General features: G+C 45.1%; 1 protein-coding gene across 2 annotated transcripts; it reads left to right on the forward strand.

Moving 5' to 3' along the window:
- Positions 1-19,061: 19,061 nt before the first annotated feature.
- On the forward strand, positions 19,062-59,957 carry LOC149363462 (uncharacterized). Of its 2 annotated transcripts, XM_089569927.1 has the most exons (16): positions 19,062-19,198; positions 23,540-23,605; positions 24,173-24,297; positions 26,729-26,975; positions 29,243-29,341; positions 34,385-34,465; positions 37,264-37,366; positions 39,820-39,826; positions 41,411-41,472; positions 41,549-41,603; positions 44,605-44,672; positions 48,460-48,575; positions 53,792-53,866; positions 54,949-55,056; positions 57,811-57,890; positions 59,797-59,957. In XM_089569927.1, exons 1-16 carry the CDS (start codon positions 19,091-19,093, stop codon positions 59,942-59,944), a joined length of 1,548 nt encoding a protein of 515 aa, XP_089426053.1. In that variant the 5' UTR covers positions 19,062-19,090; the 3' UTR covers positions 59,945-59,957. The 2 variants fall into 2 exon arrangements, with proteins under 2 accessions (XP_089426053.1, XP_089426054.1); XM_089569928.1 differs by lacking the exons at positions 19,062-19,198; positions 23,540-23,605; positions 24,173-24,297; positions 39,820-39,826 and having other exon boundaries at positions 26,844-26,975; positions 37,264-37,373.
- The last annotated feature ends 991 nt before the right edge of the window (positions 59,958-60,948 follow it).

Raw genomic sequence — 60,948 nt, forward strand, 5'->3', positions numbered from 1 at the left:
ATTCCTTCGATCCAAAAACACCTCAAATGAGACAAACGTCCCCTCAAAATCAAATTTTTGATTGTGATATTTTACAGAGAACAAGAAGAAGGGACTTTCAAGATAATCGCCGTCAGCGCTGTCATCATAACAGTCGGCATAACTATCTTGGCAATAATTATCTACAGTGTTCTCGGACCCCAGCAGAGTAAGAGCAAAATTTTCTTATTGTCAGTGTAATAGAATGAAACGGCTTCATCAGCACTGTATTCCTACAGCTTCCTCCTAATCCTCGCAGCGACAAGCTGACAAGCGGTTGCAGTAGCTCTGCGACGTACATTCTCTAGCGCGGACGCATTATATATATTGATTGCAGTAACTCTCCTAAATATACCGATAACATTTTACAGACCACGAGTGTCCGGGAGGTACTTTATTTCGCTGCAGTCAAGTATTCCAGTCACCCCAAATGTATTAAGTTAGGAGGGGACGTGTATGTTTTATCAGTTGGTGACAATACCACGTGACTGGGTCACGAGGCAGAACTACAATAATTTTATTGCGAAAGCAATACTAGTTGCACTTTCAGCCCGTTGCGTAGCGAGGCCGGTAGCTACCATATTAGCCTATTGGACTGAATTGGATTGGATTGGATTGGATTCGATTGTATAACCAATGCATCACTACAAGTCTAACCACAAGCACCACCACCATTTTTATTGCGAAAGCCATACTAGTTACACTTTCAGCTCGTCGCGTAGCGAGGCCGGTAGCTACCATATTAGCATATTGGATTGGATTGGATTGAAATGGATTGCATTGGATTGCATTGGATTAGTTTGGTTTAGATTGGTTTGGATTGGATTCGATTGAATTAGATTGGATTGGATTGGATTGAATTGTATAACCGATGCATCACCACAAGTCTAACCACAAGCACCACCACCAGCTACACTACCAGCTGAACCATGGCGTAGCTACGGATATTGCTTTCGCAATTGCCGGGCTTAACCAAGCTAAGCCACAGCCATTTTTTTTTTCTTTTTTTACTGCGAAAGCACCATTAGTTTCCTACTTCCCAAAATCAAAACGTAGGCATCAAGCTTCTGAGATAGTCACGAAAGGAAAGGCACATAGCTGGCTCCCTGGGTCAGTGGACACCTCATTCGCGCTTTGAGCTACGTGGTGGCAGTGAAGTAGAGATGTGCGCTGCATGCGTTGGCGCTGATGCACCGCGGAAGAAATGCGCAACTGGCTCGATAGGCCGCCCGCGTTCATTAGGTTCATTGGAGTTGGCGTCGCCAACGTTGCAGACTCCACCCATTTTGACGAAAGCAGAGGGCATAGCTGGCTCCCTGAGTCAGGCTACACTTCGATAGTGATTTCAGGTACACGGTGGTAGCGTCCACCTGCAAAAAAGAAACCGTACTCTCGCACAGTATTTCCTGCTTAGCAGTCCTAAATCGCCAGCCATTTTTTCAGAAAACAAGCGTCCCGTGGACCTTTGATCGGGATAGTACATAACTCGTGAAGGACGGCCCGCAGCAGCAAAGAACAAAAATTTATTTTCCCGCCCGCTAAAAATCAGGCGAACATAACTGCTTCGATATGTACATACATGTTCCATCATCACATCACTAGGCAGTGAAACCACTGAAATCATCCACATAGCTTCAAACAGTCTAAACTTAGCAGTGGAAGTGAATACATAGGCGAAGAGGCAGAGCTAAAATCTTAACGAAGTGAATTTTTGTGGGTTACTTCTTGATTCGTGACGACGAACGAAAATTATAATTTCTCTGTGAGCACGGCCTCGCACAAAGCTCTTACAACTTCGAGTTGGGTACTCCCGTGCAAAGTAGCAGCAAGTTTAGAGCGCTTTTGTTCGGGGCGTTTTTATGCTCTTACCCTTTTTTCTCACAAAAGCTATGACAATAAAACAGTGTATGAGTGATCTGGCCTAAATGGCTTGATGTATGAGGCTACTGTTCCGGAAAAAAAAAGAATTTTAATATTCGATAAAAACAGAGAACTACCGTTGTGCCTTAATAATAATGTTGTTTTATACTAATCAAAATTTCAAAATGGATAAAAACACATAGATTTTATTTTTCTTTAAAAAAATACTAAGTATACATCTGATGCCAAGAGTCATAACTTCATTTTAATTTATCGCAAGTGGCATTGCTGTCGCTGTTATGCACATAAAGAGAGGAGCTGTGTAATGAATCCAAATAATTAAGATACCATCGATTATCATTGTGTAATAGTAGTATTGTAGGGGTACGTTTATTAGGCGTCCTCAAGAGACCGAACCGCCGTGCAGGATCTGGCGGCGTAGACGGGCGTAGCCAGCACCAAGAGAGCGGGGCAACTTCGTCGTCGTCAGGTGCAGCGTAGTGTCGGCGCATGGCGGTAGCGGAACCTGTCAGAGTTGGCACACTACAGTATGACCAAAATCAATGCTTTTCGTGCAGTCCTCTTTCCTGAAAAATTACAGCACTAATAAAACAAATTTGAAATTTTCATTTTTTGTCGCTGATTCCACATTCAAGTATACAAGTAATAAGCGCAAAAAGTTGCAATAAAAACTATTGTACAGGAATAAAGTGAGGATTTCTCGCTTAGGAAGGAATCGCAAAAAAATCTTTCGAAAAAACAAGAAGAATAGGAATAACTTCAAAGCCACAAAGCAATCTCCAAGGCGGTTAAATTCCATCATACTTGTACCTCAATTCCTTCTTAGTGTAACGTTTCCTTGATTTCTCTCGCATGGCAGCTCATCTTTTTTTAAGTTTGAAGTTTATTTCACCACAAAGCAAAATTAATGCATGCGATGTGGTAGGGAAGGTGAGAAAAATGGTGGGAAAACACATTTCAATGTGTTTTCTGCGGCATCGGTAGACCAAATGGAAAATTTCCGGATACGCTATTGTCCACCTTTCTGCGAAGCTTTCTGTGTGTGGTGTGTGCTTCTGTGTGCGGTGTGTGCTTTCTGTGTGTGCTTCGGTATGTCTCGCGTACATTTGTGCCGATTGTTGAAATGACACATGCCTTGATACAAACCAAACTTCAGTGTTTGTAACCTTAAAAAGTTTGAAACTCTGAATTTTATCAGAAATATGGCTCCTTGGTCTCATATCTTAAGACCGAGCTTCTGAAGAATGACATAGATTATCGCGAGCATGGAAACCGTACTTACTCCTGTTCGCACTAACACCGCTCGGAGAACAGACTGACGAAGTTAGTACAGATAAATGAGAAGGACATTTAATGAGTTCACTCTTTGGCGGCCATGGGAACGTATTTTTAAACAGCTTCGCGCTGTATAAATTACGATATGCATAAACTACAGGCTCCCCCTGCTGTGCGTTCGGTTACAAGATGCATTAAAATATTGCTAGAGACACTAGTACTCGCACAGGAGACAAAGTGGGAACGGTGGCGCGAAAGTTTCTGTAGTCACTGTCAATCAGTTAAACGTCCATGGTTTACAGAGTCGGGTTCTTAACTTCATCTTTTTCCTTGCAAAAAATAAAATCACACTGTTATTCGATGACGTGAAAAGAAGCAAACGTCTTTAATTTCAAGCCAATCTCGTTTCGCTCGAGGTGCTTACAAGCTAGGTGATTGTCTAACAAATATGAATACTACCGCATTCTTTCATCGGCTGACCACGTTAGCTGTTAAACACCTTAACCACCAACTGATCTTGGGTGCGCTGCTTACTGTGATATACAATGCGATGATTTTGGCTATGAGAATAGCTATAAGCAAAGAAATGCGTCTTCCGTCGTTGCTAGCGTTCTCCCGAATGCGTGCGTTAAAGAAATCACTGATTTTCCATAAATCAACGAATATTTTCTTGTGCACATTGTCACTGCATCACTTCCGCAAGGAGAACCAGATGATTAAGGGGGGGGGGGGGGGGGGGGGGGGTGAGTTATGCATCTGGACTGGTTGGTAAACCTTGTTTGACACATAGCGCTCAGAAGGATAGGGACGAGTGAAGTCCGCAAATAAGCGCTTGTCTGTAGTCTACCTAATCTAGCGAATATTTTAGAGAACAATATTGTTCGCATAGTAACTTTTTAACCTGCCGCTTCCAAATTTGGCATGGTTTAATAACTAACCATACCGACAACTTTGTTCAGCAACTGTTTGATACCTTTTTCTTTAAGAGTTTTCACCCCTTATTTTGTTTTCTTCTATTGTCATCAGGTAGCCAGGGTCCACTCGTGCAGCATGAGAAACGTAAGTCCGGAGCACGCTTTAGACAAGCTGGACCAGCCCACTTATTCTCGACTTTGACTACTGCGCAAAAGCTGCGCACATAACGGTGGTTAAATCGTAAAGAATAAAAAAATAGAGGGAAGAGATTTTTGGTGTATTGATTACCCGAAAGTCTTAGTGGTTGTCGCTAAGCTTAAAGGGAGGTGAAATAGTGTTTTCGTTCATGCTTCTCCTCACTGCACTGGAGAATTGCGGGTAAGCTCGTAGTGACGTCATCACTGCCAAAATTTCAGATGTCCACTGTCTTCGTCTACATGCAGCCGTGTGTCTTCCGATGCCACCAAACAATGCTTCGTGAGCTTCAGCTTCGACGTCATTTGTTTTCTTCCTTGCAACAACCGCTTGTTCGCTGGAAACTTAGCGCTGCAATGCGTGACGTCATCACTGGGGCCTCTGCCAATGCCACCTAGAACTAGTCCAGAGGGAGCTGCCTCTGCCTGTCGCTGTGCACTGCAGAGAAGCCTGAACGCCGATACCCCTTCAGTCGGTGATTAGGTCACCATTTCAAATCCCAGCGCAAAAAAATTTCGCATGCTTTACCTGCAAGCTTCACACATTCGGCTCGTTTAAGCTCATCGAATGCTAAAAACTCTTCAGTTATAACCTGCTTGAACTTCACTTGTGAGGTTAAGGTCAAGGTATCGAAATGTGAAGGTGGACATGAAAAGCGATGTTTCATCGATAGAAAGGAAATAGTTTAACCATGGAAGGATTTAAAAATTTTGGAAAGTGCTTATTGTTACAGCAAGCGTGTCAAAAAATTTCGCCTTTAAATTTATATGTATTGTCATATGGTATTTTCTTTTCCTTATAATAGCTACGTAAGTATTTCAAAGTACTACTCTCTCTCTCATTCTTTTGTCGACGAGAAATGCATACGTTACAGCCAGAATACATTTTTGATGTCACTGAATCCTTCAGCACCTTCTGGCACATAAGTTTTAATTGTTTTACTTCGTGCGGTAGTTTTTAAAATACCATGGCTTTTGACTATTATCTTATGTAGCTGTCGCACCCCTCTTGGCGAGTCATAATCAAAGCTTAGGTATTTGCATGTATCTGAACGACAAGAATTTTATTTTCGTTACATTTTGAAAGTGGATGCACGCTGACACGTCCAGGCTGGCAATGTCCGGGCAGGCGAATTTACTGGCCAAAAAAAAAGCTCCGTGTTAAAAATGCCCGATCTTTCTCACGAGCCTACATTCTTTGCTATACTTAACTGAAGGGCGTGACCTCAAGGACAGCAGTATCAGCCAGTCGTTGATGGTTTTTACCGCTTCCATCAGGTGAGTAAAATATGGTTGTTAGGTCGGCCAACCATGATGCCGCATAAAATCGAGTTGGCGTGGTCGAGCCAGCATGTATATACAGGGTGAGTCCCATCACCGAGTTTGCAGGGATGCGCAAAGACATTTTAGCATGCCAGTAACGTCAGCCTTATAGTTATCGAGTGGTTCAATCATCGTGCAGCGAAAATATAAGGCAGAAAGTATTGGTGAGCAGCGTCTGAAGTACTGGTGAGCAATTTAAAGGGACACTGGACATAAATCAAGGTTGGGCTGTGTCAATGGATTATAGCATTCTAAAGACAACGATGCTACATTCTTGAAAATCTCAGCTTTTATAAGCTAGAAGAGATCCTAAATATGAGATACAGGTGTGACCATCAGCGACCGAGTTTGCAAGTGAGCTGGGATGCGTTGGCAGGGAACCCCGGATCCCGGAGGCTAGGCTGCACCAGCATGTCATTCAAAACTGTGATCACGGTGTCCTTTGTTACGAGTTTGTAATCTGGTGGCAGGATAATCTTTAAATGCGTCTTTTGCTGCTGGACAAAGAGCAACATACACTGAAGAAACCAGAGAATCGTTTTTTTGCGAACGTCAGAAACTCAATGAAGTTTTCCTCGGTTTCCCTGAGATGAACAATTCCGTTGTCGCGCACAACAACGCAGCACTTCACAGAAAAAAAAAACTTTGTAAAGCAGTGCATAAGGAAGTCGATCTCTACATCGCTCTTACATCCAAAAGGCCTCTCGCCACGAGCCTGTTGTTTGCTAGTAGGCGAGGCACCCACACCTGAAGCAAGGAGTTCAATGGTGATAGAGTTGATAATCAACCAGTCTTTGTGACGTAGTTGCCTAGATTTCAGATTCTTCCTGCGTGAGCGGAGATATTGGAAAAGAATAACGGCAATGTTGAAGCGAAGAACTACCCCTTGAGAGAAGTTCTATGTTACTCTTTTAGAACGGACTAATAAGGCTCCTGTATATTCGCTGCCGCGGTAATCTGACTTAGTTATTCTTTACTTTGCGGGAGCTCAGGTCCTTAGTGATAAGGCACGGCTCCTTTACAGTAGCACTGGTATCCCGTCGCTGCCTTTGTTACGTACAAGTCTCGCAGTTGCAAAACGCGTGGTTAGTTTAGATAGAAACGCGTTGCGGTTACATCCACACTGCTCTCTTTTCGCACGCAGCTTCGCGGACGGGAGCCTGAAGAATTTCGTGCTTCCTTTCTCAGTGAAGTAATTCGTGCAGACGTAGGCCATGTAGTGAGCTAGAATTTTGTGACACATGCCAAAACCGAAGCAAGGAGCTCACATCAGTCGCCGCATTACAGCGCAGAAATTCAAGCACGGTCGGCTCATGTTTTCCAACCCAAACCAAATCACCTATAGAGGGCGCTTGTTGCGCCTTCACAGCGCATGCGCATAAACTTTTCCCCTCAAATGGTCCCTTGAGATTGAGGGATAACGTTTGTCCGGTCGGAAGGGAAGACTTCGTTAACTTAAACACACTGCAATCTGCACTGTTCATGAACTATGCGAGCAAAAAGTGTCTGTAAAATATTGTGGCTCTAAGTAGACCGCAATGCTTCTTTAGGTATTACCTTGTTTTGCTATTTCAGCTACAGTTTCTTGAAATATTTTCGTGTGCTCGGGAAGATGCTGTTCCAGGAACCTGGCTCCCACTTCAATAACAGGTTTATCTACTTTGTCTTTGTTTTTTGTTCTTTGTTCCAGGAAGCCACCACAAATGGGAATGGGCAACTCTGCGAGTGTGAAAAACCCGCTGTGCGTGGGAACAAAAGCATGCCTCAAGGAAGGTGAGCTACCGCAATTGTGAATGCGTTCCACCGTCCGCCAAACTGTCAAGTAGGTGCGAGATGCCATGTAATGGCAGGAAATCAAATATTTAAGTAATGAAACGCATGCGCAGTTCGTGTACTATAGGACGAAGGAAACATCAGCTTAGATCCAGTGACGACACCACGCGTATTTATGAATCGCTGGTATGGGCTTTCAGCATTAAGTTTTTCATTTAGCCAAGACCAACAAAGGTAATCTTTGACCAATACGACTAAATATTTTGTACACAGCCTCCACGACGGCTCAGTAGAGTTCCTTACTTTTGAAAATTAATTGCGAGCGCTTACGATAATCAGTAATGCGACGGAGGTGGGCCACGGAGTTGCCCATGAATATGACAAATATGTTCTGCCAAAAAACTTGTGCTAGTAGACTAGTAGAAAAACTTCTCGGATTGGGAAGCAAGAGACACTTTCGGCTGTGGTCGTATCTAAGTGAATGTCTCTGGCAAGAGACCCTGCTGATGTTAGTCACCATTCCCTGCAAGTCAATGTGTGTTTCTGCGAACGATATACAAAACAAGAAAACGCCTGGATTGCGAGGTTACCCATGATGCCCTAAGTCACGCCAAGTGCTGGACGCACCTGTTTTTTCGCCGATGAGGCCTGCCTATGAAAGCATTTCAAGCTTCCAGTATTCTTCCGTCGTAGATTAGGTAGCCTCCACAAGATGTTCCGAAAACACCTGTGCTCAGGCTAACGCATGCTGCACCTCACAACGCGATGATAATTTTTATTTTGTACAGGCTTAAGAAATTCACGTGGCTAGCATGAAGCGCGTATTTCAAGCATTTCGGAAAATACAAAAGAATACTTAGGGCGCATGCAAGTTCCTCCGGGTCTAGTAAAAGAAACAGCTTTGGTTCAACCCGGATGAACCTAATAAGAATGAAAGCTCTGTTACGCATGGTTAGGCATAATTTAGCTTTGACTAAACTTTACTGCATATCAGTTGTTTGGCTTGGGCGGCGACGATACATAGTCGAAGTACTAGTTCCGCCACGTTGCTCATCCATGGCTTTGTGTGAAGGTAAGCCACGCGCTTTTATATAGCGAACGACGCATCACGCGATTTCCGGCTGTTGCGAGAGTGCCGTCGGCTCTAGATACTCAGCTGTGGCGAGGCGCAGCGAGTCACGTGATTCGATAGGTGCCAGGGGAACAAGCGTCATTGGCTGAACGCGCGCAGCTGTGTCGAGTCACGTGGCATGACGTCACAGCCAAGCCTCCGCTCCTCCTGGTTTGAAGGTCAAATTTCATAGCCACACGACCTTCAGCTTTGTACGGGAGAAGTAGAGCTTTCGCTCTAATATGCCTCAATTTTCGTGCGGTTAGCTGCAAGCCAACATGAGCAAATCCTTTCCTTTTCTGAGCCGGACTGGGCAGTACAATTGCACTGTGCAAGCAGAGTAACAAGCCAGACTCTGTTTAAGCCTATTGCTCTGTAAAGTGTAGTCTTTTACCCAACTGGACTGATTAAACTAGCATTTATATCGGCTTTTCACAAGTGCACTTTCGGCTAGTTTTGCATACGGGCATTGCAGCGTAATTTTCACAAATAACTTTCGTCTCTTTCGTGTGAATCCGTACCAGCAGTGCCTTTATGGGTGTCCCTTTGCTGCCATAAGGCCTACTTGTAGTGGAAGCCCGTAAAGTTTTATGAAGAGTAATTTAAATTTGCAACTTCATACAACAGCTTTCTCTGTTGCCTACATTTCCAATGAAGGTCATTGAAAGCAATGTGTGCTAAGAGTAGGCTCGAAAAAAATTGCTTCATGCTGCTGTTCTCTGCTGCTCTTGATGTGCAGCTGCGGAGAATCTTTTCGAGGACTATCCCAAAGGAAAAATGGCTCCAGATGTATCAGCCTGCGCCGATATGTTCGGTCATGTGTGCACCGAGAAGTACGTCAAATCGAGCGTCGACGTGCAACCCATGCGTTTCCAGTCGCTGCATTTTATCATCAGCAAGATAATGCATTTTATCAACGGTATGTATGGCTTGTTTGTTTGCTTGTTTGCTTCCTCGTTTGTTTGTTTGTTTGTTTGTTTGTTTGTTTGTTTGTTTGTTTGTTTGTTTGTTTGTTTGTTTGTTTGTTTGTTTGTTTGTTTGTTTGTTTGTTTGTTTGTTTGTTTGTTTGTTTGTTTGTTTGTTTGTTTGTTTGTTTGTTTGTTTGTTTGTTTGTTTGTTTGTTTGTTTGTTTGTTTGTTTGTTTGTTTGTTTGTTTGTTTGTTTGTTCTGGGATTTGATGCCTGAACGTCACTAAGCCTGTGAGGGACGCCGTAGGGGACGGCTCAGGTGAATTTCAACCAACTGCGGTTCTTTTATGCGCACTGACATCGTACAGCACACGGGTCTCTTGCACTCTTACCTTCATTGTCGGGAAAAAATATGTCGTCGGTCGTAGAATCCCCCATTGTCTTGAGATTTGTGGCGTCACAATACCCGATAATTCCCGTAGGCTTCATGAAAGTGACGTCACCAAAGCGATTAAGTCCTACTGGCTGGAGGAAAGTGACTCACTGACAAAATTGCAAGTGACAAAATTGCAAGTTACTTTCCTCTCCATACGAGGGTTTTTATTTAAGCATATTATAATCAGCATTTAGAGTTGAAGAGATCTATTAAATGATTCCGACTGTCCTTCTTTTCTATTAAGAAATCCTTGCCTGTATTGAAGCAACCGTATTCTTTTCTGTTGCACATAGTGGACGTGCAGAGACTGTCCGCTCTGAAATGGTAATAAACAAAAATCGGCACCTTCATTGCTTTGATGAGTTTTGCAAGAATTTAGTCTTACTAGAACTTGCGTAAAATCAGTCAGTATTGTTACATAGTACTGAAGCGGACGATCATCATGAGAGCATTTTTAAGTTAAGCTGTAGCAATTTTCACGTAATTATAACTGACCCTTCCAGAACCAAATTCAGAATTCGGATATTGTATGGCGGGCAATCGCGCCATTCTGCTTGTTTCGATTGAAGTTTATGTTTTTATTTCCTTTCTTTCTCTTCAGCATCAGTGGACAAAGACATCGGCTATCCTCAAGACAGTGCCCTAGTCCAGACAATGATTTTTGTCAAAAACTGCACCAGTTCTGGTAAGATGCAGGTGGTCGCATGAAATAATTTCTGCTTCGCTTTCTGGGTCTTCTTTCCTTAAGTGATTGGACCTCAGAAAGCGTCGGATATTCGTCATCTTTAATTTACCTCAGATTTATTTCGCGATGACAACATCCCGAAATTTTCAGTTCGGCGTTTCCAAGTCGAGACTGCATACTCTGGTATCCTCCGGTTTCAATTGTCTGTGCTTATTGCAGGGATTTAGTTTTTACCTGGAACCAATCACTTAAAGAGGAAGAGTAGTGAGTGAATTAGGTGTGCGCATACGGGCAGCGCTTGTACCCAGGAAATTACTTGGCTTTGATGTCTGCAGTATTCTGCCTTGAGTAAAGCTCAAGTAATTTTCTCCTCTTATTTCAGTATCCTTAGCTATCAGGCCAGCGAAAGCTAGGAAAAAAAATTTTCACTGAGGCTGCATCACTTCTGGCAGTTGTTATTCGTTCCGTGCAATGTGATGGAGCGAGAGAAATAAGAATGCGGAATAAAAACGACATATTGAATGACTATTACTCCTTGATTCCTATTTATGTTCCATTCTCCTGGGTTACGCTCAAAATTAGCTTTCGAATTAAATTTTTGTTCCTTATCGTCGACATTAACACATTCAGCTTTCGTCAATCTCTCAGTAGACGGCCTACTTCACATGTTCCAAAAACATGATTTGAAATCGATCATGAGTATCTCTTCTGAACCTTCACGCCTTAACACCCGTGCATACGATTATATGAGCCCTTAAATACCTTTTTTTATTGGCCATGTAGCTTTCGACGAAGTTTGATACGGGGACAGAAAATGCCGCTAGGGGCGCAGCGTTCGGGCACGTGGCCACGAAGCTTCGCTGGCACTGCGGGGCTACGGCAAAAGCTACTGGCATAAAAATGCTTGTACGCAATTCTTCTTAAGCATTTTGTGTGTGAAGGTAGCTAAGCCGCGTATGCAGAATAGTATTTCATTGTACCTGCTACGAAAAAAAAACTGCACTGAGCGCTCGAGAAGCAATAACGGAATGCTTCCCCAGCGGCTCTAAGTTTACTTCGATCTTCATTCTGGCATGAGTTCCTTGAGAGTACTCCCGCCGTTAGGATACAAAATCATCAGCTCGAGGGTCCGAATTACAGGCAGGGCCCTTGCTAAAGACGTCGATGGAATGTTACACAATGGTTGTTTCGCCTTCCTGACTTCACAGCTTCATTTCAAGTGGTAAAGTTGCGCGAACAAAGCATTTAAGCCAAAGGGGCCAGGAGTTTAGCTGATACCAGAAAGGTATTAAAAATGCGTGTCCAGTCTCACCAGACAGAATGCTACTGCGCAGGGTACCAGTATAGGCCTCAATGTGGCTACGACGTGCAGCGCTACGGCCTTACTTGCTTTTCATGTCTATAAAGTGTTTCTTAGAGGAAATAGTTCGGCGGAAGTGGGCTGAGCGGCCGCGAGGAAGGCAAAATTTTACCATCAAACTTCGAAGTCTTCCACCAGAAAAGAAAAGTCACTGCTAGCAGGGGCGGAGCGTTTCAAGGTGAACGTTGGCAGTTGACATGGGGCAATCGATTTAATATCCTTATTCTCGAGGGAGTCTCTTAAGCGCGTCCGGTAATTTTCCCTCAGCTCGCATGTATTTGAAAAAACTAGAGATGTTATAAAGTGAGGAAGGATGCAAGTACCAAATGCTAGTCACTCATTCATTTTCAGCCCACACAGCATGTTGTAAAGCGTAGACAAGTTACCAAAACCAGAAAGCCTCACACTCTTCGCTATCCCCCCATGGCGTGTAAGTGACAGCCATAGGATTGCTGTTTTTCAGTTTGGTCTAAAGCGCTGTTATTCTTTATAATTACAATCCACTTCGCAATCGCGAAGTCGCCGTTTACGGAGTAGAGCTGCATTATCTCTTTCGGCAGTGCCGAGTGGAAGCATACGACCTCCTACGCTGTCCACGCCACGCCAACGTCTCTACATCTGCTCATCTGTGCACCTTGGTAAAAATGAGAAGTTGGCAAATACACTTAAGACTGCTTACAAGCGAGATGGTCTAAGCCCGCGCTCTCATTTTGTGAACGCAGTGGGCGCGTGCTGCGGCGTGAGGTAGCCCGACGCCCCGCAGCTTGCAGTTCTACCTCTACATGGCCGCTACGGCGCTGCCGCACTGCAATATGCGCCAGTCGCCACCCTACCGTGGCCCATGCCCCCCTCTCCCACTAGCTACCTCATCAGGTTGCATTTCGATGTGCGAACCGTCTGAATGAGGTCATTTTCAGCTTTATTTTCATAGGTACCTAGGAGTCACGCCATTCTTTGCGCAATGATGCAGCGGTTAATGGATGCGCCACTGCCCTGCGATGGCAAGAGCTGCCTCGCGTGGGGGATGTGCGACCCAGCTTCCCGAACTGCATCTCGCGATCAGTTATTGACTGCCGCCTGCGACGGTGGGTAGTTAGCTCACAATCCGGTGGGCAGGCTGTGATGACGCCTCAAGGCCGCGTGACCTAGGAGCATGAAAGATGGGCTTGTTGGTGTTCTTGGTTCACTGGTTGAAACATGGTTACTAGCGCTAAAAGACACGAGGGACAGCGTCCCGTCAGTGCATTTTCGTTGTCCGTTGTTTTCTTAGCGCTAGTAACCATGTTTCAGGCAGTGGTCGAAGCAACTCAGATGAACCACCTAGGTTGCTGCGACCGTCTGCAGGAGGACACCATATTTTATGGACACACACACGCGCGCGTGTTAAGAACCCCAGGTGGTTCAAATTTCCGGAGCTCTTCACTACGGCGCCTCTCATGGCCTGAGTGGCTTTGGAACATTAAACCCCACCAACCAACCAAACCAACACACACACAAACACACACTAGTTTTCACTCATGTGTATGTGTGTTTTTGAATATCTGGCTGTGTCGTTCGGAGGAGGTGACGGCTCTCAAAGGCAGTTTTCGTGTTGCTGGGCCGGCAGTGGTCGGTATATCAATTGCGACTTCTAAAAACACACCGGTGGCGGCGGTGGTGTAAAACTTTAATACTCAAAGACAGTTTGGGGGTCAGAAAACCTCGCTGCATGGTCGGTATCTTTAGTCCGAGACACCGCACCACGAGGCCCCGCCTCGCGCCCGCTTTACTAGAGCCCTTTGGGACGCCAGTATAGAGCAGTTGAGGAGGGAAGTCTCCCATGCCTCTCGAGTGAGGGTGAGGAAAGGGGGGAAGGTGAGGATACTGAGTACATTCTTCCATGTTACATCCTTCACTGATTAGACCTTTTGTCGAGTACGCGGCCGTGATCGAATTCTACGCTGGCTGGCTGCCATCGCTGCCGAGAATGTCTGGAACTAAGGCATATAGAAATGAGAATATATGGCCATCCTGTTTGCACCGAAAATGACATGGGACTAGGGGAGTGATTGAAAGCTTTGCTAAAAACCTTATGAATAGGATATGTGACTTTTCCTCAAGTCAATAATGAGTGTCACCGGTTTATTCTAAGAAATTTACGACCAGTACTGAAATATTCTCCTAAAAAATTGTATACTGTGTAGTGTAGCAGCCGCGCTCGCTCACTGTGGGGAGCTATGCGAGCGAGCTTCACGCCTCTGAATCGTCGTCTTTCACTCGCATAGCTCCCCACAGTGAGCGAGCGCGGCTGCTACACTACAACTGATAAAGATGACATAAGGCGCCGTCTTCAGAAAAAGAACTAGTAGGATAACTGAGTATGGAGCCAACCTAGTCGCGCACCGCCCGGCTGAGTGGTGTCGGAGTGGTGCCGGCTTCATTGCAGCATGTGGGCACTGTGAACACGCGTTATTGTGCTTCGATGCGTCTTCGTTTCAATAAAAAGTTATTTTTCCAGCGTAATGAACCACAATTTGACAGATTCTAGACGCTAATCAATATGCGCAAAGTAATTGGCGTATTGTAGGGTGAAATGAGTATGCTGTAAGCAACGGAGATATACCTTAAAACCGGTAAAGAAGAGGTTAGGCACGGGGAAAAATCAGGTGTGCGCTCTAAGAAACAAACAAGGTCAGGCCAGCAACAATATAGAGAAAATAGTTAAAGTAGCCGAGTAGTATCACGCATATTTATACAGTGCCATGAATAATTTTGATGCTAAAAGCCGCCGCGGTGGCTCAGCGGTTACGGTGCTCGGCTGCTGACCCGAAAGACGCGGGTTCGATCCCGGCCGCGGCGGCTGGAATTTCTTTGGAGGAGAAATTCTAGAGGCCCGTGTACTGTGCGATGTCAGTGCAAGTTAAAGGACCCCAGGTGGTCGAAATTTCCGGAGCCCTTCACTACGGCGTCTCTCATAGCCTTAGTCGCTTTGGGACGTTAGTCCCCATCAACCAACCATAAACCAACCAATTTTGATGCTAATGAGAGGCGCCGAAAAATTGGGCCCCGAATAGGGAACCAAAGAGGAAGCAATTAAAGCTTAACAAGCAGTGTAAAGCTTTAATGAGCTGAAGTCTTGTAAAGCTTAAGTCTTAGCTTAAGCTACGAGATACTCGACGCTAGAATAAAACCACACCATCAATCAGGTGATACACAGATGTTCACATTATGACTAGCCCGTGTAACTAAATACTCGTAGCTTCCGTAGATTATCAAATGTCAGCTTATTCGGATAAAATATCATGTTAAGCATAAATTGCATAAGCAGGCTGTACAAGAGGTATATCTAAAGGTGCTGCAAAGTACCTACAGGAAAAGCACAGCTGCCATATTTCTTCCCCGAGAATGTGAAAAAAAAAACGAATTAACGCGCTCCAAACTTGAGGAGTTGTTCTCGTCCACCCCATTGCCACGGCCGCTCGATCTCTGCTGCACGCTGGTCGCTTGGGAACAGGAAAAGCAACGAAAGTGTGACAGAACCCTACGCAACAGGATGGGCCCAGGCTTACAACTACTGGAGAATCGTTTGTCGAACGTTGGCGGGAAGGGAGCTCCAAAGCAGAGTTATATAAGTAACCATCTGTTTTGCAGGTAGTTTGAACGTTTCCGGTTTCTTTTCTGGTCTCCAGTGCCTAGCAGAGCATTGCACTTCATAAAAACTTGTTTTTCCCCCTTTGCCACATTGGTATGCTCGTATTTCATTACGAAATAAATGCCTCTAATGTCTCCCGATATGTCGACTCGAACTTAAAACTCCTATGAACATTCACTAACTTTCTTTATCATCTGTGCATATTCCCTCGCAGATGACCGTTTAAAAGTCTACAACAAGTCCATCTTCAAAAGCGTCTTTCAAAATCTCGGGCTTCAGGGCTTCCCATACATCGACAAAGATACCAAACAGCCCCTGGACGTCCCAACAGCAGGGCTTAGCAACCTGTTCATTTATCCCTTTTTTCGCGCCAGCATTACGTACAAAAGAAGTGGGAACGCAAGCAGCAAAATCTATGTCAAGGTGAGTGTGTCTCCGCGAGCGGAATATAGGCAGGCGCGATAAACAGAAGAATTAATTGCCCGGGATCCCTAATTCTGCATCATGATATATCTTCCTTCTAAGTGAAGTTGCTAAGAGACTGTCTTAAGCAGCAGGAGCGATTCAACATCGGACTAAAATAGGAATAGTTTTCTTGTCCTTGCCCAATTCTTTTGGATTACTGCTTTAACTGCCAACACAACGCATGTAAACATGCTAACAGTTGTTCGTGAAGTGGTTTACAAACAACGAATACTGACAGTATCGCGTGAACCTGTTGTTCAATACCTTGCTCGTACAGCCAGAAAAAATGGCGAAGGAATTTCGGGTATGAAGGCCTCGAGCCTGTAAGGAACTATCTTAAAACTTTTGCGCACACGTGCCAAACCGGGATGTCGGCGACGTCGGAAATGAGTGCAAAGATTCCGCCCACTAACACAACCGGCGAGTAGGGAGCACCGTTTTTCTGGCCCGATTCAGCATTTCTGCCCGGCACTGTTTTAGGAAAAATTGCAGCTTGGAAGACTCGTGAATTCTGCCTGTAGGCTCAAAGCTTTTTCCAACGAGAATTTAGACCTAGTTTAAATCTGGTAAGCATTGCAACACATCGTTTAAATCATGTCCAGTATTCTTGAACAAAAATTTTGAATATTTGAAAATTTTACGGTGATGCTATGATAATATTGAAAATAATGGTCCATTCTTCCGATGTGTAGTGAAAGCTTTCAAATTATTTCCATCGGTCGCATCGAGCAGTTAAGACTACCATAAAAAATCAGTGGGGAACGAACGCTTTTGACGATAGCAAAATCGCTATAGCAAAAAAAAAATGAAAACCTGCCGACGGAAGACCTACGGATATTATGATTGTTATAGTGATATCTTATAATGTATAAAAAATTCGTTCGCTAAATTTTTTCCCGTTCAATAAAATTGGCTGTGGTTTAGCTCTGGTTAAATCTGGAGGATTGGGAAAGCAACATCTGCGCGTAGCCGCATATCGTTGCATGAGCCACATTGCCCACAGTCTCGCCGTTTCGCGTGCTCTTGCACGACCATACTGCGCATGCGCGAGGAACAAGTGACGTCACTACGCACAGCTGGCGTGCCGGCGGCCCCAGCATGCTAGCTGTGCGCCGCTACGGCGCATCGGAGAGGAGAGAGAGAGAGAGGCGATGGAGAGCGCGCGGCAGCGGCGGCGGCCCCGGCATGCTAGCTATGCGCCGCTACTGCGCATACGCAACTGGTGAGCGCGGCGGCGGCACCTCTGAAGGCCGGTTCACATGCAAGCGACTGAGCGATTGAGCGGCGCGTCGCCGCGAAAGTTTCCAACTTGTTGAAACCTCGCCGCTCATCGCAGCGACCACTCAAAACAGGTTTTTCCGTCGCGGCGGCAGGTTTCGCTAGCATTTTCGCTTGCATGTGAAACAGGCTTGAGTCTCCCGCGCAGCGACGGCGGCGGTTCGCCAGCTGCGCGTCGTGTGACGTTACTGCTCCTCGCGCATGCGCAGTATGGCCTTTCCTCGGCTCCGCGAAATGGCTCGGCGACTCGCGTAGTGTTGCTTTTTCAACCAATTCTTTTGTCCGGAATTGTTGGGTATGAAACTCAATCCTGCATGGGACCAGTTGGTAGGTATGCACGACAGAAACCCAGCGGGTGAGAAAGAAAATTCAGGAGGTCTTCACTCCGCTTAATCCTACTGATGCATAAACGCTGTGCGGTTGCATCTTGCGCATGATTGCCGGCCAACTCAGTTAACTGCGTCGTTAATTCGCGCATTTTTGTTGACCCTTGGCTGTCATTTTTGACCACTTGCCCTCATTTTCCCTTAACTTCAAAATACAGATTACAAAGCAGTGACATGTAATAAGTGAAGTAGGTAACGTAGGTTATCACGGTGTTGAATTTTAGTAGCGCAAGGGCAGTTTTTGGCCAGAGGGCGCCATGGCACAAGGTATTTTTCTTTACACAACGTGCGATCAGAGATTCGTTTCCCAAGCATTTCATCCTAAAGAAGCCAAGTGCGAGGCCAGAAGAGAGCTTGTACCCATTGTATCACCGGTGGGTACCTGGCTGCGCTGGGGATTAAACCACGCCCCTCCCGCATGCGAGGTAGATGCATTTAGGTCATCGCTGCGGCCTAGATAACGGTCTAGGTAACACAGGAAATAGCCTGAGGAGCCACATTTGTAGCGGCAATGACGCAGACCACGCATATTCCCAATCTCCTGGCTGGCACATTAGGCTTATTAACCCTAGACACATTCAACATTTGTGACACGTAGTGGACAAGTAAACATCACCTTGCATCCGGCTTCGACCTATCGTCGGCTTTGCTGACAAATGGGAAGATTTGTGTTCTAACAACGTTATTTCATAAAATTAACTTGCGTCTTCCAGTGTTAAAAGGGACGTCAAGCAACAGATTGCATGTAAATACAAAAAACACTGAGTACATGATTGCAGTAATTTCATTCTTTCAGCGCTTTCCAAATGATAAATAGCCAAGTTTGTGTTCGCCCGAAATATGCTAGAGAATTTTTGTGGCGAAGAACACAAACACCATTTTTGCGTAATCAGAAGACGCTAGGCGGGTATGAAAAAGCATTTCCGCGTTAAAAAGTAGTATTTCTCTAACGAGACTAGTGACAAATTCTTTCTTTAAAATATATTAGTGTTCTATCGAAACGACTGATTGCTGACAACTTTTGATACCAACCGGAGCGATTTTTTTGCGCACCCGATAATAATAATTCGACGCTACAACACTACACTGAACGGATTTCCTTTCTTGACACGGAAGCAAGAGAAAAATTGTTCGCCCTTTAACTCCGGACCAGATCCACGTTGCGAAACTCAGAAACGTGGTTTTATTCTTTTGTGATAAGCTGCGAACTTTGACCAAAGCACATGCACACCGACCACATGGCATAATGATGACAGTCGCCGAAAAAGCCGTCTTTCAGTGAAAACACCAGTGATGCGAGAAATTGTTGTTCTGGGCACCCATAGCCAAATGCCAGTCGAACTAAGTGTGAAATAAATCTGCTCACTTCTGATTAATGCTTTCAGTTACTCAGCGAGGTTATCAAGTTCAAGATAAAGACCAAGTCCGCGAAAACGGACAACGTCCGTGTCATGTTCCTGGACTTGAGAACGAATTGCGCAGCCTTTTTCCCACTGTTGGCCAACATGACTGACGTCATCCTTGAAGAGTCCTTCAGCTTCATCACGCGACTTCGCGAGGTGCGTGAAACAGTTTGCTGAGAGTTCTTTTCTTGAGTTGCATATGTCGAACCAACCACATAGATATATTAGCAGAGAATATGTAAAAACTTTGCTGGCAACTAAACAACGACATCTTCACAAGGTTTGAAGAGATTAAGACAGGCGGTGAAAATCAGGCGCCTGATGTATTGCTCGAGAAACTTGCATCCCTATATTAACGCACTTTATGAACAGAACGCTGTTGAATTGCAAACTAATTCATGACAAAGGCAATAAAAAATACGTTAAAAACTTACGGTTCATTCTTTTTCGCACCGAAAGATATTTTTATAGGGTTCATAAATAGAATCAGGACAACTCTGCGCTTTAAACATGAACCTACAAAATATATGCCCGGGTGGGCATAAAATCATTTGTTCTTTGGCGCATTCCCTTTGGGGAATTCACTTTGTTCATTCTAAAGGGCATAAATAATATGCCCCAAGCATAAACTGAGCTGAGCGTCGGCGATAGCTGCAAATAAATTCAGTGGTTGTAGACCGAGTGCTCACTGCTTCCGGCTGCGCTCAATATAAAGACTGTACCTCACTATCGGCATAATGCGCCTAAAATACCAAACCCTTATCAAACATCGCCGAAAGTACGCGCACGGTCACAACAGTTCCAAAGCAATCTGACCGCTCCTCGCGATGCAAGCAAAGCTATAAGGCTGCGTACTGACGGCAGCAGCGCAAACGAAATGAAACGAAAAAGTGAAACTTTTCAGAAATCCAAACGCAGAGGCGCCATTCGTCAGGTGGAAAGACTTAATAATGTACTTTCTTGAGGGTAACAACGCAGACAAGAATAATGTACCTTAAGCTTGAAAAGAAAACTTTTCCTGGCGATATATATTATTTAGTTCACTGGCGAAAACTCAAGAGGAAGCTTTAATGGTTTTTCGGGCGATGCAACGATATTCAAGGATTGAAGCCAAAAGTGACGGACGCCCGTCAGGTCGGGATGGAACATGAAGAAAAATAAAAGGCACCAACTGAAAGAAAGATGAAGTGACGTTTCGGCTCCCACACGGGAGCCTTGTTTCATCTTTCGTGATTTCATCTTTCTTTCAGTTAGTGCCTTTTATTTTTCGTCATATTAAAGCATTACAATTAACGAATTTTATATGTAATGCGCGCCACTTATTCCTGAGCTAGCATTTAAAATGAAGACGGTAATCGCCGATTAAAGACTCGACGATCATCAGGCTACTTCTTATTGTGTCGGAGAAGGGCGCAGAAAATGGGCTACGACGCCATTTTTGTTGAAACTTTACATTTTCGCTGCTTTCGCCCAAAATCCTGCCGTGCGTCGTCCAATGGTGCTAATGAACACTGCGCCGGATTCGGCTTTCGGAGACGTTGGTTTTTCTTCAAACAATATAGCGCCAATGTATATGACGTCATTATTGCGGCCCTGCCCAGCACTGCGCTCTGCGGAGAAACTTTAATGTAATCGTGGGTTTAATCGGCCATTACGTCATAATTTCAAATGATGCAGCGCTAAAAGATTTCCCATGCTTTATCTGCAAGTTTCACACATTCAATTACTGGCGCCGCGGTGGCTCAGCGGTTATGGTGCTCGGCTGCCGACCCGAAAGACGCGGGTTCCATCCCGGCCGCGGCGGCTAGAGTTTTTTTGGAGGAGAAATTCTAGAGGCCCGTGTACTGTGCAATGTCAGTGCACGTTAAAGGGAGACTGAAGCACTTTTTTTGAAAATCAGGCTGGCAGCGGCGTCCTATAGTTTTTCATGCTGTATGCTCGAATATCGCATCCAAATAAGGCAAAAACAAGCGCGAATTGCCTTTTTTAGCAGAAATATGCGGCCTCTGCCGCGGGGAACGCCGCGCGGCGCGCCGCCGCCCGTGATTGGTCAAGCGAGGTCGTGACGTCACTTTGAGGACTGGAGAAGCTGCCGATGCGGATCCGGCGCTGCGCTGAGTGCAGATCGCAGCTTTCCGTGGCGTTGTAAAAGCGAATATGGCGACTATTTTTTTACTGACCTCTAAAGAAAAGGTTACTACAGTTTGTTCATTCCACGCATCACCTGAAAGCAAAAAAGACACGAGCAAAAAATTCTACGCCTAGCACAAGCATACGCTAGCGTGAAAGACACGTACGCAGGTCATGCGTGAAAGGTGCCAGCACAACCTCGGCTGGTATTCTCGGAAAGGAAGGGGTGCGAACAATACTCAAGTCAATTACCACCACCGGACGACTCCTGGCTCGCCCGAAAGAGCGTCATCCTAAAGAAAAGGCCCAAAGCGCTGTGTACAAAAAATCCTATTCTCACTACCCGGCGTAGGTTGGGGCAAGAAAGTATTTCAAGGAAACGATGAATCAGCACAAAGCTGATGTTAAAATTAGCGAAGCGCAGTGGCCAAGCACTGCGAGGCATGTGACCACAGGATATTGAAGGAATCATTGTGCGCTGGAAACCAAGCTAAATACGCGCGCAAGGCTGCTGCTTCACTCGTGGCGCGTTCAGCAGATGCCAGAAAATATTAATCGCTGGCTCGGAAACGTTTGTCCTTCCTAGATTTGCAGTTTATGTTCAGTGAAGTAGTGGCCAACTATATGTGTGTTTAAAAGCCAAGCTAGCTGCAACTCGTTCGTTGCCACAACTTGAAGAAGAAACGGACTAAGGTTGCGAGACATGTTTTTTTGCAAAAACTTGGTTGGCATTCATTTCTCTGTTAAATTTGCATCCGAAATCAGAACGTCGAACGCTTTCATTTTAATCGCTTAGATACGATTAAACGAGATGCCGCATATGAAGAGCTTCAATGCTTGCTTGCTTTGCTTTATTGTGTTTTGCTTTGCTTGCTTGCTTGCTTGGACACGTCGAACCGAGTACAAAATCACTAACAGAGCCTTGCTGAGCACGCCTCAGGTAGTCTGGCCGCACCTATAAGCTGAGAAGAGCAACACATGCTTGAGCCTCTATTAGGTTTCTGCAGGGGCGTGTTTCTAGTGAGCATGTTTCTGCTTTTAGAAGAGGCGCTTCTTCGAAATGGTGACACGCCTCTCATGCGCGAGGAAATGAAAGGAACTGCGTCATGGTTCAGCCGCGACCGAAATCTCCAGAGATCACATTAGGGACAAGCTCTGCATGTAGCCGGTGTCACGAAAGTGCTTCGAGCAGAGTACGCTTGCTTTGGTCGGCTTGAATTCTTCGTCAAAGCAGCGAGCGCTTGCGCTGCGAGCGTATGATCTTGCGGAAAACAGTGGAAGACGACACAGTCGCGGGCGTAGTTGTTCGTGGACACGAAAGCAGAGTAGTACCTCGTGTTGAATCTGATTCTCAAGGTCGGCTGACACACTTTGTACGTCACAACGCACGCAGTACGAGGAACAACGCATGCAGCACGAGAAACAACGCGCGCTGAAAGCTCTCTCGGGTGCGCCGAAGTATCCCCGGCTCCTCAACGTGACGTCACGTTGGCCGACATGGACGAGGTTTCCCTCTCCGCTGTTCTCCTCTCCTGCGGTCGCGCGCGGCGCGGGAGATTTAAACATCGCGTTTTTAATTGGTGATTGCGCCACTGTTTTGGCCAAAATCGAAAAAATAATTTCACAGACGTGATCAGCAATGACACTACTTCAAAACACTAAAAATTTAGCTGATTCGAAAACCGCCTCAGTCTCCCTTTAAAGAACCCCAGGTGGTCGAAATTTCCAGAGCCCTCCACTACGGCGTCTCTTATAGCCTTAGTCGCTTTGGGACGTTAAACCCCATAAACCAAACCAACCATTCAATTACTTTAAACGCACTACATTCTAAGACCTCTTCAGTTCCCCTTTAAGGATTTAAGGGCATCACAGAAAGCTGACTCTCAGATTTGATTGTGTGTTCAAAATGAATTATCTGTCGAGAGCCGAAGTGCATCCTACCACTCTTTTTGTTTCAAATCGCATTCTAAGCTGAGGGGGAATACACGCACAATACAGTGGCATCAGATAAGCTTCACTTCTTTTGATCTGTTTAGTCAATTTATAATGCTAAACAACTGCAATAGTAAGCTTGGTCTAGCGCGAGTTGTAGCGGTCTAAGAGCGTACTTCTCGCTTGTCGTATGCTGCTTCTAAACGCATAGTTAGGCATAGCAAGTACAGCAGCGCAGTTCTCTTTAGCTTCAAGACAGCCTCATCATTGTTCTCTGTATCGGTGCTGTAAAGTACAGGCATTAGTGCATATATTTAGCTCACACAATTTCAAGAAAATATTTTATAATTTATCGGGTAAGAAACTGAGGGGACCTTTCTCTGAAAAAGAGAAAGGTCCCCTCAGTTTCTAATACCGTTCCATTTTCCTTGACAGATTTCTCTCAGCCAGTCCCTCGATGAAAATATAACGCCCTTAAAGGACATGAAGGCTACGGAAGGGGTAAGTGCAACCACGTCTTCAGCAGTTTCGATCTGCAAGCGCTGAAATACAAACGACTTGTAGTGAAAGATGTTTGGCGATAACCCTAGAAAGAATATTATTACCTTTAACGCACCCTTTCTAAGCTAAGAAACTGAGTGACAACAAGCCTTTTTACGTAATCTTATGGCCCAGCCAGTCACCAAAAGATCCCTAAACTGCTCTTTCACTCCCACGAAAGCTGGGGTCCGTTAAGCTTGTTCATTACTGCACAAAAACTAGCGCGCAACAGACGGGACAAGAAGAGAGACACAGACACGAGCACTAACTAGAAACTGCAAGAATTGTAGTGCAGCAGCGGCAGCATATACCTCAGGCCACGCCCGCAGCATAAAAACATAAAGGACAGGGCGTAGTGACAAGACATAGTTAATGACAGGACATAGTCAACATGCCAGCATGTTCGATCAACATTTTCGATCAGCACTACTGAGCTACGGGCTATTGTACAGCTGCAAATGCCATCGTAGCATTCCCTTCATATGACAAAAATAACGAATTAAGAAAAAATGCAATCTTTTTTTTCAGTGGAGTTGGGTAACGTACCTAAACGCCATGTTCAGAGATATCCAGACATTCACCGAGGACAGTAATGTCATTGTGAAGAACCGGCCTTTCTTCGACGCCTTTATTTCCCTCGTTGGAGAAAAAAAGTGAGAGCAAAGTTCGTAGCCATCTATCTGGGGGGCATCGCTTTCGCTGCTATCAGGTGCTAATGGTTCCGCACCTCGAATTACTGCTGTGTTCACCTGCACGTAGCAGCATATCCACTTGCGTAGAGACTTTATTTATTAAAAAGAAGCGAAAGTCCAAACAGAGACCTACATCGTATGCAACATACTGTGGCTTTGAAGCTAAATTTAGTTAATAATACCGGTCAGAATAGCTTGCCGCTTGGTGTATAGTGGAGAGTGCCATTTAAACCCGACAAAGAATACAAGGTAACCCTCCAAACAAGAGTATCACGAAAAAAAATGCGACGTTTCGGAGCCGGCTTTGCTGGTTCTTCAAAGGTTACAGGATGGGAAAAATAGTGGCGCTTTGAAAGCATCGTCTGGTCTATTGCTATTGTTCCAGGGAAGGGGGTCGTTTCTCTGTGAATCAACGAGTGGGATCCTACGGATGCTGCGTGCGCAGATTGCGTATTTGTGGAAAGTTGGGAGTGAACCTTGCCGCGTCTCGAAGGGTCATGTACGCAGACAGTAGGCAACTTTGACGCCTGTTTATGCTTCCGCGTGTAAGCAGGTACGGTTGCCTACATCCACTAACAAAGTATCAAAGTAAAAGACAAGCAAAAGAAGGGTTACTTAATACGGTGCTTGATCATATCCCTCGCTTTTTTGGGGGGGGGCTTTAGACCTAGAGCTACGATCGATATACTGCTGGTAGACTAGAATTAACAAAAATAAAAAACTACTGCAACTGCTACCTGGTACTATCACTACTACTGCAACCAGACGTACACCTTAAAGTAAGGCTACTAGTCTTGCACAAAGGTTGTACAAACACCACGAAGGTTACTAACGCTACATGTACTCGTATTTCCACAAAAACGTGTTATACCTGACATCCTTTACTTTTATTCGCAGTATTGCTGCGAGTATGTGAAAGAAGCGTCGGATAAATCATTCTCAAGTTCTATTAGGTCAGCACATCATGTTTTTTAGTACGAAAACACTGTTCCGATGGGCCGCAAACACCGCAAGATCTTGCGATGTCTGTGGGTTTGCGAAGTTCTTGCGATGATCGGGGGTTCGCGATGTTGGGGGGTTTGTGCCAAGTGAAACAAATATATAAAATAAATATCAGTGACTGGGGATCTAATCCGCGGCGGCGTGAACAGATCAGCTTCGCTACCCGCCGCGCGAGAGTGCTAATACTACTATTAGTAGTATTAGTTGAGCAATGTGAGCACTTTGAGCAATGTGGCTACTGTGACAGATGTGCGGTACATGCGTTGGCATTGACAACATTGCTGCAGAAATGCGGCACTGGAGCAAATGCCGCAGGCGTGCATTGGTTAAATTGGCGCTGGTATCGACAAAGTAAAAGGCGCGCATAACTGGATCCTCGGGTCAGTGGACACCTCAATAGCGCTTTGAGCTACGTGGCAGTGCTGTCCACCTGCAAAAAAAAAGCAATGCTTTCGAACAATGTCTCGTCCTTAGCAATACTAAACCACCAGGCATTTTTATTTGTGGTTTTGCACAATTCATCATTTCAAACAGCTGTGTGGACCATTAACCTTGTTCTTTGACCACAGGTGCCCTGCGCCAAAAACACCTATCATCACCAATGACGATGCGAGCCTATGCTCGTGCACAACTTTTAAGAGCGTTAGCTCTTATTCATTACGTTTCTCGATTTCTTGGGGGCCTGCCACCGCCTCCCTTCGGCGTGAAATTTTCCAAGTCCGAGGAATTCAAGATGGCGGCCCTCATAGTAAATCGATGTAGCAACCAAATTGATGACTGATTGATGACGTCATTAGTATATCGAATTGGTGATTGGTGACGTCACCGATTTTTGACGTCATAATTAACTAGACACATGACAATGTTTAATCGCTTTTAACTCAGTAGTTATTGAGGCATCATAAAAAGGATTAGATATTTGGAATCCTCTATATGAGCTCAACAGGTTAGACCCCATAATTAACTAAAAAAGTTAATATTTAGTTACCGTTGTGCATATATTTAATTGCGTATAATTAGCTAATTGATACCGAACAGCTAACGCTCGTTACTGCAACGTCTTCCAGACTGTGGCGGCCTTTTTTTTTTATGGCAATGAAGCAGAGGCTAGGCAGGAAAGGGGAGGGGACGATCCCATTGTCCACGCGCAGGGAAGTATGGGTTGTACTTTTTTTCAGGATAGGGATGCAGAGTGCGGAAGCGGGGAAGTTGGAGAGAGAGTGCGAAGGCAATAATGCGTAGCAGCCCATTCCCCTCGACACGAGGCAAATGGCCGTCTCCTTAAGTTTCCTGCCTAGCCTCATCTGCATTGCCATAAAAAGTTGTGCACGTGCATAGATGAAGTACTGACCGGCCTTCTCCCGGCTATCCCGTCCCCACTGCGTGCCAGCGAGCACAGGCGGGCGGCGCTCAACTATCTTGGTTTCTACGTGCTCATCTACATGATGCCCTTCTACCCGGACGCGCTTGGCAAGGACAAGGACCTCATTGGCGCTAAGGTGCACTCTCCGCCCAGCATGCTAAAACGGCCGCAGATCTGCTTGCGCCGCAGCGAGTACACGTGCCCGCAAGGCGTGCCCTCGCTGCTGGCGCAAGTGTTCGCCAACTCCACCAGCCTGGCTGACGTCACCAAGAACGTGAGTGCTGCCTGGAAACACCATCGCCGGCTCAGTCGGCTGGAGCGTGGCACCGTATTTTTTATTCCGTTTCTATTTCGTTCGGTCGTCACATCATGGTTTCATCAGGTTTAGCGTCCCAAAGCGTCTCATGCTGTGAGGGACGCCATAGTAGAGGGCTGCGGATAATTTCCACAACCTGGGTTTCTTCAACATGTACTAACATCGCCCAGTTTACTTTCCTCCAGCATTTTGCCTCCATCGAAATTCGGCCGCCGCGGCCGGGATCGAACCCGCGTTTTTCGTATCAGCAGCCGAGCACCGTAACCACTAAGACCCCACGGCGGCTGCTTGTGACGTCAATCATAACGAAATCGAAAGGAGGTGGGGAAATAAACGACCTATCACAGGCGTGACCGGTCTGGACGTGGCGGCGCCTCTAGCCGCCTTACTCTGCCACATCCGGTCTGGCCTTGTCAGAGGAACTGTGCTCAGCTTAGTCTTCGCATAACCACGACAGAGTTTCTTTCCCAGAATTGCTGCGGCGCCACTGAATGGGTCAGCCATGACTAGAGAGTCGGGACGCTCCCTGTTAGATCGACATTGGCGTTGCTTCGTCAGTGTGGGTGATTGTGGGTCGTGTGTACCAGAGACATTATGGGCGTGTTGTGTGCAGTACTAGCGCGAAGTCATCTCCCACCCCGCTAAGGCACCGAGAGCAGAGAACAACGGAACAGGACCAAAGAAAAGGAACAAGAATCAAAGCGTTACAAAGTACACGCCCTCTGATTTTCTGATTTGCCGGTTCGCTTCAATTCTGGTTGTTTGCCTCCGCGGTGGCTAAGTGGTTACGATACTCAGCTGCTGACCGAAAGACATGGTTTGAGTCCCGGCTGCAGCAGTTGCATTTCAATAGAGGCAAAATTCTAGAGACCCGTGTACTGTGCGACGTCAGTGCGCGTTAAAGAACCCCAGGTGGTCGATATTTCCGCAGCCCTTCACTACGGCGTCCCTCATAGCCTGAGTCGCTTTGGAACATTAAACACTATGAACCCAAATCAATTCCGTTGCTCTGCGATTGGACAAATCTTGAACACTGTGCAATGGCCTTCGTTGTATTTGAGTTTCAGTGCAAAGCAGTAATCAGAACAAAAGTGCACAAATTCCTTTTTTTTTTAATGCGCAGGCGTTAAGGTTGACTGTGTGGTTCGAAATATTCCTTCAAAAGCGAAATTCAACACTCTGAAACAAGCATCACGATTATAAAAAAGGTTGAGCACTGCAAAAAATCCTAAGAAAATATGGTCTGCTACGGCGCTGCCAGTGAGGTAAATCTCAGTTACTTGGTTGTAGTAGTCGTAAAGAAGATTTTACCTTGAAATGCTAATACACAGAATCTTTTTATTTTAAAGAAGGGGGTGCACGGGCCTGGCAAATCCTGCTAAAAGCAGGTAAATTTGTCAAGCCCGCCTTCCAAGGCTGAAGCCCCATTTCTCACAACTCACAACTCAAGGTTTAATCACAGGAACCAAGACAATAAATAAAAACGCGGCCAACAATTACACAACAAAACAACAACCAAAGGCATCATTTCAAATGTAGAAAAAAATATCGTGTATCAGAAAGCCATCTGTATTCTTGCGTGACAGGAAGGTTCTATACCTTGGCACCTTGTAGCAACACGTGCGTTTGGTTGTTTTTTGTTTGTTTGTTTGTTTGTTTGTTTGTTTGTTTGTTTGTTTGTTTGTTTGTTTGTTTGTTTGTTTGTTTGTTTGTTTGTTTGTTTGTTTGTTTGTTTGTTTGTTTGTTTGTTTGTTTGTTTGTTTGTTTGTTTGTTTGTTTGTTTGTTTGTTTGTTTGTTTGTTTGTTTGTTTGTTTGTTTGTTTGTTTGTTTGTTTGTTTGTTTGTTTGTTTGTTTGTTTGTTTGTTTGATAGGTGGCCGCGTTGATAAATGGCCGGGTTGATAGGTGGCCGGGTTGATAGGTGGCCGCGGTTGCAAGGTCCTTGTGATTAAGCCTTGAATTGTGAGTCAGCGCTTGTTCTATGTTTCCTCTGTCTTCCGTCTTGGTATTTCACGCCGTTTACCCTGAAGCAATGTTTCATCAGCTCACTAGTTTGGCCATTTTGTTGTTACACAATTCCCCTTGATACAGAACCAAGTTTCGTTTGCTACAAGAGCGATATACGTAGTCAATGTCGAATGGATGCGTAAGAAGAAAATAACCCGCCTGTCTGCGTGTCCAATCGACTGTCATTTAGAACTTTCTCTGAACACATTTATCATGCAGCTCACGTGGTGGATTGAACCTTTGAAGACGACGATGAAACTCTTTGCGGAAAATGTGTCCTGGTTGGGGAAGGAGCAAGTGAAGCTAGTCCAGGAAAAGGTACCTCTTCCACTACGTTCTTGTTCAGAGAGCGACAACTGAAAATCTTAACGCGAATTTATTGATGAAGAAATAAGATTACGCATCGTTCCAAGGACGCAGAGATGTGCAGCTTCTGCTTACAAGAAGGCCAGTCCTTCTACTGCGTGGAATTCCTCCATGAAGTGCAGTGTGAGATAGCGGGATCAGTGGACTCACTCATTGTTTGAATGTTTACTAGTTGCGCTCACTGTACAAACAACATGTCGGCTGCAGCACGCAGAATACTGCTAATATATTCCCGTGTGACATAGATATCCCATATATTCACACCCTACTGGTTTTACGAGAGGATACTGCTGCTTAGTTCTTGCTTACGCTGTTCTAGCTGCGCTTAATTACGTTTCCTTCCTAGATCAAAATCGCAGTCCTTCTTATAGGCTTAAAGTACAATGCTCCGCAAATTAAACGCGACCAAGACAATGAAACACGAACAGCAACATGAGATCTCTGGCGGGGAAACCTCAATCCTGGCGCAGGTTTATTTTTTATTTAATTACACTACCCTTAAGGGCCCTAGTGCGAGGGTTTTACATAGGAGGAGGGTGTTGCGACACATATAGTGAAGTTCGCGGTGCTGTGTTTTGTTTGCTGCATCCGGTCGCTTTATGGGAATGCCCATTAAGTCCCTTTTCTGGGGCCCTCCGCACAACCGCACAGAAAGGGGTCAGTGAACCCAGCGGGAGAACGGAGGCGCCGAATGGCGGGGGATTACAGGAGACGTCAAACTCCCCTCATGGACTCAGTCGTTAGGCGGCATCCTGTGTGCACGTGTGTACGGCGAGGCTGACCCGCGCCACAGTGCGTGGCTCTTTGTACCATGTCTGCAGCGGCATGCTTTGACATATTGTCAAAGCATGCAGGAGCGACGACGAGAAACAGATGAGTTGAAATGGCGTTCCTCGAACTTGGCGGCAACCGGACCTTGGGAAAGCGAGTGTTCGCGAAGCTCGCAGCGGGAAAGCATAATTATCCGAAATCGTGATGGTGGAAAGTGTGCATATGTGTACAGTGTCGCGATGAGTTCCCTTCTTTCCCCAATCATTCATTGGTTGTGTTATTCTTTCCCCAATTGCTGATTGGTGGTATTTTCCTTTCCCCAATAAGTTATTGGGTGGATGTTCGTATAGTACTTGATTGGTTATTCTCCCACCGAGGGCGGGGGCATTGGTTTTAAAACCCGCTGCTTCGGCAGGACCGAGGGCTGGTTTCGTCACCTAGAACTGCGAGCCAGTCAAGTGTAAATATGTTTTCTCCTTGCTTGTATCCTCCTTTGTGCTTTTAATTGTTATAAAAAGTTAACCTCTCCTAAAGTGTCCTCTTGCAATGTGATTGAGCAAAACGAATCTGCAAGACGTCAAGAATCCTACAACAATCATCATTAACTAAATTTCCCTCTACGAGATCAAGAGAGGGAATCCAACTGGCGCAGTCGACAGGATTTGCTACGTCTTCCTGCTCGAGGTATCTGACGGAGGGGCGGAGGAACAAGTCGGTGGACAAGCTGCAGAGCGGTACGTCCTAAAGGAGGAACGTGAGTCAGCGTCAGAGCGACGCTGAAAGCTTCGGAGACTTCTGGTCAAGGTCAACGGGACGTAGGAGGCTCAAGTCGGCGAGGAGCTGAAGGAGCCAGGCGACCGACGTGTCGTGGAGGTGCCTAGTCCGTGAGCTGCGGAAGGAACCAGGCGTCCCCGTTGAGGTTCAAGAGAAGAACCAGGAGACCAGCAAGTCAAACGAGGCAGGACAAGTCAGCGAGCTGCTGTGAGAGCCGGGGCTCAACTCAACTCATCCGCATCAAGGAGCCCGCTGTCGTCACTCAGGGCGACGTGACTACCGTGGCAGAGGAAAGCAACCTGCGAGGTAGGAGACCTTTCTGCTTCCTCCGAATTCACCATGTCGGTGTAGTGTTTTCGTGCTATAGATGATAGCACGGAAAAGGGAGATGGCTGCCGTGCGGTACGATCGGGAGGGCATGATGCGATGTTTGGAGAGTGAGCAGAAGGCAGAACAGCTGCTTGAAATTGGCAAGTTGAAACTCGAAATTGAACGAGAAAAGATAAAACTTGCACAGATGCAATCTAAATTCAACCAGGGAACGAAATCTGATAAAGGGATGTTATTGGCAGCAGTTCAATGTTTTGACTGCATGGAATTTGGGCATCTAATGATTGACTGTCCGAAATCGAAGCGAGAACAGCATGTTCCCGTATTAAGAGTGACCTGTGGGCCAATGGCTATAGGTGTGAAAGCTGCAGCGTTTAGGCAGCAGGGCCCAACCGTGTGTGCCGTGCCAGGAGAGATGGACGAGGGCATAGGGGCGTCAGTCACGCCTTTGAAGCGCTGCTTGTCAGAGCAAGCCGAGATAGAGGAGACCCAAGAGGCGCATGAGTGTCGTGAACAAGAGTTAAGCATTCTGCCAGAGCAGGTTGGCGCTAACTCCGAGGACGCAGTAACGCTCAACGAAGAGGTGGAGCAGGCGCCAATAGCGGGAACTCTCGTTGCAGGCGACGCTAAACTAGCTCTCAAAGATGAGGTGGTCAGCCAGCCGGAGCTTACACCCTGCGCAGTGACAGCAGATGTAGCTGATGGTGTAGCGAAGTTGGTAACACTTGAGACGCACTCGCTGTTAGAGCAGACAGAAAGAGAGCGGCTACATGATAAAAATGAGAGAGCTGATTTTGAAGAACATTTCAAAATTCGAGACGAACCTAAAACGCCGGTAGAGCTTGAGGCCAATCCGATAGCTGCAGAAGTTTTGGCAGCAGATTGTGAGTTAACAACGAGCGATGAGGCTGCATTTGATGCCGAGGAAGGAAGGAACGCGCGTTTGATCACTGCAATGGTTTTCGAAGCTGATAAGGAACTGCAGGATTGGGATAATGCATCTTTCCCTGTGGGTATCAGCGTGGAGGAGAGACAGTGTGTTTCATTGCCAGAAGTGCGCAAGCAAGCTGATGGAGTCAATTGTGAGAAAAGAAGGCTCGAAGGAACGATTTTCTTTGAAGCGTACATCGGTGGGCAGTTGTACGAAGAGCTAGCGCTACTTGAATCTCGATGCAAAACTGCATGCGAAGTAGCCGATGAGAGGCCTGAGCGAACTGTAAAATTGAAAGAAGTGGAGAATGCAGACGCGAGGGCAGCAGCAATCTTCGTAGCCCGCGGGGAGCAGGTGAGCTCTATTGCTCCGACGGTGGCGGCAGCCTTTAGAACCGGTGTTTTCCCGGATAATTCGGAAGTTGGGTCTAGTCTTCCGGACAAGGCTCAAAAGAAACAAGTGTTGTTTCGGGATGTAGGCGGCTAGAAGTAATTTCTGCCAGTTTGGGACACCGATCTGACATGGTGAATTCTGGAATGTGCAGATTGGTTTCCAGCCTTGTGTGTGCGGGTTGAAATATCCGCTGTGTGCGCGCATGTGTGCGTGCTGGTGTACTGACCGGACAGCCGGTGCATGTGTGCGTGTGTGTGGACTGACCGGACAGCCGACGTACGTGTGTGTGCGTGCGTATGTACTTTTGTTGTTGGACACCGTGGCTGAACTTTAATGTCCCACTGACAACAAGTGTCCGTGTGACATTCTTGGTTGGGAGGAGTGAAGTTCGCGGTGCTGTGTTTTGTTTGCTGCATCCGGTCGCTTTATGGGAATGCCCATTAAGTCCCTTTTCTGGGGCCCTCCGCACAACCGCACAGAAAGGGGTCAGTGAACCCAGCGGGAGAACGGAGGCGCCGAATGGCGGGGGATTACAGGAGACGTCAAACTCCCCTCATGGACTCAGTCGTTAGGCGGCATCCTGTGTGCACGTGTGTACGGCGAGGCTGACCCGCGCCACAGTGCGTGGCTCTTTGTACCATGTCTGCAGCGGCATGCTTTGACATATTGTCAAAGCATGCAGGAGCGACGACGAGAAACAGATGAGTTGAAATGGCGTTCCTCGAACTTGGCGGCAACCGGACCTTGGGAAAGCGAGTGTTCGCGAAGCTCGCAGCGGGAAAGCATAATTATCCGAAATCGTGATGGTGGAAAGTGTGCATATGTGTACAGTGTCGCGATGAGTTCCCTTCTTTCCCCAATCATTCATTGGTTGTGTTATTCTTTCCCCAATTGCTGATTGGTGGTATTTTCCTTTCCCCAATAAGTTATTGGGTGGATGTTCGTATAGTACTTGATTGGTTATTCTCCCACCGAGGGCGGGGGCATTGGTTTTAAAACCCGCTGCTTCGGCAGGACCGAGGGCTGGTTTCGCCACCTAGAACTGCGAGCCAGTCAAGTGTAAATATGTTTTCTCCTTGCTTGTATCCTCCTTTGTGCTTTTAATTTTTATAAAAGTTTAACCTCTCCAGAAGTGTCCTCGTGCAATGTGATTGAGCAAAACGAATCTGCAAGACGTCAAGAATCCTACAACAATCATCATTAACTAAATTTCCCTCTACGAGATCAAGAGAGGGAATCCAACTCATATACTGAAAAAATAGAGCAAAAATAAAACAATAGCTATTACAGTAGAAACGTGGATAGACAAAATGTGTAGAGTGCTTATATACACCAATTCACAACGCACTTGATATTAAAATAGTATAACACATATAATACAACCCTATGCAATACAAAATATGCTAGCAGACAGTTTCGTTGCAACAAATTGTGAAAAGATTGCAAGGTAACTTCAGTAGCAATGTATCATAGCAAGTTATTATAGTCTTTGAAAGCGAGAAATTAGGTCAATATCACTACGAAGACGCCAAGACTGTCCTTTAGAACTGTTAGTCTAACTCGCTTGTATTTTCTTTCTTAGAGCTGACAGGTTTGTATTGGCATTTCAGTTTTCTTGTTCGCGTTTTAATTGTTGTGTATGACACGCGTACTTCAGTATTTGAGTGGCTTTTTTGAGCGTGATCTGGTTTATGGACTCGCAATTTCACCCTGAAACTCATCCCACGTTTAAAAGAAATATGTGCCTCTCCTGCCATGTAATGCCTTGCACTTCAATTCTGCTTATTTTATTTCAGATCACAAAGATGGATGTATCACTAATATTTCCCAACTCGTTTATGGAAGAAAAACACACTACAAAGGAACTGAAGTGCGACGTGAGTGAGCGGTGATGCGCCTACCTTACTCCACATTGGTGGTCTCATTATACCTATATTATACATTATGTGAGCTCTCAAAGGAGTCCAGAAGCGCGCCTGGCATCTCTTGCACGATGGAACTTACAGATCGACACCACGTTTACTAACGTGGGGGGCCGGGGGTACCGTCCGGGGGTACCGTCCAGGCCGTCGTCAGCTAGTGTTAGTGCTTCGCTTATCATGCCTTTTGAGGATGATGAGGAGGAAAAGCATTTCTTGATGGCTTAAAAGTTGGCTGGCCTCATTTGCTGAGCCCAATGGCCTGAAGCGCTGCTCGTCCCCTTTCCGCCAGGTTCTTTTTATTTATTTATTTATCACAGATACCTGCAGCGCCCGAGGGCATTATTGCAGGGAGGGAAACACAATAACTTCTGCTCATTTGTCCGAAAGTACACATGATAACAGAAATATAATCATACAACTAATAGATGAGGAAAAGCATGCACTGAAGGAAGACAACTACGCTCCACAAATAAAATGACACTAATGAAATGAAAAAGACGCGCAAGACAACTGCGCGCCACGTCACACATCAGATAAGAATGCCCGGAATTGGCCTTCCGTGCAGCACTCAGTGACGCCGGCTGGTAGCCTGTTCCACTAATTGATCGTCCGTGGAAAGAACGAGGTTTTGTAAACATCTGTGCGACATTTAATCTCTCGGATCTTCCACTGATGATCCACTCGTCTAGAAAAAAAGTGAGGTTGAAGCAGATACCGGTCTTCGTCAATACTCAGCTTTCCAAAATAGATGCGATGCATGATTTGTAATCTCAAATGTTTCCTACGGTTAGCTAAAGATCCCCAGCCAAGGTGATTTTTAAGAGACGTGGCACTAGTTGAGAAGCTGTAATTATTGGACACAAATCTCGCAGCATAACGACTCTTGTTGCGCAGGGTGGCCTCCCAACGCTCATAGGTTGTGTCAAATGTTTCTTCTTGGTTGAAGTTTCTTTGGCATAGCCATGTCATGTGAAAGACTGAGCCCGGTTCCCCCATAAGGGACAGGCCGGGCCACATACATCTTGATATGTGTTCAGAGAGTGACCGCATTGGGCAGGATCATAGATTTTATTCTCCTAATTATAAGTTATCTCTTAATGGATTCTTGCTAGGTATGGGAAAAACTCTTGCTCACCTATAATATTCTGTGACGTCCATGTAGCTTAGTAGCGCGTCACCTTGGCTGTCAAGGGGGTATGACGGCTGCGTACTGAAGGCTTGGAAAGGTGTGGCTCCAGCCTCAGAAGTAGCCACCTCGTTCACGGGCATGTTTGTGTATCTAGCGGTACAAATAGCTAATACATGATTCGGTTCTGCTTCTTTTAGTATGTTCCAGCAAGGTGCTCTTACCGTCTGATCAAATTCCGCGCTCAGCTTGAAGTCGGGCATCGCTATTGTATTCCGTTTCCAACAGATGGCTAGGGCTGTAGCTGCGTCTTCTGCCTCCGTTGCATTCTCCGCTATAAACTTTTTGCTCATAACGGAAGGGCCTGTGGGCGTTGTCATCGATATTGCGGGTATCCCGTTCTCGGTGCCTGCTCCATCAATGTATCTTGCCAATTATGCCAGGGCTTGGATATGTACTTCGATCTTGCTTCTCTCCTGCCCTTGTTCAAAATTCTATACATGTGTTTCGGGACCGGCTGCCTCTTAATTTGTACCCTGCCGCTTTGATGTAATACTGTCTTGTCCGCGACAGGATAAGGTATTCCATACCTTGGTATTCCATACCTACAGGATAAGGTATTCCATACCTTGAGCTTTTTAAGTGTTCCTCTCCCCGGCTCTGCCGTTTGAGGACTCTCCTCCATGCTAAGCTTTCAAGGCTGTCGAGAATAAACTACTGCATTTACTAGCAAATGTAGCTCACGCGGAAGCATGTTGAACTACAGGAGAGACTTGTGCAGTGCGGATCACCACCCAGCTAACCCGGCGCCTAGACGTTTTAGGGTTTATGTTCAACTTCAAAACTTATTTATCGTGGCATGTTAAAAATAGGCTTCTAAAGTGCGTTGCGTACTTTTTCATGCTATTTTTAAAAGCACTCGCCAATGGTTAACAAACAGCCGCCTTCATATGTAGCACCACTGTGAAATCAGTAAATATCTTTATATTTTTATACCTTTTTAATATCTTTTTTTAATATTTCACTTAGATGTGTTTATATCAGCCACACTCTTGCGCGGCACCCCCACCAGGCGTAGCACCGCAAGCACATATTGTGTGTTTTAAAAAATCCATCCGCTTTGAAATGACATTCTATAACTGCACGTTCTGTTTCAGGATGCATTCGATTTTCGATAATTAACGAAGGAAGAATCTTACAACTGCACTCCGAATTTAGAGAACTGCTATGAAAATTTTTGTTTGCGTGCATTCCTGCGGGCCATCCTTACAGCTGTTTCCGCCACTCGGCGCCAGCACGGCCTTCACATCTTGCTTGCCTCACAGCTCGGCGCTGGTGTATGTCAGAAGTGGCGCTATATGCCTACGGCTCCATATCTTCGATTTTATTAAGATAATAATCTCGATGGTTTCAGGGCGAATGGCGACCAAAGTCATGAAAGCCAACAAACTAATCCCTTGTGACGCAAAACAATCTCGTCTTATTTGAGTAAAAAAGTTCTTTTTTCTCATCAGTAGGATTCCAATTGAAAAGATGACAATTTCTTCCTGTACTAGCAGAGTGACATGTGTCTCAACCTGTGGGTGACAAAAACCTCTTAAGAATGATCTCCTTTTTATCTCCGCAGTATAAGCCTAATCTATTTACGGAAGACCCCATGACACATTTCGTAAAGGCGATGTTCAGCAGCGCCCATGCTTCGAAGAGCGAGCTAAAGACAGCGAAAGCACGTCCTATGTAAGTACTTGGCTCAGCTAGTTTTTCTTTATTACTTTATAATACCTAGAAAACCTTTCTCGTAATCCTGTCGCTAACCATCTTAAAAAATAAATAAATATACTAAGAAAAACAGCCCACCTGATTTCTTCCCTTCAACTCTATAATACCCGACGAATCACACATGGTACAGGGGGTACAAATCCCAGAAGGTATCCGTAAGGCTCGCTGAAGCACGTTGGATCCTGGCAGTGATCCACAAAAGGCATTTCGGTACTTATCAATGCACAGTAAATTTGTGTCAGCTGAATGACGTGCAGATATTCTGCTACAAGTTATAGCTCACTTGGAAACTTACCCTTAGGGTTAGGAGAAACGAAAAAGGTTCTATCGAACCTACAGTATCATAAGTGAAGGTATCATTTCGAGTTTTAGCATTTATTGCGTGTGCGCAAAAGTGTCTGTGTAGTTCGATCTCTATCAAGCGTCCTAAAATGTGTGAATTCGCTCCTTTACCAAGCGGTAAAAATGATTTCCTCGCCAAATCCTTAAGTTCCAATTATATTTGGGCAATATAGGCGCCGGTACCGCTGAAACGCTCACCGTTCATTACTCTTCTTAAGAAATTTTAGTATTTTCGCTAACAATTTTACAGCTTAGACTTTTTCTGAAGGCTGACAAGAAGGATGATTGTTCTATAAGGTCAAGTATGTCAGGATAACAGTTCAAAAGCTTAAGGATTTGCTAATTAAGTGTATTCCATACCCGCTCCTTATCCGAGATTTTAGAAAATTCTCATTTCGGAAAATGCAGTGAGGATCTGTGTTAAGGATAAAAGTATGCAGGAACGCAGTAGAATCAGTATTGTATTGTCCGTAATAAATTCGAATAGTCGCTGATTGTAGCGGGCTGTAACACATAGTATATGACTTTTTTTTTAAGTACGCTGAAATACAATCACCATCTCTACAAATTGTAAATGAAACTCAGACTTTTTTTCCGTAAACAGTTTTAGTAAAATGCTTGCTTTTTACCAGCTCTTCCTACAACAAACTGTACTGCGCACGAGATTGGACCGCGGGAAAATATACGGCTGTATACAGCCGTCCTGCTTTTATTTTCACGTACTTTTTAGTCATGGTCCAGACATGCGGACATGCGCTATGGTTTGAATACGTACCAGAGCAGACATTTGTGTTAGTTGGTTTTAATTCATGGTGGAACAACAGCGCAAACTTAGACAGAATACACAGAACAAGAGGGGAGACACTACAAAGTGGAGACAGCGCTTGTAGTGTCTTCTGTGTTCTCTAAGTTTGCGCTGTTGTTCCACCTTGAATACGTGGTTTCGCGTGGAGTGCCAATTTGGGAGTAGTATATGTTTTTTTAATGTTAACGTTGAATTTCATTTCATTTTATTTCGTCTTTATGTTAGGTTATGATATGTTACGTTATGTTATGTTATTGAAGAGTTTGAGCTTTAGCTTGGTTCTGCGGTCATCTAAGGACTCCAAAGCTAGAATCCTTTTAGCTACGGTTGCATTATAGTTACGATGATTAAATGACTTACCAAGTACGTATCGAGCCGCCAAGGACTGCACTTTCTCAGTTTTTCTTTATGATCTATGGCAGGCGGGTCCCACATTGTGCTAGCATACCCCAGTACTGCCCGTACGTATGTTCTGGAAAGATGTTATCTGGTGGCTTGCGGAAAAGAACAATAAATTTCAAGGTTTTGGAGGCCTTACCAGGTGTATAAGTTACATGGTGATGCCAGCAGAGAGATGACGTCAAATAGATGCCGAAATATTTGTGTTCTAGGACTGTTTTAAGACATGCATTATTTATATTGGACGTGGATACTGGTCTTGTATGCTTCCTCGAAAACGCCATGCACACAGTTTTATCCAATATAAGCTCCATTTTTTTATTTTTCGCTCCATTCAGAGATAGTGTCAAGGACATTTTGAAGCACATAATGGTCACTATTACATGCTATATTTTTGAACAGGATGCAATCATCTGCAAAAATTCTGATATTGGACAGCATATAATGTGTCCCATTACCCATTACAAACCCATTACAAAGGGGATAATTACTCATTACTCAATTATTAAGTTTTTCGGATCGTAGAAGATATGTTGTTGTTCCACGGCCTCCAGCCACGTCTCACCAAGTCGGAGAAGTCCAGTAATATTCTGTGCGCACGAAAAATAAATTTTTCGATTCTCTCCCATCTCAATGATGTTTTCTTCTCACATTACCATGATGAAAGTGTTTATCGCCTTATTTGAATCCGTATTGCAGAGTATTCGATATCTCACCTCGGAAATAAAGCCTTTTAATTCGAAAGCAATTCAAACCCCCATACGTGAAATTCCGTCGGCGTCCGACGTTTTTCTTGAGGCCGAGATGGTTCGAAATTTGGCCTTCGTCAATTTGGACTAAAACCAATGTCCAGGCTAGCTTTAATGTGCTCTGTACGATGCTAGTCTCCAAGTCTCGTAAATTTGACCCACCCACGAAATTTGACCTCCTTCAATTCGGGCAAAAATCGATGTGCAGACTAATTTAGCAATTAGCATCACGATGGTAATCTCCAAATTGCACACGGGTCACTCTCAAAATTTGGCCCACCCACTGAAATTTTATCTCCTTCGATTTCAACCAACCTATGTTCAGGCTAGCCCCGCCGCGGTGGCTCAGTGGTTACGGCGCTCGGCTGCTGACCCCAAAGACGCGGGTTTGATCCCGGCAGCGGCGGCCGAATTTTAATGCAGGCGAAATTCCAGAGGCCCGTGTGCTGTGCGATGTCAGTGCGCATTAAAGAACCCCAGGTGGTCGAAATTTCCGGAGCCCTTCACTGCGGCGTCCCTCATAGCTTGAGTTGCTTCGGGACGTTAAACCCCAATAAACCAGTAAACCGAAAGTCGCGGGTTCGATCACGGCCGCGGCGGTCAAATTTCGATGGAGGCGAAATTCTAGAGGCCCGTGTGCTGTGCGATGTCAGTGCACGTTGAAGAATCCCAGTTGGTCGAAATTTCCGGAGCCCTTCACTACGGCGTCCCTCATGGCCTGAGTCGCTTTGGGGCGTTAAACCCCAATAAACCTAACCCTAAACCTATATCCAGGCTAATTTGACCTTAGTCATTCCATCGGTTACACCCTGGTTTCACCTTTGAGAGGCCTTGAAATTTAAACGGAATCCAAAGTACTTTTAACAGTATTCGCGTGATATACTTGCAATGACAGCTATCTCTCGACCATTCGGTTCAACATAGTTAAACCGATACTCGTTTTTTTCGTTTCTGCCAGCGCCGACGACGCCGCTAAAAAACTTGGTATTTAGACACAGTGCACTGAAGTTCTTATTTTAAATTTTTCTGTCTCTTGAAGAACTGGCTTGTTTTTGTGTTTCTTCTTATACCCTTCCTTCTGCTTTAAATTTTGCTAGCTCAATATAGTACAGCATTGCAATTTGACTGACACTTCAGAACAAAATTTCACTCTGCTTTATTTCTTCTTGATCATATTTTCTCAGTTTTATGCATTCTTCATTGGTTGCGAATTCCCATATTTTAATTACTTTTCTTGTTTTTATGCACAGCTGACCTTACTTGCCTGTTAAAGGGCTTCCTCTTAAACTTTTGTTTTATCTGCTACCGTGCCGCTAAAATAAACAATTGTGATTCCGGCATTATCGAAAGGGTTCTTTGATAAAAATAACCGTAATACATAATCATTTTTGAAGTATACCAAGTAGTACCTACGACCAGCTGTGCATTAACGGTTATTACAAGCACCCCTGCCCAACCCTGTTTCGTCGATGACTTATAAAGGTTTGATCTCCAAATATGACTTCATTTAGAAACGATTAAAGTTTGAAAAATGCGCAGCTTCTTTCAATGTCTTCTGTCCTTCGTTTGTGAGAAGCGTACATCTTACCTTTTGTCTCGGTTTTTCTTCTTCAAAAACTTTATAATTTTTACTGCGTACCTCAAGGTATTCCTGGAACTAGCAACGCTGCTCCTGGTTACCGTTTTTTTTTCTTTTGCAGGCTTCCAGTTGTATCCAATTTCGAATTTACGGCCAGCTACAATCCAGAAAAGAACTCCTTATGTGCGTGTGTAAGCTCACGTCTTTTTGTGGCTTCATGAGACAGACAGTCCCTTACCGGTATGTTTCTTTGTTCTAGACGTTCCTATGGGCCTGTTCGGGCAGATATTAGAGGCGAAGAGACAGGAGACGAAGTAAGTGTTAAGATTCCCAAGAATATTTCGCAACCTTCCCTTTAATTTTGCCGCAAAATTTAAAATAAATTACTTGTAAAGTTTTAAACACGTTGCGCATTCGGACCGGCAAAAAGTAACTTCAGTAAGGCAGGGTGATTTCCGTTAGCGCTACGTTTCACTACCCAGACGTTTATTTTAGAGTGTTAGCTCTACTGGTCGCGTTTCGAGCCTCCCAGTTGCTCTGATTGAAGTTAATTTATTTACTCAACAATGAGAGGGAACACCGAGAGAAAAAAGCTTCAATGCGCTTGACAGGCTCTCGAGCCCCTAAAAAAACTATAGATACTGATAGAACTCAAGATGGCGGTTCCCATAGCAGCGACAATGTACCCCGTTGTTGCCATGATAACCAAGGTGGTTACCAAATAGCATAACATAGTAACACAAAGAGAAGTTTATTAGACTTTCATAGTGTGGTTGTCTTTCACATTGAGAGGGATGACAGTGCAATGTTCTAAAAACAACAGCAGCATACACTTTGTTGACGCACAACGCGAGTAAAATACATACGTACTCAGTGCGCGCAACGATCCAGCTTCAACTGAAGTGCTTGTGTCACCATTGCACTGGTCACAAATTAGTGTTATGCATTAACACTTAATTAGCATTAGGCGGCAGTCTGCCGCAGAATGTTCCGGATGGTGTCAAACGATTCAGCGTTTCGTGCTGCTCAAACGTACTAGTTAAGTTACAGCCTAGCTCGCGGCAGGGATTCGAACCGGTGACCTGTGTACCACCATTCCACGTCTTTACGATGTACCTTGCGGCTCAACCATTTGTCCCAGAGGGTTCGGGGTGGTGACGTATCATTTCGCGTTTTGTGCAGCATAAACGTACTACAGTTGTAGTTTAGCTCATGGCAGGGATTCGAACCGGCAACCTATGTTAGGTTTCTTAACTCTCGATATTCGATCGCTGCCTCAGCGTCGGCTCATTTTTTTTATTTTTAAAACCACAGGGATCCGTAATTAAGTTCGTCGAAACCACGAGCCGTGTTCCTTTCGCTCGTGAGTTCCTTGCAGGCAGTACCGCGGCAGACGATCTTTAGTGGAGAACCGCAGTCTGTCAAACTTGTGCTTCAAGTAGCTGTGATAAAAATGAGGAATTATTTGGCTTTATCTTCTGGCTTAAACTTTTGTCTCGTCTTTGTCGCTGTTGTTTTGAGATATGGATTCCCATTCAAATTTCCACTGTAAGCACTTGCAAGAGTTTTTCACAGTCGCTTAGATTTCCAACTCACCAGAGAATTCAAATTTAAAAGCTAGCGGTCCAGGATCCTTGTAGGCGATGGGCCCCTGCTCATCAGGGGTTGGCAGGAAACGAGGCAGCAGACGCAGCCGCCCGCGCGCTCTCTCACCGGGCTGTTTTCTCCTCCCCACCTGATGAGGAACCCGATTTTAATCCGGTGTATACGTTCAAAGATATCACAACCTACTATCAAGATAGCCATCGCCTTTACCCTAGCCCCTGTAAAGGCCTCAAGAAGGCGGATGAGCGGCTCCTTCTCCGCCTCTTCACCAATACATTGCTGTGCCCGGCAGCCCTAAAACATTTCGACCCCTCCTTTAGCGGCAACTGCCCGCACTGTAGTGCGGTGTCTTCGGACACCTATCACATGATGTGGGCCTGCCCCTCCAACCCGGCCATTCCCCCCATCCCCAACCCAACCCGGGAGGACTGGGAGGCGACCCTGCTCGGCTGCCACGACTTACAGGCCCACCAAGCCTTAGTCGGGCGCGCCCGGGCGGCGGCTACCGCCACTGGGGTCCCAAACTAGGGACCTCCACCTAGTGTTTGTAAGGATCGGTCCCTTACGGGCTGATCCAAACACCTCCTGTCCGTTTTGAATAAATGTTTTCACCACTACCACCACAAGACATTTTCAAGCTGTTTGATAGTAGGTTTCGGTCCGGGCTGCAGCCTCAACAAGTGCACGCGGCGAGCAAAAATTATTTCAGTCTCCTAATAGTTATCACTAATAGCACATGACGCTTTTCTTTTTTTGTGCAAACGAAGTCCTAGAATGAAAATTTCTGCAGATACATTGAACAATACTTACTCGTCGGAATGCGAAAACATTACTGTCCCTAGGTGCACTCATACCCACCCACACGTAATGCACCCGCGCGTATGACATCACCTGGAACGCTGTACGAGGGGGGTGATGGCGGTGAAAAACATTTATCGTCTATTAAATTTTTACAGAAAAGTGATTGGGGTGGGGCCCTATTGGCCCCTATTCCGGGGCCTTTTTTATCAAGCAACGCTGCCTGCGTGCGTTAAACCAAGGCCTTTTGGCTCTTTAGGTCCTGACAGCCGAGAAAGGCCGCCTCCCAGTCCTCTCTGGTGGGGTTGGAGGGTCGGAAGCATCACAGTTTTAATACTAAAATTGGTTCTTGAGGAAAGGAAATGGCGCAATAACATCTCGTTGGACCCCTCAACAGCGCCTTAAGGGAAGAGATATAGAGTCTGGGAAGGCATACAACAGAAGGTGCATATACGTCAGTTCGGAGCCCTGTCACAAGCTAGCCTCCAACCTGACCAGCACTTGAAAAATACATGCAACGAGAAATCGTATGACACCATCCGGTACGCGGTTCGACAGACGGTTGTTCGCAATTTTGGCGCGAGTGTAGTCGGGAGATCTGGCACTATATTTAGGTCATCTAGTGGAGGGTATATGTAGGCGAACGACATGTATATAATTGTCTGAAAAGGTGGTGCTCAGCTTGCTGTGTATATCATGCGGGCGCTTGATGGCGTCACCCAATTTTTTTTTTTTTGCCATCGCTGCGATTTTCTGTACCGGCTGTGAGTACAAACAGTAACACACGCCACCGGTTTTTCTTGTAATGGGACTAGTAATCATTTCACATTAAAAAACGCGAATGTGACTACACCTGCAAGTTGTCAAAAAAGTGAGTAAACTTCACAGGAGTGCTTGCTCTTTCACTTTCAGGATATTTTACATTTTCAAGATATTGCCGGATGTCATACGGGAAATGGTGCGGGTGTTCTTGAAAAGCAGTAAGTAGCCTTGCATTTCTGGCTCTTCCTCAAATAAAAATAAAAACCGGTGGCTTTGCAATTAATCGCAAGTAGAAATTTAGACTTTTGTCGACCTCATTTAGCGATGCTGTAAGCGGTATACGCAGCCATGTGAAGCGCCCGCCAACTCTAGGTTTATTTTTTGTCAATTGGGTTGGAAAACGTCTTCAGCTTGTTCTCTACTTGCCCGCTTAGCTACATTACGAAAGCAATGTGTATTATTTATCCTTATATTGACTTCTAAAACAAAACTTCATGTACGTGCAGTTCTTTTTCCTCATAATTTTCGCCCTTTGTTATCCGCTTCTCCAGCGAAGAACCAGAGCCTGTACGGCATGACAGTAAAAATTCAAAACAGCAGAGGCAAAGCAGTTTCCTACAGCTGCTATCACAGCCAGGGGTAGGAACCTCCTGTTCGACAAACTTTATTTGAAATAATCCAAATACTTTATTTCCTACTTGGTTTGAAATACTTCGTGGTACACTGGGGACTGAATGAGAATTGACTGATAAAAATGTACAAATCCTGTGCATGCAAGCAGCTCCACTTACAGCAGAGGTGGCCAATTTATCTGAGGCACTGGAAAACGAAGCTTCTCTGTTTTCGCGGGCAGTGGTTCGAATTCCGCTCCCGCACCACCAGTATAGTGCCTCTGAAGATAGGAAAAACAGTTGCGCTGGAAACTAATGTGCGTCGTTCACGCTACCGTCTTGACCACTGAGGAACGATCGTTCGGCTTCGTTAAAGGGAGCCGTTATGTGCCTCCCTTTCCGTCCTCCGTGTTCCGTCCTTGTCTTGCTGCGCACTGCAGAATAAAATCGATGCAATACCGACCATCCCGAATTTTTGTCCTATTCAAGTACCTTCTTTTGTCATTCTAAATTGACGGTTTCCTGAGCCCCGCCGCGGTGGCTCAGTGGTTACGGCGCTCGACTGCTCACACGAAAGACGTGGGTTCGATCCCGGCCACGGTGGCCGAATTTCGATGAAGGCGAAATTCTAGAGGCCCATGTACTGTGCGATGTCAGTGCGCGTTAAAGGGACACTGAGGAGAGCACTATTAATATTTTTTTTATAGCAAAATCCGATAGTTCGGCATTTCATGGCTTTGTTGCCACTTGGCCGGCAGCGAAAGATGCATTTATTTCTAAGAAATTTGGATTCGAAGTTGAAAAAGTTTTTCCCGCCGCTCTGATTCAAACTTGGGATTCGTCTATGACGACAGAGGACTAAGAGACGTGAAACATGACGTGACATGACGTAACGCAGACTCCGTGATTTCTGGCTGCCAGCAGTGCGGCCTAGCAGCAGCCGAAAAGAAAGCTACCGCCGGCCGCACGTTGAAGGCATCTATTGGCTATTGCGGCCGTCGCTACAGTCGCTTCGATTACGTTTGCACTGGCGTTTTGCCAGCGTTACGATGGATCTCGTTCTCGAAATCGTCAACGAAGTTCTCGCAAATAGACACGTTTAGCATACCGTGTACCTTGTTACCGCTAGCGGAATACCGGGAGCCCGCCTACCGCCGGAAAACAGGCGCTGATTTGTCCCGATGCTTCAGGAGCGCGCGTAGCAGCCGGGCACGTGGCGCCATCTGGCGACGTCAAGGAGATTTGCGCATGCATTGGCTGCGCCTCAGTGATGCATGGTATCTCGGTTCCTGGTGTTGCTAGAACCATTGGTTCTAGCAACACTGTTTTGTTCTATGATCTCATCACGCTTGTACTTGCGAGTTTGGCCTGTGGCGGCGATACCTGTATTTTGGTTCTTGCTCTTTTCTACGTTACAAGAGCTTTGTTGTCAGTATGAGTGGCGTTTTTGTAATCAGGAGCTGGTATTCTGTCGATACAAGCCAACTTCAATTTTTCCTCAGTGTCCCTTTAAAGAACCCGAGGTGGTCGAAATTTCCAGAGCCCTTCACTACGACGTCCCTCATAGCCTGAGTCGCTTTGCGACGTTAAACGCCCATAAATCACAGAATGATTTCGACGAGGATGTCATTAACCCTTGTTTGATCCCTGACCCACTGTTCCTTCTTCCTGTCTCTTAATATTACTCCTATGATTTTTCTTTCCATAGCTATGCGCTGTCCTTAAGTTGAACCCTTTTCGTTAGCCTTCTTTTTGTTAGTTTCTGCCCCATAGGTGAGCGCAAGTAAGATACAGCTGCTATATACTTTTCTCTTGAGGGATATTGGCAAACTACTATTCATGATATGAGAGAGCCTGGCAAATTTGCTGCACCTTATTCTTATTCTTTTGGTTATTTTGCTGTCGTGATTAGCATCTCCGGTCACTACTTGCCCTATGTAGACGTATTCCTTTCCCACTTGTAGCTCCTCGCTACCAATTGTAAATTGCTGTTCCTTTCCGAGACTGTTGAACATTACTTTGGTTTTCTGCACATTAGGTTTAGACCCAGAGCACTACTCTGGCTGTTTAACTCATCGATCATGTTTCGTAGTTCACCTCCTGAGCGACTTAGCAAGGCAATGTCATCACCGAATCTGTAGATTACTTAGGTATCCTCCATTAACTCTTATCCCTAACTGTTCCGAATTCAGGCCTCTGACTACCTCCTGTAAACAGCCAGTTAAAAGCATTGGCAAGGTCGTTCCTCCCTGTCTGGTACCCTTGCTTATTCGACCGCCACATCGACGAAGAAATTTGAGCTGCTTACTGGCCATGATGATGGATGGCACCACAGGATCTTTGTTACCGATGCACGCATTGCGTAATGACTGAGGCTCGCTGTGTGTGGCGCCTAGCGCGAAAGCCACTCGGGCTGCAGGACAGAATTTGGGCTCCTTGGGATTGGGCTTCGCCCCCTACGGGTCTACTAAGACGCTATTGTTGACGCATGCACCGCTCCGGGGGCGGCGCAGCTTGTATGCGCCAGGGAAGGAAACTTTCGCCAACATGTTCGCCAATATTTGTTTAGGTCCACCTCCGTGTTCTCCGAAGTTCTTCCGCTAAGGTCACTAGCAGCGCGCCCACAACGGGAGCTAAAAGCATTTCGTTCTTAATTGGACGCATTGCTCTAAAGGTGACCCTTATTATTTCTGGAAAAGAGCACATCGACAAGAACCTTTCAAGTATTCAGAAAATAGATTTCTTCCATGTGGTCGAGTTCGAAAAATTGTAAGGAAGAAGGTTTGAAAGAACGACTGTTATCAGTTAAGATTTAGGAGAGTTTAACGTCCCAAAGCGACTTACGCTATGAGCGACGCCGTAGTGAGGGACTCCGAAAATATTGACCGCCTGGATATTGGTTTTAGACCCAGAGCACTGCCGCCACTGAACAGGCGCTGGTGACTGAGGGCCGAAGGTAACTTGATTAGTTCGTGTAGGAGGTTGTCGCCATGTATTACACCAGAGTGGCTCAATCCTGCTCTGGTGAGGGAGTGGGGAGGGATATCGGTCCTGGTCATCAATATCAGGGCGCACCTCAGGCCTAGTTATGCCATTACATCGAGGTGCAGTTTTTTTATCCGGCACAGAACTGCTCGGTACCGGGATTCGAGCCGTGGTCCTCTTGCACGCCACACGGATGATCTACCTCTACGCCATCGCTACGTCCTCGTAGTTAGCATGTGGTCTTAAATTTTCGTAAGCAACCATCTTAACCATACACACCAAGACTTCGAATATATCGCAAGTGCAAGTTTAAGGTGGTCTAATTAAATCTATAGTTTATTCCCTGAGTTAAAAATCTAGCGGAACAGCATGTGTCACTGATGCGATCACTGGACGCCCTTACTTTCAGGCTTCTTGTCCGCCAATAAGACATCTTGGACGAATGACACAGCCGCAAAATACTCAGATGTGGAGAAGTGTATGTTTCACTATTATGAAAAAATCCTTAGCGACGTCCAATTTGAGGTAAGCCCCGTACTATCGTTTTTTTTTTTTCGATGATGCTGGAATGCTTTATCACTATGGCGACCTGAAACGCAGGATAGCTGTGCAGTTGCAACATCGCGCACAGTGTGAATAAGGTGGTTCAATAGGGCATGAAAGCTCCTTCGGTTTACCCGACAAATACTGCTCTTTCGTGGGACAATTCATAAATAAGGCCTAACGTAACATAAGCAGGAAACACCATCACACCTGATATACATCCTGCCCCACATTCTTGGCGCCATTCAGAGATGATGTCCATGCATACGAACACACGCATGAATCACCATCTTCATACGCATAAACGTGCACACGAATGCGCAGGCAAGCCATATTGCCTTTCACATCCGTGACTATAAGTGCCACTCAAATTACTATGGCTCTTCAGAGAAAACAAAGAGCAATTTGAAAAGTAATAAACACCAAGGCAATCTGAGGTAACCGGTCGGCGTGCATCAGTATGTCATCATTTTTGTTGTGCCGAATTCACCGTCCCAAAACCTGGCCATGACGCCATAGTGGAAGGCTCCGGATTAACACTATAGCCAAACGGACGAGTTGGTGGTACATATTGAAGGCAAACAGCGCAACGACGTAGACAGAGTAGAAGAAAACACAGGACAAGCGCTTGTCCTGTGTTTTCTTCTACTCTGTCTGCGTCGTTGCGCTGCTTGCCTCCGGATTAACTTCGACCACCCCAAGATCTTCATTGTGCACAGGTGTCGCTCAGCACACGGCCGTCTTTATCGACACGCGGTCGCTGCGGTCGAGATTCGATCCCTCGACCTTTGGAATCAACAGCCGAACTCAAGAGCCCCAGGTGTCATTAGTGGCTGTCATGTCATTAGTGGCCGTCATGTCATTAGTGGCCGCCGAGTAAACCCTTAAAAAAAATTTTACACAGTCTATAGAATGTTCATAGATTTCTGTCGATAAAGTCTATAGACTCTCAATAGAGCAATTCTAGGGAGCAGTCTACAGGCGATACAAATGCTATAGACATTCTATAGATAATCTCTAGATCTATTTCCATACACCTTTAGTAGATTTTTGTCTGGAGACAGTCTATAGCAATTGCATCGCCTGTAGACTGTTATAGACAGACTGGCAATACAATTTTAGTAGACTTTTGTCAATACACAGTCTAAGAACTATGAATAAACAAAAAGAAATGTCTATGGTATAGCAATAGAGTCTGTAAGAAGTCTGTACACTGTGTATAGACCATTTTTGTAAGGGACGTTTCTGCTTGCGGAGCGCCACATGTGTAGCGAAGTGAGGAGTCGATTTCTGTTGCTTCTTTGCGAGCGTGTGTACGCTCAAAACAGCGCGCAGCTTTTCAGCATACCGTTGCTATTTGTGACTTTCTTCTTCCCTTCTCTTTTAGTGCTTCCACTGTCGAAGTTACTATTCTCAGAATGCTGGCGAAAGTTTTTGTTTTTTTATATGAGTATTATTCACCGCTATTCTACATTAGCCGATGATACTTCGTTAAAAGCGGTGCCTTGCCGTGAACAAGAACCAATTCGCTAAGCATGCAACAAGGTTCGTCCGCGATGCGCCATTTTTTTACATTGAATTCGTGACGCAATCATGGGCAAGAAAAGAACTTAAGAGCACTTTTGAACCACATTCTTCGATGAAATGCGATAACTTTTGCAGGTCGGCACACCCCTCAAAATTCCAAAGAACCCACAAAACTTTGGAAGTAGGCAGACCGAAGAAAATGGAATGAGGTGGATTATTTGGGATTAGTGGGTGGATTGAAGTGAATTAGTCGAATTACCAGGGGGAATAATGCGTATTAGTGAAATTTGTTGCTGTATTAAGGAAGATTAATGGGTGGAAGGAGATCAATTAAGGCGGGTTAGTGTAATCCCATATGATAATTCAATGAAAATTACTTGAACATTCAGTCCTCAGATTTTAACATTTCACTCTGCTGATGACGCCACAACCCTCTCGGCCAATCAGGGGATTTCGTTACAGAGAAGCCACAAATTCTTTGAAAGTGAACCTAAATGCATTTAGGTTCACTTTCAAAGAATGTGAACCTAAAGAATGTGATGTGTTGCCATGGCAACACATCACAAGAAAAGATTCATAGGAGCGGGCTCCAAAACAAGTATAATGAAGCTCCACAGCAAATGATATATAAATCTCCTTGTTATGAAAAAAATTGCCGTAGAGTGGAGGCAACCAGCTGTCCACGCTAACAGAGAGACAGTATCTTTGTATGACCTCTTGCAAACCTCTTGTGTAGCTATCTGCTAGACACCATGCAGACAGCATATCTAAATATAGAGTTTCCTCAAAAGCTAATCGAGAGCATTTCTTCTGAAAAAATCTGAAACTCAGTCCAATTCAAAGATAAAATACCACCGAAAGTGTCCTAGCTAAAGTTAATAGCAGGTAACACATCTACAAGCATAGAACAAACCCAAAGAGCGCCCGCAAAAAAAAACTGTTTTCTTTTTTGCACTTGCCACACTTGCCATCAATATGAAGAGTTAGCAGCTTGGCCACGAATGAAACTAATTTTTATCAACAGTTACCATCCGTATGGCTGCATTCGGGTGCATCATTTGCTACGTAGACACCTACCATCTTTGTTAGGATAGTTATTGTCCCCCGATTTTTAGATAACCGCTCTCTCTGGTCTCTGTTATTGTAGCCAATAGTTCAAGAACAATGTACTATATTTATCGACAAGCTGACATTAATTGTAGAACACACGTCTCAATGACACAATAATGAGTAGTAGCATCCATCTTATAGAGTCATTATGCAGAAAAAAAACTTCCAGTCTTAGTTTTCGCAAAACTCACAGCTAAAAAAGAAAATTGTCATTAGTGGACTGCACGGTTGTGAATCCTGCTTGAACGGCTGTAACCTCATCTGGCAGATCACAAAAATGAACAAGGGAGGGGAAAACCTCAGGTTGCTTGAGCCAACGTTTCGACAAGAGGGCTTGTCTTCGTCTGGGCAAAGCCTTCATCATTGGCAGGGATTAAATAGGGCCTTCGCTCCGAGGAGGAAGGCCCCGGGGGTGGGGAAGGAAAGTGGTGTGAGAGGGGATATGTGTCAGGAAGGGGAGGGAGGTGAATCTTGATTCTTTAAGCTCCAATAGTGGAAAAACTTATATCCAGGGGGTGTGTAATGAACAAAGGCTTTGAAGGGGCTGCGACGGGGGGTTGGCGCTGGATGGACCTGAAAAACTCAGATAAGAGGATTAGTCAGCGTGGTACAGGGAAATGAGAACAAGGCAAACAAAATAGGCTGACCCTGGAAGGAGAAAGAAAAGGGGGGGGGGGGGGGGGGGGGGGCTTTCCAAGGAAGGAAAAGGCAGGGAGGGGGGGGGGAAGGGCCCGAGTTCAGAGAAAGCCAAAAGGTGGGGGCGGAGGGGGTAACAGGAATATCATGGTTTCCGAGAACTGGTAGTAGGGGATTAGGAGAAAGAAAAAAAAAGGGTGAACAAAGGGAGAGGGTGAGAAGGCCGGAAATGTGGAAGATATGACGTGGGAAGGGTGCAAAGAGCGATAGTATACTCAGAAGTACTTGTATTTTGGCGTGTTGGTTCATAACTTTTCAGGAGGACACAGGGGCGCAACAAAAGACACGGACATAGAAGCAGACAGGGACAAGCCCTTGTCCCTGTCTACTTCCACGCCCGTGCCCCCCATCCCGCCCCTGTGTCCTCCTGAAAAGATAATATACTTATGCGAGGTTCTGGGAAATGGTCTGAGCACGTGCAAGACATTTGTTAATTTAAAATTATGCTAACCCTGGAATGTACCTGAGAGATTCCAGGTTTCCTCTAGACATGTTAATCCCTGTTGGTTGCAGTGTTTTAAATTTGTGGATTAGGAATGCTTCTCTGTATTTTCTGTCCCTAGTCGATTTGAAGCCTGACTGAAGAATGAACAATTTGAGTTCGTCGAATTTGTGATGGCGTTGATTAAAATGGGTCGACACTGCCTTCTGTTCATTCCGTGTTGTGTCAGCCCGGTTCCCGTTTAATCTGGCACTGATTGTTTGCCCGGTTTCCCCGATATATTGTTTTTGGCAGAAGGAGCACTGGAGCATGTAGATAATATTGGACGATGTGCAGTCAAAACTAGTCTTTATATCGAAACTGAAATCGTTTGCCGTACTTTTAACCGTAGTGTCCCTTTGTAAATGTTTGCATGTCTTGCATCTAGGTCGAGAGCATGAAGTTACTGTCGGTGGTGGTTTCTGGCAGATGTGCTTCGAAAACTTGCTAGTGGTTTTTGAGAATACTAACATCGTTTTCTGGTTGAAATACATAGAAAGAACTTCACATCACTTCCAACCGCAGGCGTAGTCATGCAAATGTTAAAATAGCGCTATTTTTCTCCAGTTTTCACACGAGCATCCACGATTCCCCTAAACTCATCTCGAGAAAGGCCACTACTGGCCCCAACAGGTGGTGATTCAGTAGAACATACAAACTTCAGCAATAGCTAAAGGAAAAGGAACAGTAATGTTTGCCTAAGTGCCTTGTAGCATTATCTCTCTGCAATGTGTAAGAAAACTGCATCAGTAATCATGTTGCACTTCTAAAAAATTGTAGAGCACTGCAGTCTGCTTCGTTGTAATGTGACATTTATATCGTGACCCTAAGATTACGTCGGCAACTTTTTTTGCAAGTCGTTGTCGTCCCTTGACACTTATGATGTGCCCATGGATGACGTCAGGGACTTAATTTTGCAATTCATCATTGTGTAACATCAGTACTCATCCCCAACACACTTTGTCGTCAGTAAGGCATGTTGACGGGCTAGTTGATTTTGCATCTTGAAACTTGAACAAGACTTTATCGTCGTGCATACCACAACGCGTTTATTCGTGCCCCTCTAACACGCTTGAACCAACGACCCTTCGTGGCGATGCGTTGCGTGCCCGCCTACCACAAATAGGGCCTCGGTTCGAAGTTTTCGTACGGACGCGTTCTGATGGCACACTCTGCCAACAAGTCCAGTGCACGCTACTCATGAGACAAGAAATGCTTTCGCATTAAAAGTGACATTCGCATTAAAGTGAATATCCGCATTGATGATTCGGATGTGCGTCATCCCAATCATCAATGCGAAAATTCGGATAGATATCGCAATAGAGCATTTGCCCTCTTAACAGCCACTCAAGATGATGCGACGAACAATATTTCTCTTCGGCAGGTGGCGCAGCAGGCTATGGAGGGCATACTAGACCCCCTGCTCAGCGAAGTCGCGATGATTGCCCCGTTGCAGCAGGTATGGCTCCTTAAGAAAAAATTAAGATATGCTTTACACAGCAGGCTAAAGCGCAGTGTAACATTTCTTCTGCATTGTGTAGGAGCATTGTGTAGCCTCTGATAGTATTATAGAGTGCCGTATACATTCACTAATAACATAGCCTGTAAAAACTTGACCCGAATGCTGTGTAAAGTAGGAACCACGTTCCTGCAGCTGAAAGTACCTGTGAAGAGCATCCTTGAAGGTGTAGAAAAGAGACAAGTAATTTTAGTGCACATTCATATAAGAATCACTCGCCACCAGAAGTAATGCCACATGATTCACTCGTCATAGAAAAAAATATACAGTGATGTTCAGGTTCCTGTTCACAGATGAAGTGTGAAATTTTTGGCATCCTTACCTTTTTTATTGAACGCCAAGAACACTAATATGAATCATGTTTGCTTGCCTTGCAAGCAAAATGTATACTTCAGTATCATGACCAACAATTTCGGATAAAAATTTCGAAAATTGTAAAACTGTAAGATACTTTTACGGAAATTTGAAGACATAGGTTCATTCTTCTGATATGTAAGAAATCTTTTTTTAAATGTTTTCATCGATTGCATCCTTCATTTAGAACTACCTTCAAAAACCAATGGGGAACACTTTTGGCGCTAGCAAAAACGTTAATACAAAAAAAAATTCAGGACTCCGATCGTGTGATCTGCGGATGTATTGATTGCGATAGTGAAACGTTATATTATATGAAAAAAATTGCGTTCATAAAAGGTTCCCCGCTTAAAAATGCTTTTGTCCAGAATGGTTGAGTATGATTTCGATTTCTACGTTTGTAATTTGAACACTACTCTCTAAGCTTGTCGCGAACTGGAGTTGTCCGCATTATAACGTTTTCTCAAGATTAATCATTAATTAAACAAGATGCAGTTGCATGCACGAAGATCTGTCACGAAACGATCAAACCTTGGCGAATGCTTGGCACCGAGAGCTGTAGTAGCAGTGTCTAATGACGTATTCGAGCCAAGAAACGGAAACATTACAGTGTAGGTGCCTCTTTATTACGTAGTTTCACTTACGCGTAATATCTTTTATTGCCACAGATGTACGAGGTGATCAAATCAAAAATCAGCAAAACGGACCCAGGACTTTGGGAGAGAGGCTTCGGTCGATATCGGCAGCTGCATCTCTTTTATTTCTTCCTTATAGAGGTGAGCCCCGCAGTATCCTAGCTGGCGCTTGCCAAGCTATCCCTTTAATCGTGTGGCTATACTCTATTAAAACACGGGTGGAGCAGAGGACTTCAAGCCTACCGTGTTTTAACGGCTTTGCTCTCGCTACATTTGGCGATTTTAGCCCTTGAGTTTTTCATTCTACCGTCACCAAGACGTGTGTAGCCCTATCGAACCGAGATGTCAGGGCTGGTTGCCTGCTTGTAAGAAATTAGAGCGCCTTAAGAAGGAGACAGTGGAAAGTGTGATGAAGCTTCTTTCGGTCGAGCATCACTATTTTTGCGTCTCTCGAATCCGAGTGAACTTCTAGCCTTCAGCGCGCACAGTCCATAAACGATGCTCTGCTAAGTCATAGAGGTAAAATACAGTACCTTCAAAGAAGAATTCTAGATTGGCCTTGAGCACAGGCTCACACCTGCTAACCAAGAGTAGCGTGTTTTCCAACACATGTCCAACATTCTCGAAAAAAAATTGCAAACATTGGACAACTGTGAGGTATTCGTATAGAAACACTAAAGCTAAGGGTCTATTTTTCTGATATGCAACAAAATCTTTCGTGTAAAGTTTTTCCATGGATCGCATCGAACAGTTAAGTCTGCCATAGAAAACCAATGGGGAACGCTTTTCACGATAGCAAAAACACTAATAGAAAAAAAATGCGTGTGCTGTCGGGTGTTCTGCGGATATACTGATTCTTATAGTGGTTTTGTTTATTGGTTTATTGGTGTTTAACTTCCCAAAGCAACTCAGGCTCATAGTTAAATCTTACATTATATTAAAAAAATTGCGTTCATAAACTGTTCCCTGCTCAAAAATGCTTTTGTCTACAATTGCTTGGTATGACCAGTTTATACAGGGAGGTCACCTATTCTGGAAAAAGCGAAAAAATGTCAGCACTTCCCCACTGCTGCTTCCTTTCGTATTTTCTTCCTACCTATCACACTGTCCACTGTGCTTCTAGATTGTCTTCGTGTTGCGCCATGTGTAGTCGTAGGACAGTTCGCAGATCCTTCATGCAGCGCGAGTGAAAGTGGCAAATTGATGCCAGCGACAAAATAGGGAAACATGGAGAGAAATTATTCACAAGGGCCCCTGTTTACATTGTGAGTTGATAATGCCATAGTATTTCAAGCTGCCGGTGCCTTTAGCGGATGTCACGTCACTACCGGCCAGGTGCAGTCACTTCCCTTCAGTCAATGCGACTTACCCGGCCTGGTGACGTCACTCCCATCCAGCCAATGGCCGATTTTTGCTACCGATGACACATTTGTTTTCGATCCGGTGCCTAGGGCTACGACATTAAAAGGAAATAGGCATACAGACTTCGTATTGCTGTTACAAACGATCGCCCCGTAGTTTTGCTGCAAGGCATGTGCACCCTGACTATAAAGCTTACCCGCATCAACGCAAACTTAGCCGCCGTACAGATAGTTCATCGTGCTCGTGCTGTGCAATAGTCGCGGGCTGTAGCTTGAGTGCCTACCCTCTCAGCATGCTCTATTACGCATAGGCAAGCGTATAATTCGTCGCAACTCATGCGACCTCGGAACGTTCAGATGAGGACGAGGTTGAGCAGTTTTTTTCTTGCACACGGAACAAACCTTGCCAATCGAAGATTGCTTTATTATGAGGTATTATTAGAAACCGCATCGGGAAAAAAATGTCTCTTTGGTCAAAATAAGCTGATTCCCATTGGAGAAGTGACATCACCAGACCGAGTAACTCCAATTGGCTCCAGGGTAAGGATGTCACCAGACAGGATAAATTTCATTGGCTGGAGGGATGTGACTTCAGCAAAGCGAAAGTAACATAATTTACCTACGAATTCAACTTAAAAGCATCAAGCTGCTTCTGAACGCCACACTATTTTAGATTTGTGTTAACTTTTGTAACTTTATCGCTCTGAAATCCAATTCTTTTCACCTCCCCGCAACATGCACTTGCGTTCCGAGGGAATCATTGGCTGGTCTCTTATAGAATTGAGCTCACAGTATGGTTGGTATAGACACACCACCGGTGTTAGAATTGCACCCTAGATTTTTTTTTTTATGCGAGATGTTTGCCATTGGGCGTAATGAGAAAGGGAGAGAAAGTTAGAAGAAGGAATGTAAACAAACTCCGCTTAAAAAGTGCCAAAAGTTCTCGATAAAGCGATTATCATGCGTCCACTTGCGATAGTCGCCTGCAACGAGTCAGAGCTAGTACGTTAGCTTCATTTGCAGCGAAAAAAAAATTGGCTGGTTCAAGCATTGCTTGAACCTAGTTATACGAGCGAAAGCTGTGTTAAGCATGATTAGCCTGGCGCCTGCTGCGAAGAGTTGACGCGCTTGAACTGGTGCGCGCCTCATTCATGGCGAGACTGAGCCCCCAGCGCCGGCGACGCAGCAATCCCCGCTAATCACGTGGTACCCCAGCGACGAGGCTCCGAGCGAGCACAGCTTCGACGCCTCTCCGCAGCGGGTCACGTGGCGTGTCATCATCGCAGGGCCCACTACCGTTCCGTAGGCTGAAGGTCAAACACGCGCCGCAGTTGACCTTGAGAGTTTGCGTCGAGGAGTACAGCTTTCGCTCTAAAAACAGCATTTCAATGGTCAACAATAAAATTTCACGTTTTTTTGTTAATTTGTGGTCAGCGGTAAAGAAAAAGTATTCTATTCGGCACTCCAATAATTAAAGCTAGCGACATCGTCCTCTTATGACACAGCTGCGACGCTGCCTGTTTTATTTTCGCAGTCTCAGTGCGAGTCTTTTGCGACACCGCCGGCGATGTCGAAGGAGATCTTGATCCAGCAAGGAGTACCAGCACGATTGAGGTGAGTGTGAGCATGCCGGCACCTTTTCACACTTTTTTTTCGCATAAGGCACACACAAAGCGAAGTATGTGTTAGTCGGGAGTTATTGAGGGCATCCTTGAAAACCGAGAAGTCATGGGGACCCTCAGGTCACTTTTTCTAAAGCCGGAAATGGACAAGTTGCGATTTTTCCCCGGCGTATTTGCTCAGTCTTTACGCCTTTTTGTCTTGTTTTTCATTGCGCAGTTCGCGCCCTGCGTCCTATTGATTAGTTTGTAACTGTGAAGCAAGTACAACAGCCTTCATATGCATAACCGAACAATATTCTGCAATTGCAAAGCAGCATACTGCGTCTTTGTCTCTAAACAATAAGAAGCGTTTTTGAAATGAGCAAACTTTACATTTCTAAAATGACGTAGATACGTTACAATGTGGCAGCCCAAAATCTGCGCAACTTAACAAATAGCCTGTAGGTTTTACTCGTATGTTGACCAACGTTTTACGGCCATTTGTGTGTCGTGTAGAATTTTCCCTCCTCCAAGCAAAATATAGCGAGTTCGGATTTTGTTATCATAAATATGCTTGTTCCGCCTTCTGCTGGATTTTTTAACAAGAAACCTCGAGCCTAGATTTCTTGAAATGAATTCTGCGATGCTAGTAGCAGTCATTTCCTTCCAGTGGAAAGCAGTTATAAGAGCTACAAACTTACTTCCCCAGTGTGCGTTCCGCTGATCCTTATCACAATGTATTATACCAAAGGATGGGCAAATCGCATGCGGCGCACTTAGAAGACATGAGGTTGACCCACCATTGAATGTGCGCGGTGGACTTCTTTTATCGCTTGTATGTTCTAGGAATATTTCTTCCCGAAGGCGCAATATTATACATGTTTTCTTTTGTCAGCTCACGTCGACAGTTTTGCTCCTTTGTTCGCTGTGAATTGTATTTTAATGATCTGACTGAAGTTGAAAGGTACACAGCAAACTTAGAAGTGAACATATGAAAAGTGCATCATTGATCTCGATAGGTGTGAAGTATTCATATTAGGAGTAGAAATCAATGTAATAATACCAGTAGCCAAAAATTTATAGTTTAGAAGTATTCAAAAGAACAGTGTTACGGCCTCTTATTTGTCTCGTCGAAAAGAAAATATTGACTGCTGATTAATGCATGTCCTTATCGATAGCATCGCTTTGCTCTATGTTGCATGCTAAGATACATGTACGCTATGCATCGCATCTTTCTTTAGTTCTTACTCAATTTCAAAGGGTAACGTAAACAATGTTCTTCTTCTCTAGAGCCTGATTTCAGCAAAACGAAGGCGTGAACACATACTTGCGGTGTTCTGTTTTAGTGGGAAAGCGCGCAGTGTCGATGAGGGAACAAACTCGGGTAATCGACATCCTAGTCGAAGTGAATAGGAAGAAATGGGCTTGTGCAGGGTATGTATAATGCGAAGGGAAGATAACTACTGGTCCTTAAGAGTAACGGAGCGGATTCCAAGATAAGGCAAGCATAGCAGGGGACGGCATAAAGTTAGGTGGGCGGATGAAATTAAGAAATTTGTGGGGATACGGTGGCCGCAACTGGCAAAGGATTGGTTTAATTGGAGAGACATGGCAGAAGTTTTTGCCCTGCAGTGGACGTAGTCAGGCTGAGGAAGATGATGATGTACTCGAAGAGCGAATATTAATTCTATTGCAGTATTAGTTGATGAAGAAGACTACGTGCAATGCACTGCGCAAGAGTATGTTGCAGTTTAACACAAGGCGTATTCGTCTGCGGTGGTAGCCTAGTGCTCTCGCGAAGTGGCCGTACTCAGTCTGCAGATTGTTTTCCGTCCGTAATCTTTTTTTATGCAGTGCTTCCGCTCTGGAGTCATTTCTTTGCAGTGGCAACTAACAGTCCTCCTGTCCTCTTGTTGCAGGCTAACGAAATCTATTTCAACGATTCAGGAGTTTGCGGACGCCTTCAACTGCAAAAGCACCGACGACATGAGCGGGGCCAAGAAATTTAACTGCTCTATATACGAAGCGAAGAATCTTCAAGAAGTTTCTGGCATACTATTTAAATAGCCAGTTGTACGCATAAATAATGACATTTCAGCTATAGTTCCTTGACCTCAGCCCAACTTTGTTGTTTTACTGAAGATGCATTCTCATTGTAATATCTGCGAAAAAAATGCGCCTCCTTTTATTTTATTCGTGTACATATTTCCTTTCAAATAGTGCACCCATAGTGGGGTCATTGCCGGAGAAGGACAAAGAGGGAGATGAACTTTGATATCGGCGGATACGCAGTGACAAACTCAGTACCAGCAATACACCGGAGCTCAATAAATTGTAATGCAATGCTGTACAACATCAAACTTCATAAGACAACGTTTCTGTTAGAAATTAATTCAATCTCATTGAGTGACTTATGCCGAGCTTTCCACGGTTCAGCGGTGCGAAGAAAATAGTTGTCTGTAAAAATTGCGTTCTGTCTTGTCGTCCTGAATAAATACGCACAAGCAGTATATTATTAAACAATGTTTAATGTACAGTCCCGATGTATAGTGCCCGGAGCAAAAAATGTCAAAGATGAGCAAAAATGTACACGAAGCCGTAGTTCCTTCAGCAGCGCTGCCGAAAAATGAAAAGACGCAAGCGTACTTCATTAATCGAATCGGTAAAGTAGAATTGACGAATCTAAGCTGAATAAAATTCAAGCCTGCTAATTGCAGAGCACATTACCTGCGTTGTAAACGTCAAGCAGCATGTTTCCTACGGAAATAGACTGACTGTGCTAACCGCCGCTGCGATGTGACTGAAGTGGGGGAGCGGTGAGAACGCGGCAGTGGCCCCTTTTCATGATGCCACTTTTCCCATATACTAGCGCGGAGAGAGTGCATCAATCTCGGGCTCTGTGGATAAAAATTTCACCCGGTCATGCAAACAAATCGAGGAGCTCTTAATCTGTTGTTTTATTGGGTTCATTTCGGTTTATTTTGGAGTGTTATAAGGCGAACGGTGTCACTTCATATTTAATTCCCAGTCTTCTAAATAAACATACACAGGCCATAGAAATTATTCAGAAA

Source organism: Amblyomma mixtum, chromosome 2, assembly GCF_055824585.1.
Source record: "Amblyomma mixtum isolate Tamu chromosome 2, ASM5582458v1, whole genome shotgun sequence".
Classification (NCBI taxonomy): Eukaryota; Metazoa; Arthropoda; class Arachnida; order Ixodida; family Ixodidae; genus Amblyomma; species Amblyomma mixtum.

Coding starts and splice junctions, on each gene's coding strand:
- LOC149363462 (XM_089569927.1), top strand. CDS start 19,091: ATGTTCCTGGACTTGAGAACGAATTGCGCAGCCTTTTTCCCACTGTTG. Junction 34,466..37,263: donor CAAAGGAACTGAAGTGCGAC/GTGAGTGAGCGG, acceptor TTATCTCCGCAG/TATAAGCCTAATCTATTTAC. Junction 41,604..44,604: donor GCGAAGAGACAGGAGACGAA/GTAAGTGTTAAG, acceptor TTTCACTTTCAG/GATATTTTACATTTTCAAGA.